Genomic DNA, 66,604 nt, shown 5'->3' with positions numbered 1-66,604 from the left:
GGAGCATATCAATCATCTGGAAGGTTGTAATAAAGGCTATAGATCTGATAAGAAACGGCTCGACATGGAGGATTCAATCTGGTTCCCTGGTGCACATAGGAGAAGATCCCTGGGCGGGTTGTGGCAACGCACATAGACTTCCAGTTGATTTGAGACTTCATTTAGCAGAACAAGATATTACTCATATATGTCATATTTCGGATAATGATCGATTCTCATTGACACAGCAGGATTGGAGATCTAGAGCAGCACTAAACATTCCCCCACCCTGGCAACAAGAATGGAGACACTACATTTTTGCGTTAACAAAGGCCCATATCAGGATATTGGAAGGATATGATGAGCTCGTCCGGGCTTTTGCAAAACATGGTTATTACGCCCCTAAGACTGGATGTTTAGTTCTTTTGGATCCCCTTAAGCCGGCTGCCCTTGACCCGTGGTGGAACCTTTTATTGAAATTAAAAGTAGCTCCAAGATCGAAGTTGCTTATGTGGTCTATACTAAACAATAAAGTCCCGGCAGGTGCAATCCTTATGAAAATATCTTTATTAGGGCCATTCTGGTGCCACCTCTACAAAAACAATAAAGAAGATACTGAACACCTCTTTCAGTATTGTCCTGTTACATAAGGGCTATGGAATGGCTTCCTTGCGTCGCTCCCCATATCTAGCAGATGGCACGACAACAAATTAAAGGAAGCTTGAGAAAACTGGTGGAATGAATCCAAGGGAAAGGAAAGGAACATACCGCTGGACATAAGCTGGGCGCTATGGATATCCAGGAATCAAATCATCTTCTAACAAGAAACCCCCCACTAGCCTTCCATTCTGAATAGAGTATCCATGGAGTACCACATGATATCCGAAGAGGCCACTCAAATCCAGCACGGGAGAATCGAGGCAGAAGTCATCAATCACTCCCTTCCATGGGCCTACTTTGATGGCTCGGCTCAGGAATCGGGATGTGGAGGAGGAGATGTACTACATTTATTGGATACCCACTCTTTTAAAATAAAAATGGGGTTGGGTAGGGGAGCAAACAATTATGTCGAGCTTCTAACCACCAAATACCTTATACAATATGCATTACATAAACATTGCACGAATCTGCAACTTTTTGGTTATTCAAAACTGGTTGTTAACTGGATCAACAAAAAACACATCTGCAATGCATATATATTAAAGCATCTTCTGGATGAGATTCATAGACTTATCATTTCTTTTTACTCTTTTACTTGTCATCATTTTTACAGGGAGCGGAACATCATTGCTGACCACTTATCCAAAGTAGCAGCGATCAGGGATGATGACACTTGGATGATTTGCGAGGAAAAGGATGGTGTTGTTTATCAGCACTATCGTAGACCTTTTATCCCCTCCCCTCCTGTTATAGACAATTTTGTGCCTTACAGCAACAAGCATGAATTGTCAATAATCCAAGGGATCCAAAGTTCCCTAAACATGATGTTCCTACCCCTAGAGGAACAAGGTCAGCAAACCAACAGCTCTCAGATCAGTTCTCCACCTAAAAACACTCAAAAACAAGCAATCCTGAAATCAAAGCAGGTGCTCCACTAGGTTTCTGCGCTGAAACTCACTTGCTCCATGGTGTACCTACGTTGCAAAGCAAGTGGGACAAAAGCCACCTGCGCTGAGCGGGATGGGACAAGTGGCACAATGAGTCATTGCTTTGGAATCTTCCAAAAATGACACTTGGATCAGGGATTTCGCCTTGTGATGAGTCAGAGGCTCTGTTTCTCCAAGTGGAAGCAAAGTTCTCCAAGTGGACTCAAGAACTGAAGATCAACTAATGATTAACTGAAGAGAGAGAGGACACAAGGCAGCTACACATCAGTTGCAAGCTGACTCATCCTTTCTCAATTCATCTATATATTGAGCTCTCTCCTATGAGCTCAGGAGGCTGGAATTTTGTGCAAAGTAATGATATGCTGTTGGTTTCACTATTGAGCTATTGGGTGATTGTTTGAGAGAGGTGAAGAGGAGCAATTCTTTCTGCTGGGAGGTGTTGCTGGGTTGGAGCCTTCAATGGTTGTAATACTCTCAGAACCTTTTCTTCTTCATTAATAAAAGCTATTGAGGTTCTTCTATGTGCTCTTGTTTCAATAATATATTGTGATGATTGCATGTTTGGTTTACACTAATCCATGAACCAGTTATGATTGCATGCCTCTTGTAGTTTCCTTCTTTGTTATTTTGCAGGATCTCATTGTAGCTGGGCAAACAAAAGAACAAGGAGATAGGAGCAAGCGGCCAAAGAGAAGAGTTTGGATTCGACATTAAGCACAAGGCAACGGTTAGTGCATTTCTCCATTCTCTTTTGCTTTCATAAAGAAGTAAACTTTAAGTAGTTTGTTTTACAGTTGTTGCTAAGGTACTATCACCCTTAGAGTGGGATAGGGTCATCCGAGTCGGATACTTTTCCCTACAACAAACTGGCGACTCCGCTGGGGATCGTATCCGTTTGATTGTGTTTGTAGTATTTTGCTATTCATTTCCTGAACAAAAGAGTACCAAATCGAAAAGCTTTTGACTATATCAAAAGCGAAGTAGAGGGCAGCTACTCTATCATTTCTGAGCAAGTTCATGATTTGAAGAGCTGATCTACAATGATCCTTGTAAGCTCTTAGTGATAGCTTTGCACCTTCCTAATCATCCCTTTGAGTGTGCTTGACTGATTGTTTCTGATTTGAGCAAAAACCGTGCATTTTTGAGAAAATTATGACCCAGAAACTGTGAAAACGCAATTCTCGTTTTCCAAAGCAGGTAGTACACAGGCTACCTGCTTTGCAACGCAGGTCCCGAAGGGGCTACCTGCGCTGAGAGCCAGATTGGCTGTGCAGCACCTGCGTTGGCCCAAATTTGCCTAGTGCATTTGGGGTTTCCTCCTTTTCTCTTGCCTGTTTTCAACATTGATTTGGCTGCCAGTTACCAGTCTTGCACCTGTTCTGAAACCAATATTACTTGCCATCATTCTGCCTCTGTTATATAACGAAATTGTACTTGTTCTTTGTATTTCTTACTCATTTACAATTTCCCATAACGAAGAGTAAACTAGTCTTGCTTTTGGCCTCTTAGATCTGAACCTGTGTTAGGCATTTTGCTGGTCTAAAGAGTTAGCTTGTTTGCTGTCCATAGCTGATTAGTCATTTTACTTTCGTCAGTATGGTTTGATTTCATGTATTTCCAGTGATTAAGCAAGTAAATCTTAAGGTGTCTTTTGATTTTGGACAAGCTTGTTTGTTTTCACTTTAAATCGAAATCAAAGTTATATAACAACTTTCTTTTTGTAACCCATCCACATTAAGAAAGGGAAAAGAAAATACATGCATTGTGCATTTTGCATTTGACTGTTTGCTTGACGATTTAGGAAAAATTTGCATTTAGTGTGTGCTCTATGATCTGTGTGAAAAGATTTGCCTTTCTTTTCCCTCAGTAGTTAAGGTTTTCAAAGTTGAAAGATTGAAAAGTTTGCTTCTCATCTTAGACTGCATTCAGGAATTTGTTATATACATCTCGTGGTGATCCTTAAAGGCAAACTGCTAAGCAAGATCAACATTAAAATAAATCCAATTTACATAACAACGCTTTGTAACATAACGCAAACACATAGAGGTCTAGGTAGAGACGTGTTCCGGCGTCGTTAAACATAGTGACTGTCGATCTCTACGAAGGTGGGTGATTCCTCCTGAGAGTCGGTGGCACTAATACGGACTTGTGCTCCCACGTACCGTCGCGTATATATTGGGAGACCCCTATAGGCAATTATCCTTTATCCATAGGAAGCCGTGTCGGCCGCCCTACTGATCGCGATGCAGTGAACACAGCATTCACGAAGATCGACCACCCGTACCGTAAAACGTATTCTGTGGTTTCGCGAAAAGTTTGGCACACCCTCTGCCTAGAACTCCAGAGAAGTTTCTTTTGGCCTTTTTCAAACTCTATAACTGAAAAAGTCCATCCGAGCATTTGTCACTTCGGGCTCGTTAAAACATCGAAGGCGACTAGAGTCATCTTTAGCTTTTTCTCGACTCTTAAAACATGAAAAAGCAAGTTTGTGTCTAAAAGCGTCGTTAATAAAATTTATTTAAGCGGAACATAATCACCTGTTATTCCCACGTTGATCTTTCAGTTGAAAAGTATGGAGCCCACCAACCAAGGAAATAACCTTGGAGGAAGTCCAAATCCCTTCTCCTCTTGGGGAGATGTTGGTGCGCCTCATATGGCAACATTGTCACTTCCAGGATTGACAATTGGCCTACCTGTATGGCTCTTTTCAACTAATGTAGTCCAGATCGCCACTAATCCTGAGCAGTCGAATCAACAGTCAGAACAGTCTAGAGCTACCCACCAGCCTTCCACTTCTTACAATTCTTCCTCTGATCCTTCATCTTCACAAGGTAGAGCCGGCAAAAGTCAGCCTCCCATGGAGAAGAAGGAAAAGAAGAAAAGAGAAAAGAAGCAGAAGGGGCCTATGGCGAAGGCGACTGGGGGCAAGCAAAAGACAGCTGACAAAAACCCACACACTGCACCGACCGGGCCTAAATCGCCATGTGTCATTTGCAAAGGGACCCACTTCCATCGTGATTGTCCTTGTATTCCCGGATACTAAGGGACTGGTCCCCAAGGTTGCACAATCCGGTAGCATCAACCTCTGGTAGTCATGTTGATTGCAGTCCGTCAACTAGCGAGAGTGAAGGACGAAGAGGGAGACCAAGATCACCCTGTATATTGTGTGAAGGCGATCACGCCATCCACCGATGTCCATTCTTAGATGAGGCAAAGAGAGTTTTGGAAGATCGTCCGGTTTCACCGTTACGACTTCCTCCTGGATACCAAAAACTCGCGCCTAATCCCTCGATAGTTGAAAATCCAGCTGACCCGCTCAAGTGGTCGGCTGAAGTGTCGGTCATTGAGAATGAACCTACTGAATCCAGACCAGACGAAAGTCTAAAGGTCGAAACGGCAGTTGACCGGTTCTTCCTTCAGAGGTTTCATCCTCCAATGACTCCGTCATTGAAGACCCATCTTCAAATGACACCCTCACTGAAGAGGATAAGGATGACACCGTCCATATTCTTTTCATCAACACAGACTCTGATGAGCATCAGGGCAATGCGCCCATTCCTTTATCGCAGGAAGGAACATCGTCAGAGTCGTATCCGGCCGTATATTCGGTCCCACCACCAAGCAACCTAGTTGTATCCTTTGATTGGAATCAACTAGGCAGACCCCGGTTACCAGCCAGTATCCCATTCAGAATCATAGTCCAAATCTACAGAATGGTGATGGCTGGAACTATCATTGATGAAGGGGCATCTGTGAGTATCCTTTCCTCTGTTGCTTGGAAAGCACTGGGTTGCCCGGTGCTTTTACCTGAGATGAGAAATCTATCAGGTTTTGATAAAGGAACCAGTCACCCGTTAGGGATTCTCCCCAATGTTCCAGTTACATTGAAAGGGAAGACAGTTCATATGAACATCATGGTCGTCCAGGGACCCTTGGTTTATAACTTACTCCTTGGACGAGACTATATATATTGCATGGAGGCAATAGTGTCCTCGCTCTTTAGAGTCATGTGTTTTCCGCACGAAGGAAGAATGGTCAAGCTCGTAGACCAACTTTCATTTCCAGGATCACGCATCGCAAATAGTCAAATACCATCCCTTAACGGTTTATTCACTCAAGGAATGCCACCGCCCCCGGTTCTACTTCCCGATGAATGCGAGTAATTCGAGAAGAAAAGAACTGGGACCCAGGGGGCATGCACCCTGGCCTGCCTTGGGCAGAGAAAACCTTGGGCATAAAGTTAATTTCCGCAGAAGAATGGACTAGTCCGTACCCCGTCCGAAAAAGGAAGAGAGGGTTGTTCTAGGATAAAATTCTTTTGTCAAAGTTATGTGAAGCGGAAGAATCGCTCCCTTTGTCTAAAGAAGTGGGCTCTCCTAAGGAGGGGATCTATTTGTGGCAGCAAGAAGGCACCATCTTTGAATGTCAAGCCTCACCCATTAAAACAATATGTTTTGAAAGAGAGTAGGGGCAGTCTTCAAAGAAAGAGAGGAAATTGCTGCAACAAGTAGTCACCATCCTTAGCAACCTAATGATAGACATCGCCGAAAAGAGAGTTTAGTTTGCGGCAGCAAACAAAACCATTTTTCGGATAATAAGTAAGAGGACAGAATCTCGAAATTATACTTTATACCTGGGGGCATGCAAACCTTTTGGAGTGCAAGCACGGGACGACTATTTATTTTTTAAATTTTTAGGTCCTCCCTTTAAACCCGTAGGTCTAACCCGTTAAACTCGTAGGATTAGCCGTTTCCAGCTTGCATAAAGAAAGGATGAAAGGCAAAAGTTAAAACCTGCCAAATTGGAGTAATTAGTGAGGTATCGCTCCTTAAATAAGATTACCTCACCTAAAGCATTCCTTGTATTAAGACTGGTATAAATTGAGCAGTTTTAGCAATGTTCATGCTCGTTAAAAAATAAACGCAAAGATCGAGCAGTTTTATATAGAGTTCATGCTCGTTAAAAAATAAACATAAATTGTGAGCAATCTTTCCCTACAGTTCAAGCTCATCCAGAAAAAATGAACCGGTAAATAACCTGGAGAAATGTAACCTTTGAAAGCCGTTTTAAAAACCTTTGGTCGTGTTCTTGCAGTCTCACCTCCATCCGTTCATTTGGCCAATCGTTCACCTCCATGTGTTTGTTTACCCATTTTGAGGAACAACTGCGAAGAGTGATTTCACTTAGCCATCCTTGTGACACTGCCGTGATTGGAAAATTCCAACCTGTACCTGGAATCTGCTGCTATCCCTGTTCATCACTCGTTCCTCAAAAGACGAGTCTTCTTTGAGCTCTTTTCACTGACTCGTAAAATATGAAAAGTTTGCCGAGTTTTGGCCTTCCAGCTCGTTAAAAGGATCGAAAGAGCTATCCCTCCTCTAGATTTTAATCTTTTTGGACCTGAGGGATTATTACACAAAAAGATCGAGCGCTTGTTTTGTTCGGCTCGTTAAAGAAATCGAAAATTCATCCCTTCTGTATTGTTTTATACTTTTTCGGACTTAAGGGATTGGAAGACGAAAAAGGAATTTTGGAGTTGAATTTCCGTACCTTTTCAGACTCTCTAAAAATGAAAAGGACCGAGTTTTCCTTGTCGTTAGACTCGTTAAAATGATTAAATAGCGACAAACTTGTCTTTAGACGAGAACGAGTTTCCCTATCGCTAGGCTCGTTAAAACATAGCGATGGGCTTGCCCGAAGGGCAGGTTATAGAACAAGCATATGTTATCCTCCTCAAGCTTGACAAAAATAAAGAGGTACTGGTCAGCAATGACTGGGGAAAAATTGGGAGAACCTCACAGCATTAATGGTAGCAAGTCGCTCTTGAACATGACACTTTGTCCTCCGTATCACATCGGGTTGGGTTGTTTCATTCACCGGTCTCATAACCATGGTCCTCGCCACACCATCCACAATTGGGGTAATGCTACCAATCCATCACATCAGTGTCGTTATATGTTCAAGAGATGTGGTTCTGTAAAGAGTCAACCGTGTTCCACCCACTGCCATACATTATCCTTCATCCACTTCATGACCGCCACCCTGAATCATACATCACAGTTTGTTTTTCACCTCATCACAATCACTAGCTCCGTTCCGTGTCACTGATGTGGGATTCATTAAGGCCCTCCTTTGACGGATCGCTCCTTGTCGACATCAGCTCATTATCCAAGGAGTTGATCTAGGAACACCCCCCTCAGTACTTTGATGCTTGCATGCCTCAATGGCAAGTTTCTCACTTCCGGCGACAGGTATACATCAATGACCTTCGACCAGAAGATTTTGCATGGTGGTCGACGCCAAGTCCTTTATTCCCACCATGTGGATTGTACTGCCGTACCTTGAGGGTCATCATCCTTATCGGTGATTCCTCTCGCGCTTGTTAACGGTTTACATCATTGACCGGTAATCAAGCGATGTCTTTCCATGTTCGACTTCAAGAAATTCTCACATGGATCGACTTGTACATCGAGTGAAGATCGGAAGAGATTGAAGACCCCGGATCTAGTTTCATCCATACGGGCTGCGATATATATTCAGGACATAAAGACATTTGATATGTACATCATTACAGTAGATGATCATCCTTCTCAAAGGATGATAATTTCAGCAGAGAATTATTAGTCTACAATCAGACGATCGTCTGTTCTATGTACCGAAATGTATTTATAAAGCTGAGCATGGGAATGCCCGCCTCAGCTAGATCATGAAAATGTATGAAAAAATAATGTATTGTATTGTATCTTATTACAGGACACTTCTCAGCAGATTGAATGAACTTCGGATCCTCTCAATAAAGCATTTCACCCGATAAACGACCTCATACTTTAGGGGGCATCTGTTATAGACAATTTTGTGCCTTACAGCAACAAGCATGAATTGTCAATAATCCAAGGGATCCAAAGTTCCCTAAACATGATGTTCCTACCCCTAGAGGAACAAGGTCAGCAAACCAACAGCTCTCAGATCAGTTCTCCACCTAAAAACACTCAAAAACAAGCAATCCTGAAATCAAAGCAGGTGCTCCACTAGGTTTCTGCGTTGAAACTCACTTGCTCCATGGTGTACCTGCGTTGCAAAGCAAGTGGGACAAAAGCCACCTGCGCTGAGCGGGATGGGACAAGTGGCACAATGAGTCATTGCTTTGGAATCTTCCAAAAATGACACTTGGATCAGGGATTTCGCCTTGTGATGAGTCAGAGGCTCTGTTTCTCCAAGTGGAAGCAAAGTTCTCCAAGTGGACTCAAGAACTGAAGATCAACTAAAGATTAACTGAAGAGAGAGAGGACACAAGGCAGCTACACATCAGTTGCAAGCTGACTCATCCTTTCTCAATTCATCTATATATTGAGCTCTCTCCTATGAGCTCAGGAGGCTGGAATTTTGTGCAAAGTAATGATATGCTGTTGGTTTCACTATTGAGCTATTGGGTGATTGTTTGAGAGAGGTGAAGAGGAGCAATTCTTTCTGCTGGGAGGTGTTGCTGGGTTGGAGCCTTCAATGGTTGTAATACTCTCAGAACCTTTTCTTCTTCATTAATAAAAGCTATTAAGGTTCTTCTATGTGCTCTTGTTTCAATAATATATTGTGATGATTGCATGTTTGGTTTACACTAATCCATGAACCAGTTATGATTGCATGCCTCTTGTAGTTTCCTTCTTTGTTATTTTGCAGGATCTCATTGTAGCTGGGCAAGCAAAAGAAAAAGGAGCTAGGAGCAAGCAGCCAAAGAGAAGAGTTTGGATTCGACATTAAGCGCAAGGCAACGGTTAGTGCATTTCTCCATTCTCTTTTGCTTTCATAAAGAAGTAAACTTTAAGTAGCTTGTTTTACAGTTGTTGCTAAGGTACTATCACCCTTAGAGTGGGATAGGGTCATCCGAGTCGGATACTTTTCCCTACAACACCTCCCAGAACCCCATTACCCCCTTTGCTCCCTATTGCGTTCTCAGGGCCTCGACATCATAGGTTTTGAGGCGGTATCCCCTCCCCCCCCCCCCCCCAAAAAAAAAAAAAAAGCTTGAGGGCATCCCTCTCATTTTTCCAAAGCCAAGCATCAGGCCATGGAGGAGATTGCATCTGGCAAACAGAAAACCATTAATTGGGCCCTTAGAGCAAAGCAAGCCTCTCTCCCCCCCCTCCATGAAGTTGCTGTCCTTTAACTGTCGTGGGATGGCTAGCTCGGATAAAAAACTAGCCCTTAAGTGCCTATTTTCCACAGAACTGGTAGACATCATTTTTCTACAATAAACCCTTGGTCCTACTTGCACTATTACTCACTTACTTGAATCCTATCTATCTGGCTGGTCGTTCCATTCCCTTGATGCCTCTGGCAAATCTGGGGGTTTATCCTTGGGCATATGTAATCGTACCATCAAGACTTTCAGGGTTTGGGGAGGTCGTGGATACTTGACAATGGATACCTACTCCCCCACCCCAGAATTAGAATTCAGGATCTATAATGTATATGGCCCTTGTCAAAACGAAGTCGCTTATTGTAGATCCTTGATTAATTCTGCCCTCTTGCAATAAGATAATATCATTTATAGAGTTCAGGCTTCTGTGATCCATATCAAGATTGTGAAAGATTTTTTAGCGAAAATCACATGGAGTATCATTTGTCGACGCGTTTCGAACCAACAAGTGTGGTTCATCGTCAAGACAAGTTGAAGAAACAGATCCAGATTAGCATGATAAATAGCCTGAGCAGAGTCTCCAATGGCTAGATTGATTAACGGCTAATTTTGACCTTAGAAGCCAGGTCAAATTATAATTTATTAATTTAATATTATTTCCATAGAAAAATAATAATAAAAATAATAATAATATTAAATTAATAAATTATAATTTGACCTGGCTTCTAAGGTCAAAATTAGCCATTAATCAATCTAGCCGTTGGAGACTCTGCTCAGGCTATTTATCATGCTAATCTGGATCTGTTTCTTCAACTTGTCCTGACGATGAACCACACTAGTTGGTTCGAAACGCGTCGACAAATGATACTCCATGTGATTTTCGCTGAAAAATCTTTCACAATCAAGATAATATCATCTTAGGGGGAGACCTCAATTTCTCCTTGGGATATGTAGAATCTTGGGGCAATCAATCTTAGGTGGATACATTATCTGTCTTCTTTGAAAATCTCCTAGAGTCCCATAGCTTTATTGACATCCCGTCAGCCAAAGTGCAACCCACCTAAAGGAACAATAGAACTGGGGAAGCAAGCCTGGCCAGATGACTCGACAGATTCTTGACTAAGGAAGACCTGGTCAATAGGGGAGCCCGTATTAGACAATGGGTGAGTTCAGGTGGTCTATCGGATCATCGACCCATCTATCTTGAGCTGCAGGATGTAATAGACAAACCCAAGGACCCATTCAAATTTAACTCCACTTCGCTATGGGATATGGAATATATCAAATTGGTGACTGATTTTTGGAAGGCAAACCCCCCAGGCTCATCTGGGAACCTCAGCCAGGACTTTGCACATAACATGAAGGAGCTGAAAGGCCTATCCAAGGCATGGGCAATGAAGAAGAAGGAAGCGGACGATCTGATTCTCAGATCATTAGAGGAAGAAATCTTATCTTTTGAGGAGGATACAGGAGGCATTGTGATAACCCAGGAGCAAAGGGATAAGCACTCCACAGCTCTACTGAAGAGAACACATATCTTAAGAGACAGAGAAGAGAGCTGGCGACTCCGAAGTTGGGCCATCTTGTTGAAGGAAGGGGCCGACAATACAAAATTCTACGTAAACTTGCCAATGGGAGAAAGGCCATTAATACCATATGGGAGCTCCAAGACTCTCAGGGACAAACCGCTCAATCCTTTAGAGAACTGGCTACATTGGCATGCGCTCACTTTCATAATATATATAAGGCTCCACCCAATGCTACCCTTGCGGAAGTAATGCATATTTTGCACCTCTTCCCAGGCTTCGTAGATCAAGATATGGAATAGGAACTCCTGCGAGAGGTTTCACTAGAAGAGCTCGAAGCCACAATGAAGTGGCTAAAAAATGATAGGAGTCCGGGGCCAGAAAACTGGATAGTGGAATTTTATATAGCTTTCTTTGGGGTTTTAGGAATGGACCTCCTATGGCTAATAGAGGAAACTAGAAGAAGTGGAAGGATCCCGGGAGGCCACAAGACTACCTTTATAGCCCTCATCCCCAAAGTTGACAAGCCCACCTCTTTTGATGATTTCAAACCAATCTCCTTATGCAATTGTATATACAAGATCATAAGCAAGATTATCACCAATCACATTAAGCCTATTCTATCCCTCCATATATCCCATGAACAATTTGCCTTTCTGCACAACAGGCAGATACATGAGGCGATATGCACTGCACAAGAACTCCTTCACTTTGTATAGCCCAGGAAGTTGAAAGGAATGATAATGAAGATAGACCTATCTAAAGCTTTTGACAGGGTCAACTAGCTATACGTCCGTATCCTTTTAACCCACCTGGGATTTCCTTTCTCCTTCATCAAGTGGATCATGAGTTGTATAACCGATGTACCTTACAGTGTTCTCATAAATGGATCAACCTCCCCCTTTTCATGCCAAGAGGGGACTTAGGAAGGGTTGCCCCCTATCCCCACTATTGTTCCTTCTTATCATGGAGGGCCTCTGCCAAATATAAGAGAAGAACACAGATAGGGGAGAATCATGGGCATCAAAACATCTGATTTAGCTACATTGACTCATCTGCTCTTCGTGGATGATGTTCTCATTTTTCTCAATGGTGGCCTTGGCAATCTCACCGCCCTCCACCTTGTTATGGGTACATTTCAAAAGGCCACGGGGATGGTGTTGAACGAATCCAAATCCACCATAACAACACCAGGTTGCTCCCAGAATGAATTACTTTTTTCCTTAAGGAGATTCCCCTTTACGACTCACCCTATAGAGGAAGGTTTAAGATATTTGGGTTACCGACTGAAGCCATTTGGCTATAAAATTGTAGATTGGATCTGGCTCATTTCTAAAGTAGAAAAGTGTTTAAACATCTGGTACCATAAGTATCTATCCAAAGCTGGCAGGCTGGTACTGATCAAAGCTATTCTAGAAGCAACACATGTTTACTAGATGACCTTGGCCTGGATCCCTAGGGGAATTCTGAATAGGTTACAAAATATATGCTGCTACTTTCTTTGGAAGGGGAAACAGACAGGAAGAATATTTTCTTGGACTAAATGGGAATCTCTGGCAATGCCTAAGCGATGGGGTGGTTGGGGAATCAAGAGACTAGATACATTTTCCAAAGCACTTGCAGCAAAGTTGGGATGGCAGCTACTCAATAATTGTAGCCTTTGGACGAAGGTTGTCACTTCGAAATATATCATCCCCTCCAACCCACTTGATTGGATCAGGCAAGGTCACTGATCTAATGGGAGCATATCAATCATCTGGAAGGCTGTAATAAAGGCTATAGATCTGATAAGAAACGGCTCGGCATGGAGGATTCAATCTAGTTCCCTGGTGCACATAGGAGAAGATCCCTGGGTGGGTTGTGGCAACACACATAGACTTCCAGTTGATTTGAGACTTCATTTAGCAGAACAAGATATTACTCATATATGTCATATTTCGGATAACGACCGATTCTCATTGACACAGCAGGCTTTGAGATCTAGAGCAGCACTAAACATTCCCCCACCCTGGCAACAAGAATGGAGAAACTACATTTTTGCGTTAACAAAGTCCCATATCAGGATATTGGAAGGATATGATGAGCTCGTCTGGGATTTTGCAAAACATGGTTATTACGCCCCTAAGACTGGATATTTAGTTCTTTTGGATCCCCTTAAGCCGGCTGCCCTTGACCCGTGGTGGAACCTTTTATTGAAATTAAAAGTAGCTCCAAGATCGAAGTTGCTTATGTGGTCTATACTAAACAACAAAGTCCCGACAGGTGCAATCCTTATGAAAAGATCTTTATTAGGGCCATTCTGGTGCCACCTCTACAAAAACAATAAAGAAGATACTGAACACCTCTTTCTGTACTGTCCTGTTACATAAGGGCTATGGAATGGCTTCCTTGCGTCGCTCCCCATATCTAGCAGATGGCACGACAACAAATTAAAGGAAGCTTGAGAAAACTGGTGGAATGAATCCAAGGGAAAGGAAAGGAACATACTGCTCGACATAAGCTGGGTGCTATGGATATCCAGGAATCAAATCATCTTCCAGCAAGAAACCCCCCACTAGCCTTCCATTCTGAATAGAGTATCCATGGAGTACCACATGATATCTGAAGAGGCCACTCAAATCAAGCATGGGAGAATCGAGGCAGAAGTCATCAATCACTCCCTTCCATGGGCCTACTTTGATGGCTCAGCTCAGGAATCGGGATGTGGAGGAGGAGATGTACTACATTTATTGGATACCCACTCTTTTAAAATAAAAATGGGGTTGGGTAGGGGAGCAAACAATTATGTCGAGCTTCTAACCACCAAATACCTTATACAATATGCATTACATAAACATTGCACGAATCTGCAACTTTTTGGTTATTCAAAACTGGTTGTTAACTGGATCAACAAAAAACACATCTGCAATGCATATATATTAAAGCATCTTCTGGATGAGATTCATAGACTTATCATTTCTTTTTACTCTTTTACTTGTCATCATATTTACAGGGAGCGGAACACCATTGCTGACCACTTATCCAAAGAAGCAGCGATCAGGGATGATGACACTTGGATGATTTGCGAGGAAAAGGATGGTGTTGTTTATCAGCACTATCACAGACCTTTTATAGATCCTGAATCTATCTGAGCAGCACTGATAGAACATAATTTCATTTTTGATGCTTTTCTTTTTGTTTATCTGTAAATAATTATTAGAACTTATCACTCCCTCTCTGCGAAGAGGTCAAATAGTTTATTTATTTTTTGTTTTATCTCCATGTATTCCCTGTGTGGAGGAATGCTCAAAGTTTCTTCCATTTTTGAACAGGCAAAGCCATACTTAAGTAATGCTTATGCATATGCAAAATGTAATTTTCTCCTATAATGAAAATTACGACTTTTTCCACGTGAAAAAAACTTCTATGGATATTTGGGTTTTACCATTTAAATTATTTGTTTGCTTCCTCTCTTTATGTTTATTAAAAAAATAAAATTTATTTAATATTTTTCTTAGGAGTTTAAATATGATAAATTTATTGTTATATATTTATGCATATGCTCATGTATGCATATTCTTATGGTCTTTCATGGTATCAACACCTCTTTTCTAGATCTAAGATTATTATGTAGATTTAATTCCCTGGATAAAATTCGTTGTATTTACTTTTTTAACATTAAGTATATTTACGGTATTCTTTAGATATAGTATTTTAGCACCTTAGATTAATTTTGAAGCCTTGCTTTTTACACATATTTAAATTGTTTTTCGATTACATGCTTTATTTCTTCATTTTCTAAGTATTATTTTCATCAAATATGCCATTGTGATTGTATCTAGAGCATACAAATTAGTTAGGATTAACTAGTTGTCAAAATTGGTTTTCATTTGCTCTAGGTCTAATTAAAAGCCAATCAAAGATTAAGATAACTTCTCTACAAATATATAACCTAACGTTTTTGGGCACAATTTTATTTTTTTGGTGAGCTTAATGGTTGAGAAAATGTATCTTCTCCTAAAAGTTCATAGGTACAAACCTAGAGGAGGATTGGGTATGTACACCTTTCTAGAATTAACAGTTAAATTATTGCATGGTGGAAGGGACCTTGTCCCACAAATAAGGATGTCTCGTACACCAATTTGGTGTCTTACTTGGTTGTGACCTTCAAATTAGATTATTTTTATTATTATAAAAAATATGAAAATCAAGATTTCAAACAAAAGAGAAAATAAACATTGCATATAATTTTTTTTGCCTCCCTGCCCCTCCCATCTTAGTAGGAAGTTGTACATCGTAAGAATCCATATGAAACTAGATGGATTGTCCTTCCTCAATTAGCATGATATAACCTTTCCTTCATAAATAAATTGTATGATACACCATTCTAGAGTCATCGTGAACACCCTTCTTCTCACAATCGTAAGGCGCAGAAATTGGTTGTAAAAATTTATGTTTCTAATTTTCCCTCCTCTATAAGTGTTATGCATGGATCTTTTGCACAACAACCTGTTGATAGGTGGAAAAATTCCTCCTACAACAAGGGATCATCACCCAATCAAGACCCTGATTAGGCCTATACTTGTTTGGTGTACTGATGTCCACTTGTATGTGGACCCAATTGCCACCTAAAGAGATTACTCCTAAAAGGAGATTTTCGTTTAATCTTTCATAAATCTTAGCTGCAATTTTATTGAACATAAATAAAACTAGCTAGTATCCAGAAATATTTACTTGTGATTTGAAGTTGATTGTTTTGAAAGTCATGTCATGAATAACTTTTAAAAGAAATAAAATAGTTCCTTGCTTGATGTTTCTATGTCGCCGAGGGGCCAGAGTAAGGGGTGGGGAGAGGTGGCGTTTAATGCTAAAGTCATGGGTTAAGAATCGTTTTTGAAAAAAGAAAACACAAAACGAAATGTTGGGTGGCATGTCTGAATCAATGTCAAGTGATATTCAATGAAATCAAATCAAAGAAAAAGGTAAGTATTTTCAAGTAAAATCGAAAGAAAAGGATTTTTTTCAAAGTGAATGGACGCATGAAACACACGAAACACGTGATGTGGGGTCGTGTCGTTGGCTAAACCAACTACCATGTAGTGAAGGTATCAACGATGAAAATGTCACACACTTCAACTTTGTTACCCACTAAAATAATGGAATTTAATTAAAATTTTGTTCATGCTCTTCTTATTTATGTAAAGGATTGACAACCACATGAATTCTAATACTATTGGGTAGAGAAGTAACATAACAGTACCAGTGTCAGAGCATGCTGAAAATATGCGAAGGACCTTGTTCTTACATGTATATTCTATCCTCGACACAGTAAAAGATCCACACAAGGAAACATAACATTGCTAGCATTAGAGCACCCCTGCAATATGTAAATGACCCTCTTTTCCCACACATACTCTTCCGCATAGTAAAAACTATGCACAAGGAAACATAATAATATTAATTGGAAATTTGTTCAGGCCCTGTTCTCCCCTTCCCCTCCCCTCCTTTGCCTATGCAAAGGACCTGCAACCACGAAACATAATAATATTAATTGGAGATTTATTCAACCCCTCTTCCTCCCTGCGGCCTATGCACAGGACGTGCAACTGCATCAATTCTAACATCATTGCGCAAAACACTAACATCATAGTGTTAGTATTAGAGCACTCACCAACGAAATGACCACTCACAAAATCAGTGTTATTTTTATTTTAAAATGAATTATCAAGTACAAACAAATACCGAAAATAAAATACCCTCTGACAAGAAATTATGTCCTATTAAAACTCTCTATGCTCATTGAAAATTAAAAATAATATTGATTAAAATTAAAACAAATATTTTTAAATTAAAAAAAAAAAAAAAAAAACATTTTTAAAAAACTTTCATTAAAATTAAAATTAAAAAAACGAAGTCAATCCTCTTGGACATCAAAACAAATGCTATAGTATTAACAAAAGTAAAATAGTTCATTGCCCCATGTTTCTATGTTTGGTGTTGGCGGAGTTTTTAGCGCTTAAGTAAAAATCGTTTTTGAGAAAAAAAACACAAAAAGAAACTAAGTTGTAACTCGGAAGTTGGGTGGCATGTAACAATCGGTGGCAAAACAGTGTTCAATGAAATCAAATCAAACCAAAAGAAAAAGATAGGTCCTTTCCAGCAAAAGAAAAAGAAAGTTGAGTGGCAGGTGACAATCGGTGGCAAAGCCGTATTCAATGAAATCAAATCAAAAGAAAAAAGTAAGTCTTTTCGAGCAAAGCCGAAAGAAAAGGAATCAATTTTTTTTTTTAAAGCGAATGATGTCGGGCCGTCTCATTGGCTAAACCAACTTCCAAGCAAAGCCGAAAGAAAAGGAATCAATTTTTTTTAAAGCGAATGATGTGGGGCCGTCTCATTGGCTAAACCAACTTCCAAACAAAGCCTAAAGAAAAGGAATCATATTTTTTTTAAAGCGAAATGGACGCATTAAAAAGACAAACACGTGATGTGGGGCCGCGTTGTTGGCTAAACCAGCTAGCGAACGCTGGTACCGACGACGAAAATGCCACACGCTTTGGGCTCCATTACCCACTAAAACTATGGACTGTTTTTAATTAAATTTTATCTAATAATTAAATAAACAATAATAGACAAATGGTTAGATGTTTTGGTCATTAGATAAGTAATTGTGTCCATGAATTTGATAGTGCAAGTATTGAGAGATATTGCATTGCAGTTTTGTTTACTGGTTTGGCAAGTATTGAGAGATATAGATAGAGCCACAGAGTGCCAACGGCCTCAAAAGCAACTGGTGTATTGACGTGATTGAGTGAGCATTCGCCCAGCTTTAGCAATAACTTTTTTCTGTTCTGCATCCCATGGCATCTTCCTCCAAATCAGCATCCGCATCCGCCTCCGCCTCCGCCTCCGCCTCCGCCTCCACTTCCACAGCGGATGGCAACACCTACTACGAGTTCGATGTGTTCCTCAATCACAGAGGCTCTGATGGTAAAACGTTTGCCAGCCATCTTTACGATCGCCTCACGGATCATGGATTGCGAGTCTTCCTGGACAGGGAAGAAATGGAGACGGGAGAAGAATTAACACCTCAGATAGAGGGTGCTATTAGAGCTTCCTCGGTTAATATAGCTATTTTTTCCCCCCAATATTGCGAATCAAGCCGGTGCCTGAACGAGCTGCTGCTCATGCTGGAGTGCAAGCGGACGAAGGGTTCAACTATTCTTCCCATATTCTTCCATGTCCAGCCTTCAGTACTTAGATGGACAACCCTGAGGTCGCTCCAAAATAATAAAAATTCCGATCCGGAAATCATTCGAAAATGGAAGGATGCTCTCCATCATGTTGCAGAAATTAGCGGTTTCGAGTTGGAATGGGAGTGGTCGTATAAGGGGTCAGGACTCATCTCTCCCTCTTCCTTTGTCATCGTTTTTTCCATTAGTCTCATTCATATAGGTATGTCATACTTTATCTACATTTCTTACTAGTAAGTTTATCTTTGATATTATTCAGTGATGAGAGTAAGCTGCTGAAAGATGTCGTCGAAAAAGTGTTGAGATTAGTTCGAAAACTACTGAAAGTCTCCATATATCCGACTGGATTGGAAGAGAAAGTTAAAGATCTGGAAGAAAGAGTGTTATTACATCAGCATGAAAGTGCAAAGGCTAAGGTTGTAGGAATTGTCGGACTTGGGGGGGTTGGTAAAACGACCCTCGCAAAAGAGTTCTATAACCGCAAGAATAAAGAGTACCGCCGTTCCAGCTTTTTATTTCATGTCAGAGAAAACGACTCTAAAGGGGAACTAAAGAAATTGCAGAGAGGACTTATTAAGGAGTTGAGTGGGAAGGGTGAGGAAATATACAGCACTGACGAAGGTATCCCTCTTCTTCAAAAACATCTCCCACGTTGGCACGCTCTTATCATTTTAGATGATGTGGATGATATAGAGCAGCTGCGCGCATTGCTTCCCGTTTTACCAGCGAAGGATAGCTTAATTCTAGTAACATCCCGTGATAAAAGCGTACTTCAAAATTGGGAATTAATTGAAGATCCATTTATTTACACTCTCGAAGGCCTCAGTCCTCAACACTCCGTAGAGCTCTTCTGCTGGCACGCCTTCCATCGACCTGGTCCTCCTGATGCAGCATTTGAGGAACTGGTTAATAAGTTTGTGGATGCCTGCGGTAAATTGCCATTGTCTCTTACTGTCATCGGGGCGCTTCTTCATGGCGAAAAGAATCCTGAGAACTGGGAAGAGCATTTGTGTAAAATCCGCAATCCTCTTCACGAGGATATCCAAAAGATACTGGAAATTAGCTACGAGAGTCTGGATGATGAGGAAAAGAAGATATTCTTAGACGTTGCCTGTTTCTTCGTAGGAGAAGAGAAGGATACAGCCATGATGATATGGGAGGACTCGGGGTGGGCAGCATCGCTGGGTCTGGAGACTCTACGGAACAAGCACCTCGTGGAGGTGGAGGTGGAGGCGGTTTGGAAGGATGGAGTAGAGTATTTTGCAGGAGGATGGCTCCAAAAGTATTCTACAGAATGTATGGTGGAATGCATAAGAATGCATGACCAGCTCAGAGACATGGGCAGATATCTGGCGGACAAAGAACCTTCGCTTCGTCGTATTTGGAGCGTAACTGAAAACCTTTCGGACCTGTCGCCTGTACGTATTGAAGTTTTAGACCGACTTTCAAAATAGTGTTGTGATCTGTCAAATTTTGAATTCCTAAACTTTGCAAAATGTCAATATTATTTCTAACAGTTTCCCGATAACAATTTAGGTGGAAGGAATAAGAGATTCCGCCGAACGCGATCGTCGAGTCGCGGAGCTGAGGTGGAGGGCGCTTAACGGTCCGGATTTGCCTTGCTCTCCGGGTTCTTGTGTGGAAGGCGTATTCAACGTTGAACAGCCACCGCAACTCATATTGCTCCGGTGCTATAACTGTCCGGACTCCTCCCTTGCTCCAAATATTTCAACAAAGAATTTAAGAGTTTTACATATAGAGGGAAGCAATCTGGAAACACTGTGGCATCTTGAATCTCAGGTAGGTAGTCATGTAATTGATTGGCGAAAGGTTGTTTTTATTTTCCTTTATTATTAAAATTGCTTTGCTGTTTTAACATACCACGATGCACGAAGTTGAAATAGAGGGAGCATTGCAGGCACCTCGGGAGCTGAGGGAGTTGTACATCGCTGGTTCTAGGCTACCAAAGATTCCACAGTCCATAGGGCAGCTGCGGCGCCTCGAGAAGGTTGTCCTCCGGAGTGAGAAGGATATAGTGTCGTTCGAGACTTTGCCCGATGAATTCTGTCAGCTGCAGTCTTTGAAACACTTGGAATTACACGAGAAAGGTTTGAAGTCATTGCCAGAGTCTTTTGGGGACTTGAGCAGCCTCCAACATCTTAATTTAGCCGGGTGCACATGTTTGGAAGAGCTCCCAGATTCCTGTGGGAATCTAACCAAGCTCCAGCATATTGACTTGTCTTCCTGCATGAAATTGCGGCTGCTCCCAGATTCCTTTGGGAATCTAACCAATCTCCAGCATATTAACTTGTCTTACTGCCAGGAATTGTGGCTGCTCCCAGATTCCTTTGGGAATCTAACCAATCTCCAGCATATTGACTTGTCTTTCTGCCACCAATTGGAGACCCTCCCAAATACTTTCGGAAATTTAATACGACTTAAATTTCTGAGTGTGCAGGCGTGTCCATGGATCACACTAAGCGAAGCCCTGGGGAACATCACCACACTTGAACACTTAAATCTTGCAGAGTGCTTTGCAGAATTGCCTCCCCAACTTACATCTCAACAGTTCTTGCAAGAATTGTATTTGTCATCTTCAGAATTGCCAGAAGCTATCGGAAACCTAAGTAATTTGAAAATTCTGTTCGTAGAAAGCTTTGACTTGGAAATGCTGCCATCTTCGTTCGGTGCTCTAAGGAGCTTGGAGGAGTTGGAGTTCGAGGGGTGCCCCTTCAAATGTTTCCCTGAACCTATTAGAATGCTGACTCAGTTGAAAAAGTTAGCACTCAGATCTATGGATCTAAAGATAACAGAATGGCTCTCTGGATTGCCAACAACACTTGAAACATTAGAGATTTGGGGGTGCAAAGAAATGGAGGAGCTGTCAGGTCTGGAAAGATTGGAATCTTTGGAGGATTTGCAGATATCTTCATGTCGTGGGCTGAAGCGCATACACGGGTTGGCACAGCTGACAAAGCTTCAAACGCTGGACGTTCAAAGTAACGAAGATTTAGAAGAGCTGCCCGGCATTGAGGGTTCCCAGTCTTTGAAGAAGGTTAATGCCTTCATGTGTCCCAAACTGAAGCAAGAATATAAAACGTTCACAGAGAACTTGTAAATATTTTTCTAGTAACTTACATAAATATTGTAGACTTAAAATCCAATGTGTCAGGCTTATTTACAAAAGTTGTATTTGGTTCTTTCCCAGGTCATTCTGTGCACTAGATCAAGCAATCTGTTTGTCTATCACGTATGATGACGTTTTAATCAATCTGGGTGCTTTATCTCTCCCCGAATCCACACCTGTCCTCACAACAAACCTCTTATATCTATTTTCACTATAAGGAAAATTGTGAATTGTGATAGCATATCAGCTACCATCTATTTGGTTTGTGTCAAGTTTAGTTTCAACATAAAGGTAAATTTATAAGAAATTGAGAAAGGTTTTTTTTTTTTAAATCACAGAGTAGAATTTGTCCTAATATTTTTCGAACCAATTAATATTATTCATCATAAATTCATAGTGATAATTGATAATTGATGGTTAGATAATCTTTTTTAATAAAAGAAAACTCAACCCTGCAATTCTAAATCAAAAATTTAAATTTAAATTTAAATATAATTATTTAAATTTATTTGTTATATAAATCATTTTGATATTAATTTTATAAATTATTGTTATTATTTATAGTTTATAATATATTTTTATTTTCAGAATGTTTGTTTAGCAGTTATATTTAATTATAAGACGTTTTATATTTAGAATGAGGTATCATTAGAATATTATAGATATTATTTTTCATTAGTTTTTATGAACGTTTGGTTTTATCATTTTAAATTATTTGCTTTTTTTTATGTTTATTAAAAGTATTATATATATTTTTTATGTGATCCATAATAATTATAACAACATATTTCCATAAAAATCACATAATAGATATTCTTTTCGCATGGTTCATCTTCAAGACTAGATGAGGAACCAAATCCAGACGTTATATTTATTTAATATTTTTTAGAGTTCAAATATGATAAATCTATTGTTATATATTTATGCATATGCTTATTTATGCATATGTTTATGGTCTTTCATGGTATGACACCTCTTTCTAAATCTAAGCTTGTTATTTAGGCTTTATTCTTTGGATAAAATTCATTGTATTTACTTTTTTAGCATTAAGTATATTTATTGTATTCTTTAGCTTTATAACTCTAGCACCTTAGATTTAATTTTGACGCCTTGTTTTTTACACACATGCAAATTGGTTTTGGATTACATGTTTTATTTCTTCATTTTCTAAGCATTATTTTCATCAAATAGTATCTAGAGCATACAAATTAGCTATGATTGATTACTTGTCAAAATTGGTCTTCATTTGCTCAAGGTTTGATTAAAAGTCAATCAAAGATCAAGATAACTTCTTTACAAATATATAACCTAAATTTTTTTGGCATAATTTTATTTTTTTGGTGGGCCTAATGGTTGATAAAAGGTGTCTTCTCCTAAGAGTTCATAGGTTCAAACCTAGAGGAGGATTGGGTATGTACACCTTTCTAGAATTAACATTTAAATTATTGCAAGCTGGGGGGCCTTGTCCCACAAACACCTTTCTAGAATTAACATTTAAATTATTGCAAGCTAGGGGACCTTGTCCCACAAACAAGGGTGCCTCGTATATCAATTTGGTGTCTCACTTGGTTGTGACCTTAAAATTAGATTATTATTATTATTATAAAAAATGTGAAAATCAACATTTCAAACAAAAGAGAAAGCAAATGGTGCATATAGTTTTTTTTACCTGCCCAACCCTCCCATCTTAGTAGGTAGTTGTACATATCTTAAGAATCCATATGAAAGTATACATATTCTCCTTCCTCAATTAGCATGATCTAACCTTTCCTTCATAAAATGATTTTATTATACACCATTATAGAGTCACCGTGAACACCCTTCTTCTCCCAATTGTAAGGTGCAAAAATTGGTTGTACAAAATTATCTATGTAGTTTTCCCTTCTCTATAATTTTTATGCATGACTCTTTTGTGGAGCAACTTGTTGACAGGTGGAAAAATTTCTCCTACAACAAGGGATCATTACCCAATCAAGACCTTGCTTAGGCCTATACTTACATGTGGACCCGATTGCCACCTAAACAGATTGCTCCTAAAAGGAGACCTTTGTTTAAGCTTTCCTAAATCTTAACTGCATTTTTTATTAAGCATAGACAAAACTATATAGTATCCTATCTCAGTTGAAAGAGATGACTTTAAATGTTAAAACTAAAGATGAATAGTGAATTATTAGGCGAAGAAGAAATTCATTCACTAAATAATTATTAAAGCATATGTATGTTGCAACTTATAAAATATTGTTTCATACACTTAGAATCTATGTGTAATCAAATGAAAGGAGACATGAAAAAGAAATTTAAGTAACGAAAGAGATTTCATTATATATATATATAATATCATAAAATATTCTCAAATTATAAAAAGATAATACCTAATTACATATCTGAAAATGTCTTTTACTTATAATATAACTTAAACAAATAACATGTTGAATCAAATAATAATTATAAGGAAAAGAAATACTTCATTTTATTAATAATTATATAGTACATATGAATGAAATAATCTATAAAGGATTATATCAAGCACTTCAATATTTAATCTCTAATATTATGTTATACTCAAATGCATTAAGGAAAGTAATTTCACATCAAACTGAATAAAAGACTTAATTTACATTGTAGTTATGTAATCATTCACACATTCAAATAAGAGTTATTTTAAAAGATTTCAATCTTCCGTTTTCTATTTAAAAAATGTTGAAAATGATCATATTAAACACTTCAACATCTAATTTTTAAATCTCATGTGAAGCTCAAATACATTAAAGAAACTAATTTCACACAAAACTAAATAACAAAAATAATATCTTAACTCACCACAATTCAGTAATATAATCATTCACACATTTGAATAAGAGTTACCTTGAGATATTTTGATCTCCCAATTTTTATTTCAAAATTGATAAATAAAAAGAAGTTTTAGACTTCCAAATTTTCCAATCTTTGTGTCTTAATGGTGCATTTCTCATTGACAAAAATGCTTAGGTCTCAATTATTGAAATTCCAACTCCTCACCATTCTTCAAAATTATATTCAAACTAATAGAAATATCAAGTCCCCATTACAAGATTTGCAACCCCCTTTATAACATTAATAATTGATTTCTAGAAAAAAAAAAAATCCCTATTTTTCTTCAAAAAAACTCTCTAAATGGATATTTAGTTGCTTATTTTGTTGCATGAGAAGAAAGATTATTTTTCTTGTGAAGAGGGATTTCTCATTATCCCAAACGTTAAAATAATTAATCTTTTTTTGTGTCGTCCTCCCTTTTCTTCTTCAAATCCATAATACATTTCTCACATTAATTTCTTAGACCTTGTGACATTTAGATATTTGTAGTCCACTCTATGTTTTTCTTCATTAATTGTCCCTTGGGAGGCCTTAAGAAACATTTTCGTTTTGTAAAGATAAACCATAGTGAAAATGAAACTAGTGAAAACACATGAAATTAAGTTTCATTGATAGAGAATTTTTTGTTAAATGTATAACAATCTAGAGGGTCACCAATTTATTACAATACCAAGATATCAGTGTATCAACCATCAAGATATCAAATATTGAGAATATCAAATTGGCTTTCATACTCAATCATCGCCTTTAATTTAGATTAAAAAAAACTCATCCACACAGTTTTATTGGATTAGAAAGAAATTTGTTTTCATTCTTAATCATCTTCTTTATTTTTAAATGAAAATACATCTACACAACATCTGTTAGTTCCCTATACTACTAGTGTAACCCCTTATTATTATTAGTGCAACCCCCTTGTTATATTAGTGTGCCCATGTAGTACCCATATTATTATTATTTTGCCCCATAGAAGCCCACTATTGTTATTTTTGTGCGCTTACATTATTATTGTTATGTCGGCTCTGTTTATATTATGACCCCTTAGACTCCTATATATAGAAAGGAGGTTTTGTCATTTGTATCATCAAAGAATTATTCATTTGTGTAACGTAAAGGAGGTTTCCCCCTCGAAGAGGCTTATTTCTAAGGCATTGATCTATCTTTTCTATCTTTTTGTGATCTGGTTTCATAACATTTGGTATCAGAGTTTTGGATTCTAGGGTTTCGCTGCTCCAAATAGGTCAATGTGGAATTTTCGCTATAACTGTTTTTCTGCGACGTTTTAGAAGCTAAACACAAAACCCATTTGAGACGAAATCTCGCTGAATCTCGGGTCTGAATTTCAAATCTTGTCTCAGTATATGTTAGGAGATATGATTTGAGGAAGTTAGGGTTTTGGCAAGCTCCAGAATTTCATCTAAAACAGGTCATCGTGGAATTTTCGCTATAACTTTTTCATTACGAAGTTTCAAAAGATAAAAAAAAAAAACCCATTTAAGAAGAAATTGGTCTGAACCTTAGGTCTGAATTTCAGATCTTGCCTCACTATATTTTCGGATATATGATTTGAGAAAGTTAGGGTTTTTGCAGACTCCCGAATTACATGCTAAACATGTGACCTTGGGAAAATTGTCATAACTTTATCTCTGAGCATCAAATTGAAATTTCGTAAAAAGTTACAAAAAGAGGACAAACTGTATTTTGTTTAGGTATAGTCTTCAAAACCTAAGGTTGAAACAGTGACATGTGGCACATTGTACAAGTTCACTCTACTGAACTAGTCTATAATTAGGTCATTACATGAGATTGGGAATAAATCTTTCTTTGGGAATCCAATTGAAATTAGACTTGCGGAGGTAGAAAGAGGACTCAGGGGGATATTACATGCTAAAATTTTAGAACTTAAAGATCCAAAATTATAGAGTTACAGTCGTTTCAAGATCGAGCTCCTAAAATCAAGAAAAAGTGAGATGAGGAAGTTTGATGGCAAGGATCCGGTAAATTGGATACTACATATGGAGAAATATTTTGATCTCCATGGTGTACCACTATTACAAAAGGTACGTATTGCATCTAATTATTTAGAACCGAATCAATTTTTATGGTATAAACAGCTTTGTTCTCGTAAACCACTTGTCACGTGGCCAATTTTCATGGAGGAAATGATAGCACATTATGAGGATACAAAGTGTAACACCTTCTTTAACCAATTGATAAACCTCAAACAAAAGGGTTCAATGGCAGAGCACATTGAGGACTTTCAAAAATTGAATATAAGGGTAAATGATATTCTAGAGAAGCAAAAGATAAATAGTTTTATCTATGCCATGGAAGCTGATATCGATGATATGAAATCATATTGGAAGAAAGGCATGGAAGATTTGAAGAAAGACATGGAAGGCTTGAAGGAAGGTGGGACAAAGATGCTACAAGAAAGGCCTCCTAATGATGAAAATTATCAAGAAAAGTCAAAAGAAGATGATATACACCGAGAACCAACCCTAGAGAAAGAACAAATGAATCCGAACATATCTTGTATTGCAATGGCAGGAATTACCACTCCTCAAACTCTCAAGATAGAAGGACATATCAAGAAGAAGAAGGTTGAAGAATTGAAATATTAGGAGGAAAAGTATCAAGAAACATCAAAAGAAAATGATACTCACTAGGAACCAACCCCAAAGAAAGAAGAAATGAATCCGACCATATCTTGTAATGCATTGGTCGGAATTACCACTCCTCAAACTATAAAGATAGAAGGACATATCAAGAAGAAAAAGGTAATAGTGTTGATTGATTCGGGTAGTATCCATAATTTTATTCATTGTAAGATAGCCAAGGAATTGAATTGCTTCCTATATCCAGCACCAGAGTGTCAAGTGACGGTTGTAAGTGGAGGAACCATAAATTGCTCTGGAAAGTGCCATAATATCAAGCTATCCATGGGAGAATATGTATTGAATAGCCCAATGCTTTCCATTCCAATGGGAAGTGCTGATGTTATACTAGGAGTCCAATGACTACAATCCTTGGGTACAATAGCTTTTAATTTTCAAGAACTTTTCATGAAATTTTCTTCAGAAGGAAAGGAAGTTGAATTAAGGGGTATCAGAGGGAAACCAGGAAATATAATTAGCTCTAAAGGAATGAAAAAGCTTCTAAAGAAAGGACAACGAGGCGTAATTGCACAATTATGTTCACTGATGGTTCCCACATCGAAATCATTTATTTCTCCAGACCTCCAAAAAGTCTTGGACAATCATTCCAAGGTATTTGAGACTCCCAAAGGTCTCCCACATATTCGCGATCATGATCATGCTATTCAGTTGATTCCAGGAAGTGTTCCTCCAAACATCAGGCCTTACAGATATCCATATGCCCAAAGGAGTGAAATTGAATAGATGGTTGCAGAAATGGTAGAGGTTGGTATAATTATCCAACCAGATTTGATAAACAAAGCAAGGGATGAATGGAAGAATGGCAAAGCAGGGTGGGAACTCATTCAAAAGTTGTCAAAGATCCTAGTTCCAACAATATTGCCAGAACTTGACAAGGAAGGAAAAATCATATTGAAACTTGAAGCGTTCACGGAACTGAGAAGTCGACAACTACGAAATCGATCAATTTTAGAGTATCTCATCAAGTGGAAGAACTTACCCACGGAAGATTCCACATGGAAGGATGATAATTTTATACAGAAGCATCCAGAACTACTCAAGTGTTGATGAAAACACTTTTTGAAGGAGAGGGGCATGTTAGTTCCATATACTACTAGTGTAACCCCTTATTATTATTAGTGCAACCCCCTTATTATATTATTGTGTCCATGTAGTACCCATATTATTATTATTGTGCCCCATAGAAGCCCACTATTGTTATAGTTGTGCGCTTACATTATTATTGTTATGTCGACTCTGATTATATTATGACCCGTTAGACTCCTATATATATAAAGGAGGTATTGTCATTTGTATCATCAAAAAATTGTTCATTTGTGTAATGCAAAGGAGGTTGCCCCCTCGAAGAGGCTTATTTCTAAGGCGTTGATCTATCTTTACTATGTTTTTGTGAGCTGGTTTCATAACATCTTTAAATTTTTGTTAAATATTAATAAACTTAAAAAAAAATAACTTTAATAATCAATCACATTTTTTACTTTTAATAAATTTAAAATATGACTAGATTAAAAAATTTAACTTTTATACTCAATCATCTTCTTTAACTCATCCACATAATAGTTTTTTTGGTAAACTATATAAAAATATTTATATACCTTTAATGAATTTAAAATATAATTAAATTAAAAAAATAAAAATAAATAAATAAATAACTTCGCATATTCAATCATCCCTTTAACTCATATGCATGATAATTTTTTAATAAATATATAAAAATATTTATATTACTAAAGATAATTTTACATTAATATAATTTGTTTCCAATAAAAAATGTGAAATCCCATAGACAAATGAACCAAACATGACTTGTTTCCATAATCTACAATAATTAAAAATATGGCCAGACTTGACTATAGCTTTATTCTTTCCATTAAAAACATGTGTTTTTTTCTCATTAAAAAGGGTTAAAAATCTCACTAGAATCGAAAGGAAATCTATAAAATAATATATAAGTCTGTCCTAGCAAGAATGTCCTATCAATATGAAGACTATGAAATATCACAAAAGTCGGTCACAAGAATGTCCATATCAATATGAAACGTTTTGTGTTTTGAATTGCTTTATCTTTTTAACAAATATGTTAATGCGTAAGTTTAATAGCAGGGTTCATAACACTTTCAATATTTAAATTAGATATTTTTAAATGTTTATTATTTTTTAATATATAAAAGCTATAAGTGGTTAGATGGATTATCAAATATTTATTGACTTTATATATAATATAGAGTAGGGTTAAATTTATTAAATTTAGAGATATAAATGTGATGCAATAATTATATTTTTGAAATAAAATTATATATTTATATATATATATAAACTGAAAATAGTTTGGTTTCTAGGTTCAATCTCATTAAATTAGCTTATTATTTAAAATATTATAATTTTGTTTATTAATTTTTATATTAAATTTAATTTGAAAATAAAAAATATTATTTGCTATATAAAATTAATTTTTTATTTTTTAATTTTCATGGTTTAAAATCATAGTTAAAGGTAAGTAATACTCTCGAAATAGTATTACTTAATCATATTCTTTATTTTTAATTGAAAACTTATCTACACAATATGTTTAAACTCTCGGGACTTAAAGTAATTGGCTTAATCATCTTAATCATGCTTAATCATCTTCTTTATCTTCAATTGAAATCTCATGATACAATAAGTTTAAAGTCTTGTTAAACTTGGAATGAATTTGCTTTCATGCTCAATCGTCTCCTTTGTCTTTGATTGAAACCTCATAACACAATAGGTTTAAAGTCTCATTAGACTTAGAAGGAATTGACTTTCACGCTCAATTATCTCCTTTATCTTTAAGTGAAACCTTAGTCACATAATAGGTTTAAAGTCTAATTGAACGTAGAAGGAATTGGGTTTCATACTTAATCATCTCCTTTAACTTGGATAGAAAACTCATGTTTAAATTTTTCTTAAACTTCAAAGAAATTAACTTTTATACTCAAACATCTTCTTTATCTTTAATTGAAAGGCTATCTATACAATATTTTACAAATTTTAACAAATTTCATCCAATTTTAAAATAAAAACTTTCATAATTAATCACCTTCTTTACCTCTAATAAAACCACATCACATAATAAATTTAAAATTTAACTAAATTATCTTTCATACTAACTTATTCCATTTTATCTTTAATAAAAATCTCACCCGCACAATAGTTTAAAATCTCCAGGCTTGACAAAAATGGAATCATAACAATAAATTAAAAATCTCACTAGAATTAGAAAGAAAATCCATGAAATAGTACAAGGGAAATCCATAAAATAATACAAAAGTTTGTGACTAGTGTTTAAGAACACCCATATCAATATGAAAAGGTAACAATAAGCACGTGAGTGCATGACGCGATGGCGGGGGTGGTAGGCTTTCGCACCCCCCAGCCAGGATCGATTCCTGCTGGTGCCGCGCGCTGCTGTTGCAGCATTTGAGTCAATGATGATGTATGTGTTCCGATGTTGATGTATTCTGCACGTATTCTGCTCGCTTCGGCGATATTGTATGATGAAATCTGCTTGCTTCAACGATATATGATGTATTGTGATTGTTCAGCGGGGATTCGCTCCCCACTGAAGAAAAATAAATAAAAGGTAACAATAAATTAAAATCACTAGACTTGAAAGGAAATCCATAAAATATTACAAAAGTTTGTTACGAGTGTTTAAGAACAACCATTTCAATATGAAGAGTTTTGCATATTTTGAATTGTTATATTCAAGGTTTCATAACACTTTAAATATTTAAATTATCTAAGTAGATGTTTATTATGTTTTTAAAATTAATTACTATATAAAAGTTTCAAGTATTTAGATAGATGGTTAACTATTTATTAATTTTATATATAATTTGAAGTATTATTAAATTTAAAGATTTAAATATATAAATATATATAGAGTAGTTTTTGTATAAAATAATTATTGTTATTATTTTAAAATTAAAATTAAAAGAAAATATTTTTTCTACTATTTAAGATATAAAAACTTCTCAATGAAAATTAGAAGTACGAATGGGTAAGGTGTTGGGACAAGCTTGCCACCCCACCATCTCAAGCAACATTCATGCACATGCATGCGAATGAATTTAACGTAGTTGAAGGTAGTGGTTTCTATATCTCGTCTAGCTTTTGCTACCAATTAGCTAAGGTAGAGGGTTAGTAGTGATGAGTTATTACTCTCTCCAACGTAGGAAGGTATATGACCATAGATTTCTAGATTTCTGTTGAGAATCCATTATCCCACAGTTCCAGTGCTTTTTCTCACCTCAACCCTAGTTTTGGATCAATCTGAAGACATTTGTGGAGCTTTGGTAGCAGTGTTTATCTCTCTGAGAATTCGTATACTTGTCCTTCTTGAGGCAGAGTCTTCTCAGAGTGGGTAGAACTAATGCTTCATGAGCATGGTCAATCATCTCCTTGTTGGTGGGTTGGCTGGGACTTTTCTTTTTTATTCGATTGTTGTTTTGGAGTATGCAGAGGTTCCCTTCAGTCTGATCCTTGGGCCAAGGCAAGCGACTTTACTGGTGGTACTTTTTGTGTTCTCTATCTCAATCCCCCTTACTTTTGGAAGCTCAATTATGGGTTTTTTCATGGTTATATGTTTTATTGTTGTTACATTATGTGGCCAAGAAGGGTAGCATGAATTTTATTTCTTGAATCATTGTTTGGTAATATTTCTCCTTCCCACTAGCTCCATTCGTTGCTCATTCTTTATCTGCAGACATGCTCTCAATTTTCGACCTTTAGTTTATTGCTCTTTCTATTCATGCCCTATTATTTCTCTTATAGTCGTATCACTCCCCTAGTGTCTATATAATATGAGTACCCAACCTCGACAGTGCATGTGCAACTACAGAGGTGGGCGAGGTGGACATAGAGGTGAAGGTGGTCACAGGGTTTGGGAAATTTTCAACCTTTTCTGCACTTTGAGAAATCCAAGAAAACTAATTTTAATTGAAAAACATGAACCAATAGTTTGGGACTATTGTATCAACTGAAACCTTCCTTGACTATTGTATCAAATCATGCTAACACCAACACAAAGGAAGCTTACAAGGCTCTACTCTCTCTCATCCCAACCTGTTACTCTCATATGTAGCCAATCTACTCATTATAGAATACTCCAGTCTCTCATTTATCCTTCAAACAACCATAACATTCTCTTACACTTCCCTACAAAACACAAGGACAAAGAATACTTGGCCTTAAAATTGTCAATGAGAAACAATAATAGGAATACAACTTTGAAGGTGTTTTCTTAAGTTATATTGGATATTTCAACTATAGTTTATCTCTCAAACAATCCCATTTTCTCTCGGGTGAATTTTCAATAGCAAGTTTCACTAATAATACATATGCACTTATTAGCCATGATACACAAGAATCTCTTGCCATTTGTAGTCATAAAAACCATATCATCCAAGGGAAACATCCAGATCATATGAGAGATGAAACTAATTGTGATGTGTGCCTCCTCCACATGCCCATAAAAGGTTGAATGATAGATCAATGAAAAAAAACAATGAGAGGTCTTTTCTCGCATGAAATCTACTATTTTCTCAAGGACATGACACTTGTACTTGGTACATGCACATAAGTAAAAGTTTGATAGGACAATATTGGAAGGAAATATGGACAAAAAAGGGTAGTACTTACAAAGGACAATGGCAAGGAAAATAACCAATAACCCCCTTTCTTCTTCCCCTCTTATGGTATAGTAATCTCCTTGTTGCTTCCTTGAGTAACATTTTTGGTTGATATTATATTATTATGTATTTTACTTTTTATAAATTCTTTTACATATACATAATCATATCATCGAAAATATAACAACCACGCCATAACCCTAACCCACCATTGGTACTTATGCACATTCACCAGCCAAGCCTTGGCCCTGAGCTCCTCACAAGTAATATTTGCATTGTAACACAAGATCATTACAAGTCAATCCATCTAGCTTGACTCGTAGCACATAAAATATATCATATAATCAATACATGATTCATTACATTATAATTTAGGGTTAAGACTAGGGTATTACACTCTACATGTTCTAGGCGGGCTTTAGTTGACTTTACCGTAGTGGTAATGCTTCATATTCCCATGTTATTTTTATGTATATATTTAAAAAGTTGGGTGCATAAAATAAATGGCACTGGAATTGCTTTCAAAATTATAAAAAACATTTTAAGAGGTAAAAACAACCCATTTCATTAACTTTTCTTTGCAGAATGATTGCATTTATCTCATCATACCTCTCTTGGGCTCTTACCAACCTCTCATTATCTACCTTGAACTCCTAACCTCAACCCTTAGGCTTCTAAGGGTATCCGTCCAATCTAGAGAGTGACTCCCTCCCCCTTGGTCAACTAATCTTTCCTCTTCATTGACCCTGAATTCTTCACTTTCATGCTGTGATTGATTTGAATTGTACTACACCTTTCCAATCCTCATTTTTTCTTTGGCTCTATCTTATGTTGCTTGTAATGTGTTTTTAATCACACACACTATTAGATAACACAAATAGATGAATAAATAGACATAATTATGGCCATGAATTTCATGCCCATGGAGTTTCTATGGTGATCCCTGTTGTGTTAAGACAACCACACTAACATACTCATAATGTTTAGTATCTCATACACATTGATTACAATTCAAGTAATCTAAGTTGTTAGTGCATAATCATTAAAATAAACAACCAACTAGTCATGAGGTTCTACCCTTGTAGAGATGCCATAACAATCTCCCTGCAACAAAATAACCATACTAGCATATAACTTTAGCAATTTACCATATGAGGTTTGTAGGCCTACCCAAATTCATAATTCATTACAGTTGGAAATTTGTTTAGTCAAGTTGACTGTTGAACTTCTTGTTGTTCCAACAGGTCACAAAGTCAATCAATATCTAGTTGGAGCTGTTATTAATTTATTTAGACCGACTTTTAATAACTAAACATTTTACTTAGGAATTTTCTAAAAATCATCAATTGTCCATGATAAATCCCATCCAGTTTGAGTGTTGAACCTAGATGTTGATCTAATACCACCTGTAGCGACCCCCATCCCACCACTTCCCAGTGGGATAGGTTGTCACTGAGGATCCAACTCCTTTGGTACTGTTAGAAGAATGGGATACTAAATAATACACACACACACACACATATTGATGTATCCATTATTGGTGTTACGGTATTTATTTTCCCTCGTGTAAGTGACAGTTATAACATTTTGTTTTACATTTGCTTATACTTGATTATGCTTAATGAGCTTTATTATTATTTATGTTTGTATACTTAATTCATAATAACTTAATTGTTAATATTAATTAGATTAACCTGCCACCTAAACCTAGCGATGCTTACATCCATGTCACCGCTTGTGGTTAGTTACACATTCGTCGATCTGATAACTCTCCTCTCTTGGCACCTCGATCTATGGTTTGCACTTGTGAATTGCGCGTATGATAACCTAGGTTGGGACCGACACAGTCAGGGTTACGACTCATGGTTTCGACCCCACATCGAGAGGTCCACATCTCCTCTACTAGATCTGACAGTTTAGGAGAACTTCACCACCCCACCACCTTTTCAAATGACATCATGGGGAATGGGCATCACAACGTAATTCTGGTGGGCCTTCCTCTACCCTCTCCACCTCTGATTGGTCCATGAGGGATAGTTCGAGATACTAACCCGGTAAAGTCGCCCTACCCATGCCCAATCACGATAAGGTTGGATATGAGCGAGCCAATCAGGGCATGCCACGTCTAGGTCTTCCTTCCATCCAATAGTATTGATGTATCTTATTGGTTATAAGTTAAGTCTTCATGCAACTCCATTGCATCGCCATCGAGCATGGGCTCCTTCCAGGTTTGGTTGCAGAGCTTCTACAATCAACTTGATTTAGTCCAACGTCCCTACGTGGCCTTTATGAGCAACTAGCCCTTATGGGTGCCACCCTCTTGAGCTTATGCTTGAGCAAATCCTCTTGGGTCCACAAGAGTTGTCAAATACAAAAAGAATCTTGAGGATATCAATGTCCCTCGTTGATCTGCAAGCTAAAGTGCCCCCTTAGTCCTATAATCCCATAGCCAACAACACTATGAATCTTGTCGAAGACTTGCAGGAATGCTAAAAATGCAAGGCTGACTGAGCCTCCACTGCAAGATCATGAGTTATAATAGTCACAAGAGGAAGTTATCCTCAACATCAACACAAGCCTCATAAAATTCCTTATAGGTTTGTGGCTAATATAAATGTACATTCAATGATATATGTATGCACAGGCCCTGTCAACATGTTTCCTTCGTTGTAACCATTCTTCTATAATAAAAGAATCCTTATGCCAATGATTGTAATGATTAAATTTGGTTCTTGGAACCATTTCTGATGCTCTACCACTATATATTGTTATTTAACATGCATGCTAATAGCATAGTCAAATATTTCATAACAACCATTCCATGCCAAGGATGTATTACACCTTTGTTGCTCACATTTATAAACATTATTTCAGTCCAGTATTTGCAACACATTCACATTACAATTATCAATACCATTACAATCTAGAAATGTAGACACATATTCATTAACACAAAAAATACATGAAACACTTATCTTGGAATATCCTGGGCAACTGAGTCTGGGACAAGGAATCTCCACCCAACCTTAGATAGTGGCAGCCAAGCTCACTCGCAACTGTCACCCCTGAGCCAGATTCCAAAGAATAAGTGGCTTGCTTCAAGGATAAAGCATCGTCTGCTGGCTTAAATAAGGACTTCATAGGACCTCCCTCCCCCACCCACCAGCCACTCAACAGTTAAATAAAGCACAGGGAATACAAAGGTCAACTGCCTCCACCCAAAGATATCAAGGGAATCTAGAGAGTAACCTCTCCACCCTTTACCAACACACAATGGTTCCACCCACATAGGGGAATCCAGAACCCACCGTAAATCAACAATAATAAGGTTTCAAAGGCTATCCCTCCAAGATTCTAAGGACATAATCCTCCACCCACACCACTAAGGGGATCCAGAGAAAACCATCTCCACCCTCTGGCTTTACAAGGACTCGAAAGGCATTGTTCCTCACCAAGGAGAACCCACCTGTCTACCAATCTTGCCAACTGAAACGGTTCACCATCCTTCTTCTTTCTTCTTGTTGAATGCTTAATCCACTCTGGTTGAGTGAGTGTTTTTTCTCTCCTCTCTGAATGATAGTGAGCATGTCTCTCCATGAGATCAAAACCCCTCTCTTTTCTTTGTTGTTTCTCTTCTACATTGGGATCGATTTATGTCCTTTTCTACCAGCACAATCAACTTCATTAATTTAGTTCTCCTTGCCTTATAAGTGTTTCTCAAGGCAACATGGCATGTGTACTTCCTTGCAACCCAAATTAATTTCCTAACCAGTCCATTAAGGTTCACCAACCATCCCTTTAATGGTTGTCCCCAAAATAGTTTAGCTTTCTGCATAAGAAACTCATTGACATCCCAAGAAATCAACCTCCTCTCAACTCTAGAATTTGTGTCCCTTGACTGAGTCCCCCTTTAAATATTATTTATGTAAAAATGTTTACAATCCATTTACAAGAGGCCCATGGTTGGGGTTGTCATAGTCCTAGCATAACAAGACACCAAATTGAGGTATGTGCCCCCCTTGTTGTGGAACAAAAGACCTCATATCTATAGTGATTTGACAAATTGATTGACATAGATCTACATACTATATGCCCCATCAAATTTGAACCTCTCCTTTCCTTAAAAATATCTTGTATACAATTATTTCATTTACATTATTGATACAACCTAGACTTTATCAATCATAAAGTGTTCTCAATTATTCTCATAAAGTCAACCTAGTAAACCTAGGTAAACTTGGTAAACCTAGTAAACTTAGGTAGCCTAGTAAACCTAGTTGACCATTGTTGACCATGGTTGAGTATGGTTGACCTAGTAAATCTAGTAAACATAGATCAACCTAGTAAACCTAATTGTTAAAGGATGGTTTCAAACAATTTATAATTTTAACTATGATAGAAAAAATAATGTCACTAATAACACTACTTTTAATTCAACGGTTGAATTTAAGATTTCAGTGATAATGATATCAGTTGTAAATGGAAACATTTCAAACAAGTTGTAATTTTAAGCTCGAATAAAAAAAGAAAAAAGAGTCTTTGCAATAACACCAATTTTTATTCAAGTTGATTTTAAAGTTTTTGTTAACATCATTATGGATTGTAAAAAACATTGTTGTAAAATGCTCTCACATTTTAACCCTAAAAAATGGATGATATTGAGAAGACCATTTTTTGAAATGGAAGTAAAAACCACTAAATACAACCTTTAAAAAAGAACTATGAAGGATTTTGATCAAGTTGATAACCATGCTTAAACTAGCCATGGATTTTTTTAATTATATACATATTGTTTTGCATTATGACTAACATAATGGTTGATTGTTTGTAATGTGAATATCCTTGTTGCTTAATTTTCTAGTGCATTTCGACGCCAAAAACAAAATCATTGGAAGTACAAGTACCTCATAGTGACTTTTTCACATCCCATCAAAAAAAAATCCATTATTATGTTAGATACACTTATAATCTATGCCTTTTGTAATTTTTTTTAAGACATAAACACTTTTTATACTAAAAATTAATTATGCATTAGTTGAAGGATTTAACCACAACAAGATACAACTCTAATATATGATGATCCTTCTTCATGTGGTACAAGAAAATGGTACCTCTTTCAACATAGTATTTAATTGGTTATAATGTGTCCCAAAAAAATTTAAATAATTAAAATATATCACTTACAATAATATATATATTCTATTATATTATACTTTTTATTAACCTAATAAATAATTAATTTTAATATAAACGATTTTATAATTTTAAATAAAATATAAATATCAATCTTTTATTGTTGTTTATATATATTTTTAATTAAATATAAAACATATTAAACTCATAGACATCAATGAAATGTATTTTGTAGTGGTATTACATATATTTTGGCGAACACACACCCACTTTTTTTTAGAAGTTTAGGATAACGTTTACTTCAAATATTTACTTGTTATTTGAAGTTGATCATTTTGAAAGTCATGAACAACTTTTAAAACAAATAAAATAGTTCTTTGCTCGATGTTTCTATGTCCCCAAGGGGGTTTTTAAAGCTAAAGTCACGGGTTAAGAATCATTTTTGAAAAAGAAAACACAAAATGAAATCAAATCGAAGAAAAATGTAAGTCTTTTCAAGTAAAATCGAAAGAAAAGGAATCCTTGTTTTCGAAGTGAACGAATTCTTGAAACACATGAAACACATGATGTGGGTCCGTGTTGTTGGCTAAACCAACTACCAAGTAGTGAAGGTACCGATGATGAAAATGCCACACACTTCGGGCTTCGTTACCCACTAAAATAATGAAATAAAATTAAAATTTTGTTGAGGTCCCTCTCATTTATGTAAAGAACTAGAAACCACATCAATTCTAATATTATTGGGTAGAGCAGTAACATAACAATACCAGTGTCAGAGCACCCCCACAATATGCAAAGGACCTCCTTCTCCCGCACATACTCCATCTTCGGCACAGTAAAAGATCCACACAAGGAAACATAACAATGCTAGCGTTAGATCACCCCCACAATATGCAAAGGACCCTTATTTTCCCGCACATACTCTTCTGCATAGTAAAAACTCTGCACAAGGAAACATAATAATATTAATTGGAAATTTGTTCAGGCCCCGTTCCCCTCCCCTCCTTTGCCTATGCAAAGGACCTGCAACCACGAAACATAATAATATTAATTAGATATTTTTTCAACCCCCTTCTTCTCCACGAGCTATGCAAAGGAAGTGCAACTGCATCATATCTAACATCATTGGGCAGAGCACTAAGATCATAGTGTTAGTATTAGAACACTCACCAACGGAATGACCACTCAGAAAATCAGTTTTATTTTTATTTTAAAATGAATTGTCAGGTACGGACAAATACAGAAAATAAAACACCCTCCACTAAGGAATTATGTCCCGTTATAGCTTTCTCTGCCAATTGAAAATTTGAAATAAAGTTGGTTGAAAATTAGAAAACTATTTTTGAATTTATGAAAAAATAAAAAATATTAAACATTTTTCATAAACTTTCATTAAAATTGCAAAAACACAGTGAAATAAAGAAAAGTCAATGCACTTGGACATCAAAACAAATGCTATAGTCCTAACAAAAATAGAGAATAATAAAATAGTTCATTGCCCGATGCTTCGATGTTTGGTGTTGGGGGAGTTTTTAACGCTATATTCACACGAAAAAAATCGTTTTTGAAAAAGAAAACACAAAACGAAACTAAATTGTAACTCGGAAGTTGGGTGGCATGTAAGAATCGGTGGCAAAGCCATATTCAATGAAATCAAATCAAAAGAAAAAGGTAAGTCTTTTCAAGTAAAGCCGAAAGAAAAGGGATGATATTTTTTTTAAAGAAAAATGGACGCATGAAATAGAAAAACACGTGATGTGGGGCCGTGTCATTGGCTAAAACAACTATTGAATGTGGGTACCAATGACGAAAATACCATACATTTTGGGCTTCATTACCCACTAAAACTATGGACTGTCTTTAATTAAATTTTATCTAATAATTAAATAAACAATAATAGACAAATGGGTAGATGTTTTGGTCATTAAATAAGTAATAGTGCCGACGAATTTGATAATGCATTGCGCTTTGTTTACTTGTTTGGCAAGTGTGGAGGGATATTGCATTGCAGTTTTGTTTATGGGTTTGGCAAGTATTGAGATATAGAGACAGAGCAATAGAGTTCCAATTGCCTCATAAGCAACTGGTGTATTGACGTGATTGAGTGTACATTCTCTATCTTTTATGTTCTACATCCCATGGCATCTTCTTCTAAATTGACATCCATCTCCACTTCACGGGGCTCTCTGGGAAAGCAATACCATACCACGTAGGTTCATATTGGGGGATATATATTGAGGAAAAAATGACACAATATATTGAGCATATAATATGGGTTAAAGGGTTTTAATATTGACAAGTATAAATAATGAAGCTCAAAGTTAATGGAAAACTATAAAGGGGTATAAAAGATGCTAATGAAAAGATGTAAACCTACAATATCTAGTGAAAGTAGGGGGCTTTTAAATTGGGAAGGTGTATTGGATTTGTATTGGTAGGGGTTTAAATAATGCGATTTTTAGAGATATTTTCCAATATGTAGTCATATTAAGGGTATTGTTTAGTATGTCACAAACACATGTACTATGTTATAGGTTCATTGAGTGAGTCCCATGTGCTCTGCCTTCACCTCTATAGCAGATGGGAAAAACTTCCACCAGTATAATGTCTTCCTCAATTATAGAGGCTCTAAGGCTAAAACGTTTTCGAACCATCTTTACGATCTCCTCACGGGTCATCGATTGTGAGTCTTCCTGGACAGGGAAGAAATGAAGAAGGGAGAAGAATTAATTGGTCAGATAAATGATGATATTGGGGTTGCTTCTATTAATATAGCTATTTTTTCTCCCAATTATTGCCAATCACACCGGTGTCTGGACGAGCTGCGGCTCATGCTGGAGTGCAAGTTGAAGAAGGTTTCAACTATTCTTCCCATATTCTTCCATGTCAAGCCTCCAGTAGTTCGATGGATAGAGGGAGAAAAGGGAGTATATGATTAAGCCCTAAGCTCACTAAAAAATAAGAGAACATTCAATTCTCAACCACAATATGATCCGGAAATCATTCGAAAATGGAAGGATTCTCTCCATCATGTTGCATAAATTAGCGTTTCGAGTTGGATGAAAAAGTTGGACGGATTCCATTAGGATGTTGACTCAGTTGAAAATTTTAGCACTCAGATATATGGACCTTAAACAGTTAAAGATAAGAGAATGACTCTCTGGATTGCCAACAACACTTGAAACACTAGATATTAGGTGGTGTAGAGAAATGGAGGTGCTTTCAGGTATCGAAAGATTGAAATCATTGGAGGATTTGTAGATCTCTTCATGTCGTGGGCTGAAGTGCATACATGGGTTGGCACAACTGACAAAGCTTCAAAAAATGGACGTTTCCATGTGCTTCGAGTTAGTAGAGTTGCCCGACATTGAGGGTTCCCAGTATTTGAAGGAGGTTAATGCCCTTGATTGTCCCAAACTGAAGCAGGAATATAAGAGTTAACATAGAAATTGTAAATATTAGGTTCACATAGAAATAAAATCCAATGTGTTAGGGTTATTTACAAAAGTTGTATTAGGTTCTTTCCCATGTCATTCTTTGCACTAGAAAAATCAATTTGTTTGTCTATCACTTATGATGATGTTTTAATCAATTTAATGTTTTGAGCATATATTTTTCCTCATTATTTCCAATGGAATCATATCTGGGTTCTTTATCTCTCCCTGAATCCATACATATCCTCCTAACAAACCTCTTATATCTATTTTCACTATAAGAAAAATTGAATGAAACTTTCAGTCCTTAGGTGAGGAGCCCCTAAAGCTACCACAACACTGCTTTCATTGAATAAAAAATCAAATAATACATGTCTTATACAAATGCATTTAGTTAGGGAGATGAAACAACCTCCTAAGAAATAGGATCTAATTCCTAATTACAACCAAAATCCAAACAAACTAAATATTCATTTCTCCATTATTTTCAATTCTCCCCTTAATGGAGAAAGGATTGATTTCAACACCTAACATATCCCTAAACAATTCAAATTTTATCTTCCCAAGGAGCTTTGTGAAAATATCAACAACATTTTCACAAGTATTACAATATTCAAGAAAAAATTCCTTAGACTGTATCTTCTCTCTAATAAAATGAAACTAAGTATCAACATGCTTTGTTCTTCCATGATACATAGGATTATTTGCCAGCTTGATTGAGCTCTGGTTGTCACATTTGATCACTATGGCCTTCTTTTGTTCTTCTCCAACATCTTGAAGAACTCTCCTAAACCAAACCTCTTCACAGGTTGTTGCACAAAAAGATTTATACTCTGCCTTAGTGGATGACAAAGATACAATAGGTTGCTTCATATTGTTCCATGAAATAATTTTGGATCCAATGCTAAAAGCATAAACTGTACTAGATTTTCTATCATCCGTATTACCAACCCAATCTGAATATGAGTAAACTGTCATCTCAACATCAAATGAATCAATATACTTAAGACCAAAATCAATTGTTCCTTTAAGATACATGAGTACCTCTTTCACTGCTCTCAAATGAATTTCTAGAGGTCTAGCCAAAAGCTAATTGAACACACCAACAAAGTATGCTATGTTAAGTTTGGTTGTGATAAGATAGTTCAAGCTTCCAACCAGTTGTCTATACAATGTACCATCAACCTCCTTTGATCCATCATCAAAATGAAGTTTCACATTCTATTGCATTGGAACAAAAGTTGCTCTACACTGATCCATCTTAAAAAATTTGAGAAATTCTTAGACATACTTACCTTGTGTAACAAAATTTTGATCAACATATCTCCAAAATTCAAGACCTAGACAATAATGTAACTCAACAAGATCTTTCATCTCAAATACTTTTGACATATGCTCCTTAATTCCATCAATTAGTTTGACTGAATTTCATGTAATAATTAGGTCATTAACATACAAAGAAATCAATACTAGTATACATATTCATATCACTTTGACTTCCCATAAAACCTTTTTGAAGAAAGAAGGAATTTGTCTTCTCATACCATGACCTAGGTGCCTGCTTCAACCCATACAAAACTTTCTTTAATCTGCAAACTAAATGTTACTACCGCTTTTTCACAAACCCTTCAAGTTGTGTCAAACACACCTTCTCTTTTAAATCACCATTCTAAAAAACATATGTTACATATAACTGGTGCAGATTCCAAGGGTACTTTGTAGCTAATGTAATTAACAATCTAATTGTATTTAATTTAGCCATAGGTGCAAATGTTTCAGCATAACCAACACCTGCTTTTTGTGAGTACCCTTTTGCTAGCAATATAGCTTTATATTTATCTATACTCCCATATGCTTTAAACTTGGTTTGTATAACCATTTGCATCCTATGGGCTCTTTTCCTTTAGGAAATTTAGTCAATTCCCAGGTTTTGTTTTTAATTATAGATTCATATTCTTCCTCCATTGCTTTTCTCCACTCTTCATGTTCATTGGCTTCATCAAAAATCATGGGTTCTATGACATTCAAAACACTACTCATCAGGGCATAGTCCTTATATCTTTCAGGTAGGAGAATCTATTGAGTACATCTCCTTCATACTTCATTGTCTTCACCCCTATTCTATAAAGGTACTTCTCCACCTTTGGGTGGGCTCTGACTACTAGTGGTGTGCATATCATTAGATTCTTCCACAAGATTTTGCTACTCATTGTCTTCTTCTTTTTCTTTTTCTTTATTATCTTCATCTTTAGGAAGTATGTTCCATCTTTCATCACTGTTATCCTTGTTTCCTTCATTTTTTTGTTCATGGAAAATTTCATCTCTAGTCACAAATACTATGTAAGTAGATGGATCAAACATTTGATATGGTTTAAATTCTAAACAATATCCTACAAAAATTCATTTGATACATTTAGCATCAAGTTTCTTTATGTTCTCCTCCAGAATATGTGTAAAGGTCTTGCACCCAAATATCCTCAAATGATGAATTGTTGGTTTAAAACCATACAAGGCTTTGAATGGGGTCTTGAGATCAAGATACCTTGTTGGAATTATGTTCTTTAAATAAACGACAATACTAATGAATTATGCCCAAAAATCATTTGAGAGGTTCTTACCTTTGATCATATTCCCTACACACTCCACCAATGTTCTGTTTTTCCTTTCTGCAACATCGTTTTGTTGTGGAGTGTAGGGTACTATAAATTTCTGCACTATTCCATGATCCTTGCAGTACTTGACGAAGTTCCCCAATTTGTATTCTCCCCCTTGATATCAATGGAGAATCTTTATGAACTTCCATGTTTTCTTCTCTGCCATGTTTTTGAATTCTTTGAAATACTCAAAGACATCACTCTTTTTCCTAAGGAAGTACACCCAAGTGTACCTTGTGCAATCATAAAAAAAAACATAAAATAATAAGCACCTCCTAAGGATCTAATCTGCATTGGTCCACAAACATTATAATGCACAAGTTCTAATACATCTCTTCTTCTCATATCAAAATTAGAGGGGAATTCATATCTGTAAATTTTTACAAATGCACAACCTTCACAAGTAGCATACACATTCTTTAACATAGGGAGTCCTTCAACCATTATTTGTTTCTACAATAACAATAAATCATGATAATTGATATGACCATACTTATGGTGCCAAAGGCTTTTTGTTGAAAAAACTATAGAAGTCAGTGCTTGATGACTCTTGTTGGTGACATCAAGTTTGTACAGTCCTCCAACTCTTACTCCTAAAGCAACAAGTTTGCAGTGATCCAACAAATCTTTCACTATGCAATGTGTTTTGAAGAATTCAACCTTCAAATTCTGATCTATAATTTTGGACACATAAATTAGATTCTTCTTGATCCTGGGCACATACATAACATCATGAATGTGCTTGACACTTCAATTTGGTAAAGTCACTAGAATATCACCATATCCCTTGATTTGATGCGCACGATCATCACCAAGATATATGTTTATGTTGAAAATAGCAACAAGAAATGCTAAAAATAGAAATCCTATAATTAGCATTGCTATAGATAGCATTTTAGGATATATTCCAATTTTAATTTGACCTTGAATTAAAATTCGAATTTAGTCTCAGCAGCTGTTTGAAAAATAATTAATTAATTCATCTTGAGTTAATTAGTTGGAGAAATTCAAACATCAAGTCTTTGTGAAGTCATGCAGCAGTTATCCATTTGATTGAGGAAGTTATCCCTTAATTAAGGAGATAAGGATGAGTTGTATCTGAGTTGTAATTAGTTAGCACAGTTAACTAAGTTAAGTCCAGCTAGATTAGTTCCAAACAGTTTGTGGAACTAATTGTGAGTTCAGTTAGTTAATGCATGCATGCATGAAACTAGTGTACTTCAGATAACCGAATATTCTCTCATAAATAACTCATGCATGCCAGTTTAGACAAAGAGCCAGTTGAGATTAAAGGCAGGGACAGTGTACTATCAGTTGCAAGAATATTCCCATGAGGAAATCTCTTGCATGCAGAAGGAATTCATTCCTTGAGGATTGCGTAGTTTCTACAGAGGTTAGTGCAGTGCGTCAGGTGAGAATCACACAGGTTACAACGGGAGGACCCAGGGAAAATTGTGCAAGGAAATAGGAGGCTTGGAGGACAGAGGAGAAGGCATATGTGTTGTCTATTCTGTTTATGAGCAGTAGTGAGGGATTGTACTGAGAGCTGGATAACTATGAGAGCTAAAGCTTTGTGTAATCCTAAGATATTTCCACTTGTATGATAATACATATTGCGGAGTTTTCAGCTGAGCCTTTCCTCGGAGTATTATTCTATGTTTCATGTGTGATTGTTTCTTCTTCTCTGTTATATTTGTTCTATTTGATCTTGCTCAAAATGGATTAAGCTTCCGCAATTTTGATTGTAGAAGTAGATTAAGTATTTTGCTTTAGTATATTGCATAATCAGTTTAATCTACAGTGAAAATTTCTACATGGTATCAGAGCAAAGGTGATTAAAGAAGAGAACATTATATTGTGAAGGGAAAAGTTCAAAGTTTGAATTTCTCGATTGCAGGTACAAAATCGATTTCTTATCACATCTCAAAGTTCACCAATGGCGTTCAATGGCTTGAGACTCGAGTATGCCCTAGATGGCAGCTTGAATTACATAGCGTGGAAGGATCTCATGGAAGCGGTATTAGAAGACAATGCTTTGAAGGACTTAATTGATCAAGAAGTCCCCAAGCCAGCAGCAGCTAATGCCCAAGAATTGGCGGAATGGAAGAAATGTGTGGCAAGAGCGAAGAGGATTCTTCCGGAGGGAGTTCGAAACTATATTGTCTCGAGTCTCCATGGGAAGGAGACTCCATTTTCAATGTGGAAGACATTGAAGGACCTATATCAGAACAACAATGACCAGAGGAAGCTGGCGCTCAAGGACAAGCTTCGGAAAATCAAGTGTGAAATGGGCGACACAATTTCTACATATCTAAACAAGCTCACCACCTACAAAGATGAGCTTTGAAGTGTAGGAATCACGACAGCCGATGATGATATGGTGAGTCTTACTCTCCTCGGTCTTCCTAAGAGCTGGCATAGCTACCACGACTCAATGAATGGAAGAGAGAAACTACCAGATTGGGAACGACTATTGTCAGATCTGATGCAGGAGGAGATTAGGAGGAGCACCAAAGATGGTTCTTCATCTAAGCATGATGATGAAGAAAATATAGCCTTAGCCAGTAAAGAAAGGAATGGGAAGGAGAAGGATTCTCATTCCAAATTGAATTCTTCTCATGGAGGGAAGAAGCTTGACAAATCTAAAGTGAGATGCTTTAATTGTCTTGAGATGCGTCATTGTGCAACTAATTGCCCATTGAAGAAGTTCAAGAAGGGATCCTTGGAAGGATATTAAGGTGAGGCATTGGCCTCTCAGTTTGAATTGGATTTTACCCTCATCGCATGCATGGTTTCATCGATGATGGGTTGTGGTTGGTTTCTTGATAGTGGAGCCTCATTGGACATGACTGATGATAAGATTTTGTTCAGTACCTTGGAGGGGAAAAACCTCTTGATGCACATAGAGATGGGTAATGATGAAAGGTATAGTGTTTCAGGTGAAGGCACAGTTTCTTTCTAGAGGGAGCATGGAGCTCTCATCACCTTGATAGATGTGAAGTATGTTCCTAGACTGAAGAAGAACTTGGTATCGATCGCGATGTTGGAGGACAAAGGCTACGATGTTGTCTTCGGTAAGGGAAAGGTTTTCCTTAGACACATCACCACGAGACAGGTGAAGCAGATCAATTCACAAGTCAAGAACCTGTATGCTCTTGAGGTTCAAGATGCATGCAAAGCCTTGAGGAGCAAGGGAAATGTTGGAGACTTGGTGGTTGAGAGGGAGAGTAAATTACCTCTCAATATGCAGCCCCAGAAGAATTCTCATACAATTGTGGAGGAGACACAATTGGAGATGCTGAGAGGAGACTGAGTGGAGGCATCCACTCATGCAGAGACCTCTAGTAGGGGAAATTTTGAGCCAAGTGGGCAGAAGGATCGCATGCAGCCATACCTCCAGGTGTGAGGTGGGGAAATGTGAAGTGATAGTCTCAAGAAGGCTAAAATAGGGGCATGATACTTGAGGTACCCAACCTCTTTGATTAGACCTTGCTACGAGAGCCCCGATGAGGAGTAGTAGGATTGGCTGAGTGGGTAGAGATAGATGCGGATAGATCGGCAGAGGGAGCTTCAACATCAGAGGGTGTTTCTATCTCAACAAGGAGGTCAGTTGGGAGATTAGTTACTTACTTCTTAGTAACCGAGTTGCAATGCAGCATTGGGTAGCACGATGCAACATGATGAGAGGAGGTGCAGTGCGGATGCAGTGCTGGGAGATAGAACTAGCAACAACGCGGATGCAGTAGGAGGAATCAATGTGATTGATGCAGTCAGAGATCAAAGTGATAGAGGCTAGAGCAGTCAGATACTGAAGAGCATAGAGAAGGACTGACAACAGTGCAGAAAGGCAGAGTCAGCAGAAGTGTAGAGTTTTTCAGTCGACAGAGGCAATATCAGTCAGAGAGTTTCATGACAGAGGCATCATTCTGATTCAGGTGAGATATTTTTTTTGTTTTGTTTCTGAAGTTGCTGGAGCAACAACACTTGAGAGAAGTGCTGCATGCAGAACATTCCAAAGGTTCAAGATCGGGTTCTAGTTGAATGCCTTTCTTGTTGAGAGGGAGTGTTGAAAATAGCAACAAGAAATGCTAAAAATAGAAATGCTATAAATAACATTGCTATAGATAACATTTCAGGATATATTCCAATTTTAATTTGTCATTGAATTAAAATTGAGAATTAAAATTCGAATTTAGTCTCAGCAGCTCTTTGAAAAATAATTAATTAATTCATCTTGAATTAATTAGTTGGAGAAATTCAAACATGAAGTCTTTGTGAAGTCATGCAACAATTATCCCTTTGATTGAGGAAGTTATCCCCCTTAATTAAGGAGATAAGGATGAGTTGTATTTGAGTTGTAATTAGTTAGCTCAGTTAATTGAGTTAAGTCTAGTTAGATTAGTTCCAAACAGTTTGTGGAACTAATTGTGAGTTCAGTTAGTTACTGCATGCATGCATGAAACTAGTGTACTTCAGATAACTGAATATTCTCTCATAAATAACTCATGCATGTCAGTTCAGACAAAGACCTAGTTGAGATTAAAGGTAGGGACAATGTACTATCAATTTCTAGAATATTCCCATGAGGAAATCTCTTGCATGCAGAAGGAATTCATTCCTTGAGGATTGTGCAGTTTCTACAAAGGTTAGTGCAGTGTGTGAGGTGAGAATCACACAGGTTACAGCTGGAGGAACCAGGGAAAACTGCGCAAGGAAATAGGAGGCTTGAAGGATAGAGGAGAAGGCATATGTGTTGTCTATTCTATCTCTGATCAGTAGTGAGGGATTGTATTGAGATTTGGATAGCTGTGAGAGCTAAAGCTTTGTGTAATCCTGAGATATTTCCACTTGTATGATAATACAGATAGCGGGGTTTTTAGCTGAGGCTTTCCCTAGAGTATTCTTCTATGTTTCATGTGTGGTTGTTTCTTCTTCTTTGTTATATGTGTTCTAGTTGATCTTGCTCAAAATTGATTAAGCTTCCGCAAGTTTACCTGTAGAAGTAGATTAAGTATTTTGCTTTAGTACATTGCATAATTAGTTTAATCTATAGTGAGAATTTCTACAGTTTCTGCCATTGATTATTTCCTTCAAGTTCTCATACCATTCCTTATTATGTGTCATATGAATATAAGCTCAAGAGTCCACAAACCAAGCATTAACGTCATTCGTTTCAGTAGACAACACAACATTAGACATAAATAACTTAATATTTTAAGATCAGAGTTCAGACCTTCTCTTGCTAAATATACTAAATGTATTTTGTGCTTATTATGTCTAGCTTCATCACTTTTCTTCTTATAATAGTCTCTAGAAATATGCCCACTTTTACCACAATAAAAACATTTCATTCTAGAGTTATTTTTGATAGATGACATACCTTGATTTGGTTTTAGAAATGGCCTTTTATGAGATGAACTTCCACCTTTACTTCCTCCTCCTTGTTTCCATTTGAATAACTTCTTCTTTTCCATAAGTGCCAAGTCTGGATTCTAAGGCTTCAAATTCTTGCGGCTCTCTTCTTCCTGCATCAGTATACTTGTCAATTCCTCAAAATTTGGTGCTTTCTTCCTTGTTACAAGGCCTGTAATAAACATCTGATAGTCCTCTAACATTCCATTTAATGTGATTTTCACAATATCTAGGTATTGATTCTCCTACGTCTCCCAACTTACCTTTCAAATCTTTAATTACAGAAATAAAGGCACTAATAGATTCATTCTCTTCCAATATAATATACAAGAGATTACTCTTCAAAAGAATGACTCAATTTGTATTTTTAGTTTCATATAGCTCCTTCATTGTATTCCAGGTTGCATTAGTGGCTTGACAATCACGAATATAAGGAATTATATTATCTTTTACAAACATTATTAATAATACCTTTTCTTTTTTCTCCTGCTTCTCCAAGTCTTGAATTGATGCAGTTGTCGAGCCCGCAACATGTTTTTCTTCTTTTCCCTTTGTGATGGTTCAAGCGCCATATTCTTCCAAAAATATTTGTAGCTTGAATTTCTAGTTAACGTAGTTGGTGCCATCTAATTTGTTAGCTTCATTTAAATAATTTTCAGCAAGAGGATTGGCCATCTTTAAAAGATAAAATTGCCTTTGTATTTAACACTCCAATTGGCCCCACAATCAACAAACTCCCCTTCTTTTGTCTTTTACTAGCACAATTAAAAAAGGAATCTTTTTTTTTTTCACATAAGGTGGCACCGTTCTTTCAAAATGGTCATCCTTATCCCAATTATCCCCTGATACCAATTTTGTAAATTCAAGTCATATAAAGCTAACAACAAAGTTACTTCAATGATTGACTTTGTTGGTCGCCCAAATCTCTAGTGTCAGACTTGACCCTATGTAGCTTTCGTTTTATGAATATATACAATCCTCTTTTCCCAAACGACCATGGATCCGACAATCAAACCTTCCTTCCAAGAGTGATCTTGTGACTCTTGTGATCAAACCGAAGGTAGTTAATCTTCCTTATCTTGCAGCTCCTGCTAGTTTTGTTGAGGTATGCACATAAATTTTAGGTTTCTCACAACGATATTATAAAAAAAAATATCTTTCTTAGTCAATGCCTCTCCCGATTCTCTTATGGAGCGTTGCAAAGCAAGGAATTTCAAAAACACAAGTTTTCCCTCTATCAATGCATTTCACGGTTTCCTAGAGGGGGCGCTATAATGCAATGCAAGGAAATTCATCTCTGAATCACTCAAACTCATAGATCATCCACCCAAGACACTGATTCACACTCATAATGAGATTGTTCGACCTTCCACAGATCAGACAACGTGTATCGTCCTTCATCGACTCCTATTGTAATTTTTCCATACTCAGTCAGCACACAGTGTGTTGCAAATTGGGGTCTTGGTAGATCTTGGCATCTATCGTCTCTGTACCTAGGCACACAGATCATCTCTCTGCCACATAGTGACTCGCTTTGCACACAACCTCTATTCGACAACACAACGTTCACATAGCACGCCCATACAACAAATAACCATCCAGTTCTTAAATCTTTGTGTTCTGCTATGTGGCATCCAACTTGGCATTTTCACATCTCGACACGGCATGCAGATCAACTCTCCACCTTAATTCAACCTATTGCAACGACCTTTCTCCAAGGATGACAAGCCCCAATATATTACAACACCTCCCTTTGCCGGATTACTGGAGATCACAACCAATACACAATACAATCACCAATTGTAGAGACAGAGTCTTTCAATAGACCTCAACGCACACCAAATAATAGGTCGCAGGCTTAATTATTTCTTCCAACAGATCAAATTAGTGCAAATTGTCTTCTCACAACGACCAATCAAGGATTGCTCCACCCAAAACCAGATACACAATAGTGGACACAACTCTGGTCCACCTGAACCACTCAACGAGCTCTTATTCACCAGAAATCGATCAGATATCTCAGCCACAAAATCAACACAAACCTGACGCTCTGATACCAACTCAAATTAGGAAGACAATCAATTGAATGAAGCTTACAGTCCTCAAGTGAGGAGCCCCTGACGCTGCCACAACACTGATTTTCATTGAATAAAAATTCAAACAATACAAATGTGTTTATTTAGGGAGATGAAACAACCTCCTAAGAAATAAGATCTAATTCCTAATCATAACCAAAATCCAAACAATCTAACTATTTGTTTCTCCATTATTTTCAAGTCTCAACAATCTTTAAATGAAAACTTTATAAGGAGTTATTGACGAATACCACATATTAGTTACAAACCATTTGATTTGTATCAAATTTAGTCTCAACCATTTTTAAATGCAAAATTGATAAAGAGTGGTTCACGATAAAGAGTGGTTCACGATAGAAGTTAATTGTGAAATAATTATTTTAATAAAAAATTTAAATTCAAAATTTTATTAAAAATAAAAATTAATTATTAAAATAAAAATGTGAGAAAGAAAAACTCAACCCTATAATTCTAAATAAAAAATATAATTTTAAATATAATGCATCTAATTTACATTTGATTTTATGTAATTAAAAATAATTTATTATATAGATGAATTTAATATTAATTTATAAACTAACAAAATTAATTATTGTTATTATTATTGATATATATTATAATATGTTTTATCGTTAAAATGTGTTTAGTGTTTGTTTCTCGGTCCAATATAAGGTATTTTGTATTCATAATGAGGTATCATTAGAATATTACATATATTATTCTTCATTAGATTTTATGGATGTTTCTTCTTTTTCCATTTAAATTTCTTACAATTTTTTTTGTATGTTTATTAAAAGTATTATATTTATTTAATATTTTTCTTAGAAGTTTAGATATGATAAATTTATGGTTATATATTTATATATATGTTTATGGTCTTTCATGGTATCAACACTTCTTTTTTAGATTTAAGTTTGTTATTTAGATTTAATTTTTTTGGATAAGAATGATTTAATTTTTTTGGATAATTTTTTGTATTTATTTTTTGGTATTAAGTATATTTATTGTATTATTTAAATTTATTATTCTAACACCTTAGATTTAATTTTGAAGCTTCACTTTTTACACATATGCAAATTGGTTTTGGATTATCTGCTTTATTTCTTCATTTTTTAAGCATTATTTCACCAAATATGGCACCGTGATTGTACCTTGAGCATACAAATTAGTTGGGATTAGCTACTTGTCAAAATTGTTCTTCATTTTCTCTAGGTCTTAAAATCCAATCAAATATTAAGATAACTTGTCTACAAATATAACCTAATGTTTGTGGGCATAATTTTATTTTTCGGGTGGGCCTAATGGTTGAGAATATTTGTCTTCTCATAAGAGTTCATAGGTTCAAACCTAGAGGAGGATCGAGTATGTACACATTTGTAGACTTAACAGTTAAATTATTGCATGGTGGGGGGCCCCTTGTCCCACAAACAAGGGTGTCTCACTTGGTTGTGACCTTAAAATTAGATTATTATTATTATTATTATTATAAAAGAAATGTGAAAATCAAGATTTCAAATAAAGGAGAAAGCGAGTGGTGCATATAGTTTTTTTTACCTCCCCACCCCTCCCATCTAGGTAGTTGTACACCCTAGAAATCCATATGAAACTATATGGGTTCTCCTTCCTCAACTAGCATGATCTAACCTTTCCTTCATAAAATAATTGTATGATACACCTTTCTAGAGTCATTATGAGCACCCTTCTTCTCACAATCGTAGAGTGAAAAAATTGGTTGTACAAATTTATCTATTTAATTTTCCCTCCTCTATAAGTGTTAGGCATGTCTCTTTTATGTAGAAACCTATTGACATGTGGAAAAATTCCTCCTACAAAAATGGATCATCACTCAATAAAGCCCTTGATTAGGCCTATACTTGTTTGGTGTAGTGATGTCCACTCGTATGTAGACCCAATTGCCACCTAAAGAGATTGCTCCTAAAAGGAGACTTTCGTTTAAGCTTTCCTAAATCTTAACTGTCATTTTTATTGAATATATATAAAACTATCTGGTATCCTATCTTAGTTGAAAATGATGACTTTAAATGTTACTACTAATGATGATTAATGAATTATTAAGTGAAGAAGAAATTCATTCACTAAATAATTATTAAAGAAGATGTGTGTTCCCACTTGTAAAACATTCTTTCATACACTTAGCATCTATGTGTAATCAAATGAAATGATAGATGAAAAAAATCTAAGTAACAAAAGATATTTCAATTACAGAAAAAGGATTAAATCATAAAACATTCATAAATTATAAAAAGATAATATCTAATTACAAATATGAAAATGCCTTTTACTCATAATATAACTTAAACAAATAAAATATTGAATCAAATAATAAATTATAAGGAAAATAAATAGTTCATTTTCTCAATAATTATACAACACATATGGATTAAATAAGGGTGAATGCATGAAGATGGGTTACACTTTTGGGCCAAATGCGGTGATGAAATTTCAAAATTTTTCTCTTTTAATAGATTGAAGAACTCAAAATTCATATAAACGTTGTGAATTTTGATTTGGAGTAAAAAGATAATTTGTGGAGAATTATGTTGTTGTCCTAATGATATTTTTTACAAAATATTTTTGTGGCATATAATTTGTCAATTTTCCATTAAATGAAATGCTTGTCCTTGCAAATTTTCGCACATCTTAAGAGGCATGTGTGTTTGCATAGCATAACTTAGTCTAAAATGTATAATTTAATATGTGTGTGTGTGTGTGTGTGATCTACATGGAGATAAATAATTTTTTCATATTAAAAAAATATTTTTCTTGCAAAATTATATTTTTTTATTAATTTTCAAAGTTGTCAAAGTAATATTTCAATTTCATTTTGTAGATACATGTATTTGCATTAGATTTTTTTCAACTGTTTAAATAAATTGAAAAACGAAGAGTACACTTTTGAATAGGACTTGTAAACAAATATAGTGGTATTTTTTGAAATTTTTTCGTTGTGTATAATTTATGTTATTGATTTTTATACAACCTCTTTGAAGTTGTCCAAAACAATTCAAGCATTATGTTTCAAATAAATTAGATGAGAAATATCATATGAATTCGAAAGTGTCAAAATCATATGCCATTATATTCTTTCACGAATCCAACATGATCAACTTTGTCAATTAAGGACAAATTCTACCCTAAACCCGTTAGGGTACAAAATGGTGTTGTAGAGAAAATTGCAGAAAGAGTGCTAAAATGTGATATTTAAGACCTCAGCAGCTTGATTGAGTTCTTAAAACGCTCGATCAAGTGTTTGAGTTCTAAATTCAAATAGGTCAATCAAGGGTTAAATAAATCCTTGATCGATCCATGAATTTGGTTAACGAACGACTCGATCAAGCTATGTTTAAGCACTTAAGAAACTCAACCAAGAACTTAAAAATTGCTCGATCGAACGCTTAAAATGGCTCGGTAGAGCTTCCTTTTTTCACCAAAACGCACCCTCGATTTGCCAAAATGTGTAACCCAACTCTATGCATAGACCCATAACCTATAAAGGATTATATCAAACACTTCAACATTTAATTTTTAAATATTATGTTATACCCACATTCATTAAAGAAAACAATTTCACATGAAACTGAATAAATGACTTAATTCACACTAATGTAGTTGTCTAATCATTTAAACATTTAAATAAGAGTTAGTTCAAAATATTTCAATCTTCCAACTTTTATTTCAAAAATGTTAAAAATTATTATATTAAACACTTCAACATCTAATTTTTAAATCTTATGTCAAGCTCAAATACATTAAAGAAAGTAATTTCACACAAAATTGAATAAAAGAATAATGACTTAACTCACAGTAATGTAGTAATATAATCATTCACACATTCAAATAAGAGTTTCTCCAAAATATTTCGATCTCCCAACTTTTATTTCAAAACTGATAAATAATAACAAGTTTTAGAATTCCAAATTTTCCAATCCTCAGGTCTTAATGGTTCATTTGTCATTGAAAAAGATGCTTAGGTCTCAATTATGGAAATTCCAACCCCTCAAAGGTCTTCAAAATTATCTTCAAACTAATAGAAATATCAAGTCCTCATTACAAGATTTACAACCCCCTTGGTTCCTCTCAAGAGAATCCTTTTATAACATTCATAATTGATTTCTAGAAAAAAAAATTCCTTTTTTCTTCCACAAACTCTCTAAATGGATATTTAGTTGCTTATTTTGTTGCATGAGAAGAGAGAGTCTTTTTCTTGTGAAGAAGGATTTCTCATTATCCTAAACATTAAGATAATTAATCTTTTAAGTGTCATCCTCCCTTTTCTTATTCAAATCTACAATACATTTCTCACATTAATTTCTAAGACCTTGTGACATTTAAATATTTGTACAATCCACTCTATATTGTTCTTCATTAGTTGACCTTGGGAGACCTTAAGAAGCATTTGCATTTTGAAAATTTAAATCATTGTGAAAATGAAACTAATAAAAACACATGAAATCAATTATGAAATGTTCATTGATGGAGACATTTTTATTAAATGTATAACAGTCTACAAGGTCACCAATTTATTACAATTCCAAGATATTAATGTATCGACCACCGAGATATTGAATATTGGGAATATCAAATGGGCTTTCATACTCATCCATCTCCTTTAATTTAAATAAAAATCTCATCTACATAGTATATTTAAAATTATATTAAATTAAAAAATCGATTTTCATACTTAATCAACTTAAATTCCATCACACAATATTTTTAATTTTTTTTGTTAAATCTTACCAAACTTAAAAAAAAATTATAATCAATTACCTTTAATGAATTGTCATGACACAATAAATTAACAAAAAAAAAACAAAAATGAAAACAAAAACAAAACAAAAACAAAACAAACAAACAAACAAACATACTCAATCATCCCTTTATCTCATCCACACAATACTTAAAAATATGACCAGACTTGACTAGAAAAGAATACATAACAATAAGTTAAACATCTCACTGGAATCGAAAGGAAATCTATAAAATTATAGAAAAAATCTTTCACTAAGAAAAAAAAATATAAAAGATATTTCACTAGAATCGAAAAAAAATTATAAAATAATGTAAAAGTCTATCACTAGCCAAGAATATCAATAATGAAAAACACAATAAATATGGCTAGAATAAAAGAAAATCATACTCAATCATCCCCTTTATCCCATCCACACACCACTTAAAAATATGACCAGACTTGACTTGGAAAAATATACCTAACAATAAGTTAAAAATCTCACTAGAATCGAAATGAAATCTATAAAATTATAGAAAGTATTTTACTAGCAACTTCAAAACAAAAAACTTTCATAATCAATCGCCTCCTTTACCTTTAATAAAACCTCATTATAGGTTTTAACCATGTACAAAAATTACCTGCAAAAAATTCTTAAAACAAAGAAATATACAATGGTGAGAACATAACACAAATATACACATAGATTTTTCCCTAGATCCCAAAATCGGGAATACCATATTGATTTTTCATTATTTTCCTTTTAATGTTACAATATATATATATATATATATATATATATATATATATATATATATATATATATATATATATATATATATATATATATATATATATATATCTATATATATATATATATATATATATATATATATATATAGATATATATATATATATATATATATATATATATATATATATATATATATATATATATATATATATATATCTATATATATATATATAAATGTTGAAGCATTTATAAACCCCAATCCACTAACCCTGGATTAGAACATAACTGTAGTTCCCTTGACCGGATCTACAAATACCATGGCAAAAAACTATTGTGCCCAAAATTATAGGCCATTTTATCACATTTGGTCAATAGGCCTACAAACAAGATCATTCACATCCTTTGAACACTTTGTCATCCTTCCTACGCAAATCCCTAAGCATGACTCTTTCTAATCCCTAATTTTCTACTTGAAACTACTTGATTTATGTCATTTTAAGGACCAATGCACCCTAGCCCCTCATTGGACAATGTTGACTACTAGGTTGCCCTACTATGTACCTATGATGATCATCAGCAAGTTGCTCAGTGTGAGGGGTGTGCTAATTCTAGAAATTTGGGAAAACAAAAAAAAAATCGAAGCTTCCTCTTCAAGAAGCTTCCAGGATCTATTGTAACTATTTACCTCAGGCAAAAGTCTTGAATCCTATCCTTTCCTATCGTGGAGTTTTCATCCCTTATCCCTTACACTCATCCACCCATTAAGAGTGGATCTCAAGCCTATATTGGTAAATGGATAAGAATTTCTAAACTACCTCCCTTTCCTATATATTTACCTCATTCCACAAGCACCTGGTTGGTTGTTGTTGGATTTTGGAGAGTGATTCTACCCTTATGTTGTTGATGTGAGAGATATAATTCCATGCATTAGGGTGATTATAGGTGCACTTTGTGACAAGGAAAGGACAAGTCAACTTGGAGAATCTCTTCTACAAGATCAACACCTATTTTTGGTTGTAACTCACTCCATTTCTATTAATGCAAAGAGTTCTTTCTTTTTTAATATATGATTTTATGGTTTCATATATTTCAATACGATGTTGATCTATTGAATAAAGTGATTAGATGATGCTACATATATTCCGTAAATCGTTGGCTTGTGTTTTCTGACTGTGCAAGTTCTAATTATAGAGATCAAAACTAGAATTGGAGATTACAAGCCAAGGAAGGAGTGAAGCATATGACAGATTCTAGGTAGAATTCATCCCATTATCTATGTACTTTAAGGAAAACATTAGTCCCTTTGCCTTTATGTTTTTCTAGGTCAGTCAACCAGGTCTAGGGAAGATACTTTTGTCCATGGTCGTAGATTATGTATAAAAAATTGGCCACTATACTAGGGAAAGATGTATTCCCTTGGTGGTTTCTTTGTCCATTGTGCTTGTCTTACCTCTTCTTTAGATCTTCACTATCTTATGTAGTCAATAATAGACCAAGGAAGACCTTACATTAAGTCTTAATTACAATCCTTTTGTCAGAACTTTGTATCCCTAGACCAATGCACCCTATGGTCTTGTGATAGAGCATTGCACCCTAGCTGAGCCTTCTTTGTGCCTGCATTGCATAGCATTGGTGCCTCCCACTTGCATTGGCCCTTGTTCATGCAAAATTTTTCTTTTGTCTTGATTTTCTCTCTAATCAACCTTCTTCCAGCTGCTCTTCCTTGAGTGTTTGAGTGTCTTTTGGTCTCTCTGAAGCCTCCATTTGGTTTGTTTTCATTTTTTAGTTCCTTTGGTAAGGATTTGTTTAGATTTTCCTTTGTTCTTATCATTAGTTCATTAACAAACTGATTGTTTAGTCATTGAGTGCTTGAAAGAATTGGTGTTCCAGTCATCATTTTGAAAATTTTGCTTTTATCAGTGATTAAGTGAATATATTAGTTTTCATCTGAAAATTAAGTGAAATCGAAAAGAAAAATCTTATACATCATGCATTGCATATAGGGCTTTGATTTTGATTGGAAAAGCGAAGTTATAGAGATCGATTATTGCATTACTTGTTTGTTGCATTATTGATTGATTTCTTCTTTCCCTACTTAGTTATCCCTTTCATTGTTAAAATGAAAATGAAAAGAGTTATTTTTGTCATATTAGTTGCATCATAGGTGTGTTTATGTGACATCGATTGTTGAGCCTTGAAATTGAAATATAATTCAAGGTCAACTTTAAAATTCATCTCACTTAAACTAAGGAGAATTTTAAACTTAATGACACAATAGAGGTCTAGGATAGAGATGTGTTCTGACATCTTTAAACATAGGAGTTGTCGTTGTTTTCCAGTGTTGTATCCCAGGTGTGAAATCCTATGCCGTGTATGTGAGTGTATAAGATCATTCTCCATGTACCTTTGGCTATATTGGATGATGCTCCACACAAATAAATTATATGGGAACTCTCTCATTGAACGGTTACACACTAGACAACACTACTACAAATTGCACTTCCACATACCGTCGAGTATATTTTGGAAGTCCACCATAGTTTTCTATCCTTACCATAGGTAACCGAGTCAACCACCTTGTATACCATGATACACCAAACATAGCATTCAGGGATATTTCATGCATGTATGTTAAGTCCTTGGTTTGCGAAGGTGTATATTGTAGTTCATGGTTGCTTGGTTAACCCTTTTTCCTAGTTACCCCTCTTTGTTTTTGTTTGTGTCTTTACTTTCTAAAATCAATTAATTGACGTGGAAAAACATAATTCTATGGAAAAAATCCTTCGTAGGTCTTAGGTTTATACTAATGGCTACAGTTCCTAAGTTGAAGAGTCAAGGAAACCTTCCTGATGGGAATCTTGGTCCTTTTCCTCCTTTTGGAAATATTGATGCTCTTTATATGGAAATGTTGTCTCTTCCCAGATTTATGATTGGTTTGCCAGTTCGGTTGTCTTAAACCACTATGGTTTTGAATGTCCAAACTACTTCTCAACAAATTTCTCCTCCACCTGAACAATATCAACCTCAAGTTGATCCTAAAGTTGACCCTTTTCCTTCTTTGCATGTTGTTTCTTCATCTCTTTCTTCCTCCTCGCTTGGTGAAAGTATTGATTCTAGAAAAGAGGAAACTAAAAAGAAGAACAAAGGGAATAAGAAGAATAAGAAGAAAAAATAAGCAGGGGGAAACCAAGAAACCATTGCTATTGATGCAACTAGTATGGGAAAACCTTCTAATTAGCTTCGTGAAGTTAAATTCCCTTTCATGTTATGTAAGGGTGACCACCTTCTTAGAGATTGTCCTAGTGTTCCCAAGATATTAGAAGTGTGGTCCATAGGCTCACATCAACCTTTTCCACCAGCCTCTAGAGATCTTGCTGGTGACAAACCCCCAACTAGTGATATTAAGGTCCATGGGAAAAAGGGTGATCATGTGCTCAGAATTATGCTAAAAAATAAGTGTCAGAATCTTGTCAAACTCAGCTTCAAATTGAAGAGCTCGTCATTCTAAATCCAATGGTTTAAATGACACTCAAATCTGAGTTCGTATGCAGAAGTTAGAGCAAGTCAAATTTCTAGTTTGACTTGCCTACATGGCAGGATTGGGATGATGTGGCAAGTCTTTAGCAAATAACGAGGTGCCAAATGGCAACCCGCCATTGGCCCTTGCGAATCACATATCGCAAATCAAATATCACAGTGGTAAGTGTTTCGGTGTTACAAATCGGCCCCTGACAAGTTCAGGGTTGCGATACGATGCGATCGCATATCGCATTCACATTGGAAAAAAGAATCGGCCCCGATAGAGTGGAGTTCTGATAGTGATATACACTGGACACGATAATCTTATATTCCACAATTTAAATTCCCAGCAGGCCCTCAATTGCAGTGTTTTTGTGTAACAAAACCTTCGGGTGTTGAACTTGTTGATTGCGATAAGTGGGAGGTTATGGACGCAAGATATTATAAGTTCTAGTTCATTAACCTATCGGGTCCAAAACACCGCATATCGATGTTTCATTGTTAAGAGACCATAGCTTAGCCAATTTTGATTTGAGATACGTCTGACAGAATATGGCCAGCGGTTCGGAGAAATTGGTTCCCGGTTAGAGGATTGTGGGGTTAATTTATAGTTTTTTGTCGGTTTTGGAGCATTTTGAGGAACAAATAGTGGGAGAATTGGGAACAAAGAGTCAATTCTAGTAGTTTTGGTCATTCTGAACTCATTGAGATAGGTTTCAGAAGCACTTGAGCATTGAAAACATAGTTTTGATGTAATTTTCATAATAGAGAGACCTAAGCCATTGGAAGATGGACTAAGGAGACGTAACCCAAGAGGGGTGAACTCCTTTATCAAGTTCTTGTTGTGTGTTATATATTGATGTTCATTGTTGTTATGTTTCTATTGTTCAACATATGTTATTATGTTAAATTTTTTATAACATTTGCATAAGAAACTCTCACAGGAATCTATTAATTACAATTTTTTTTTTAATCTGTAAACACTTGAAAAGAAAACTATAAGCATCTTGGGTTTATTTTTGAATGGGGAATTAGCACATCATTACTACTTTGCTCTAATTCAGATCAATTTCGTATCAGAGCACTGGTTTTCTTACTTGATTTGCTTTGTGAAAGAAGAATTCAAATGTTTGCAAGTTTATGTCATGATCACAAGGTTAAAGCTCAAAAGAGGTGAAGGAAATCTAGTTGAAAGCCCTGAAATTGGGTCGAAGGGAAGAAGAGAAAGGTTGCCAAAGTCTTCTACACCAGTTCATCCTCAAGATGCAAAAGTTGCAGTTGAGATTCCAACACCAATATAGCCTCAAGTTGTAGTTGAGTCTTCAGATACTATGTCTCATGAAGGAAAACCTATCACGACAGAAGATGAGAAGACCTTCAAAAAGGATTTCTTTGATATGATAGAGGTGGTCAAGGTCCTCTATGAAGAGATAAAAATCAGACTACAAGGAGAAAGTTCCAAGCCTCCTAATGGAGAAGGCTCCTCAGGAGGAGGTAATGGATAATAAGATAAAGGAAAAGGAAATGATGGAAATGGAGACAAGCCTCCATCCTCTCCACCATCTTATTTATATTCTTCATCTTATTTTTCAAAAGCATCTTCACACTCTTCCACTAATACCACCATTACTCATACTCATTATTATTCTTCAAAAGGGGTTCGTAAATCACCTTTTCTGAAGCTTAATGTTAAATTCAAGTTGCTTATGTGTTGTGGGGAAAAATGCCTATGCAGGACGATCCTATCCACCTAAGGTGTGACAGCGCCTTAGCAACAAACAGATACAACTATTATGGTTTCTTCCTTTATGAAATGTGAAAGAGGGGAGATCGATAGACTTACCGTTGTCTTCCGTTTGTCCCTCGATCTAGATCCTCTTCTCTTTGGGTGTTCAGAGCTACTTGCCTCCTCGCTTGCTCAAGAGAACAGCTACTTGATTCCCACGAGATCACAAGAGAACAACTACCTGTGACAAGAGAACAACTACTTGCGACAAGAGAAGAACACAACACAAAGGCATATATTCATATTCATAAATGATTCAGGATTAGAAATAAATCAAATATACTAATGCAATCATACAAATACACCAGTATATAGGAGCAAACCAAGATAGCTTTATTGATTGATAACAAGGTTCAGGAAGAGATACAACCCATAGGGCTCCAATCCAGCATCTCCTTCCCAGCAGAATGGAATTCCTTCTTCAGCTCCCTTCAAAGCATTAAGCACCCAATGATCCAATCTCAAACCAACAACAATTCTTTGCAATAACAAAATTCCAGCCTCTAGATCTCATGGAGGAGAGATCTATATATAGTTATTTTGGAGAGAGGATGAGTCAGCTTGAGATCTGACTAGTGTCCTCTCCCTCTCTCAGTTCTTGAGTCCACTTGGAGGTTCTTGCTTCCACTTGGAGATTTGGAACCTCTTACTCATCACCAGTCGAATTCCCTGAGGCAAGTGTCATTTTGGAAGCTTCCTGAGCATTGAAACATTGAGGAATGAGCCTGCCACTTGTCCAAACTCGCTCAGCGCAGGTAGCCTTTGTTGGAGTTGACATTCAACGCAGGTAGACAGTGGAGCAGTTGACATTCAGCGTAGATGCTCAGTGGAGCAGTTGACATGATTCAGAATTGACTTGTTTTTGCATAGTTTCAGGTGGAGAGCTTCTGTGAATTGCTGTGGTTTGTTTACCTTGTTCCTCTAGGGGTAGGAACAACATGTTTAGGGACTTTGGATCCCTTAGATTATTGACATTTCATGCTCAGTGCTGCAAGGCACAAAAATGTCTATAACAGTTGCCCCCTAAAGTATGAGGCCGTTTATCGGGTGAAATGCTTTATCCAGGAGGGTCCAAAGTTCATCCATTTGCTGGGAGGAGGACTGTAATAAGATACAATACAATACATTATGATTCATACTGCTTTCATGATCTAGCTGAGGCGGGAATTCCCATGCTCAGCTTTATAAATTCATTTTTGTACATAGCACAGACAATCGTCTGATGGTAGACTGATAGTTTTTGGTGAAATCATCATCCTTTGAGTAGGATGATCATCTGCTGCAATGATGTACATGTCAAATGTCTTTATCTTTCCTGAATATATATCGCAGCCCGGATGGATGAAACTAGATCCGGGGTCTTCAAACTCGTTTGATCTTCACTCTAAGTACAAGTCGATCCATGTGAGAATTGTGCTGAAGTCGAACATGGAAAGACATCGCTTGATTACCGGTCAATGATGTAAACCGTTAACAAGCGCGAGAGGAATCACCGATAATAATGACCCTCAAGGTACTGCAGTACAATTCACGTGGTGTGAATAAAGGACTTGGCGTCAAAAACCACGCAAAATCTTCTGGTCGAAGGTCATTGATGTATACCTGTCATCGGAAGTGAGAAACTTGCCATTGAGGCATGCAAGCTTAAAAGTACTGAAGGGGTTTTTCCTAGATCAACTTCTTGGATAATGAGCTGATGTCGACAAGAAGCGATCCGTCAAAGGAGGGCTTTAATGAATCCCACATCAGTGACACGGAACGGAGCTAATGATTTTAATGGAGGTGAAAACAATCTGTGACATATGATTCAGGGTGGCGGTCATGAATGGATGAAGGATAATGTATGGCAGTGGATGGGACCCGGTTGACTTTTTCTGAACGACTTCTCTTGAACATATGGCGACACTGATGCGATGGATCGGTAGCATTACCCCAAATATGGATGGTATGGCGAGACCATGGTGATGTGACTGGTGAATGAAACAACCCAAACCGATTGTGGTACGGAGGAAAAGTGTCATGTTCAAGAGCGACCTGCTACCATCAAAGTTTTCTTGATTTTTTCCCAATTTTTCCCCAGTCATTGCTGACCAGTACCTCTTTATTTTTGTCAAGCTTGAGGAGGATAACATATGCTTGTTCTATAACCTGCCCTTCGGGCAAGCCCATCGCTATGTTTTAACGAGCCTAGCGATAGTGAAACTCGTTCTCGTCTAAAGACAAGTTTGTCGCTATTTAGTGATTTTAACAAGTCTAACAACAAGGATAACTCGGTCCTTTTCATTTTTAGAGAGTCTGTAAAGGTACATAAAGTTAACTCCAAAAGTCCTTTTTCGTCATCTAATCCCTTAAGTCCGAAAAAGTATAAAACAATACAGAAGGGATGAGTTTTTGATAGTTTTAACGAGCCAAAGAAACAAGCGCTCGATCTTTTTGTGCAATAATCCCTCAGGTCCAAAAGGATTAAAATCTAGAGGAGGGATAGCACTTCCGGTCGCTTTAACGAGCTGGAAGGCCAAAACTTGGCAATCTTTTCATATTTTACGAGTCAGTTGAAAAGAGCTTAAAGAAGACTCGTCTTCTGAGGAACGAGTGATGAACAAGGTTAGCAGCAGATTCCAGGTACAGGTTGGAATTTTCCAATCACGGCAGTGTCACAAGGATGGCTAGGTGAAATCACTCTTCGCAGCTGTTCCTCAGAATGGGTAAACAATCATATGGAGGTGAACGATCGGCCAAATGAAAAGTGGAGGTGACGGTGCAAACACGACCAAGGCTTTTATGGCAGATGAGGTTACATACACAATGGTTATTTACCGGAATAGGTTCATTTTCTAACGAGCTTGAATGCGCCAAAACACTGCTCGGACTTATGTTTATTTTTTAACGAGCATTAACTATGTGCTAAAATTGCTCGGATCTTGCGTTTATTTTTTAACGAGCATGAACTTTATGCTAAAACTACCCGTTTATACCAGTCATATGACAAGAGTGTCTCATTAGAGATCGCTATTTTTTATGGAGCTTCATCTCACTAAGCTTTGTTCTGCATTCTTTCTTTATGCAAGTTCGGAAACGACTAATCCTACGAGTTTAAAGGGTTATAGGTCCTAAAAATTTAAAAAATAAATAGCCGCCCCTTGCTTACACTCCAAAAGGTTTGCATGCCCCCAGGCATAAGACAGAATTTCAAGGTTACCTCTACTTCTATTCCGCCAAAACATTTGTTTTGACGATAGAGGCTTACCTCTTTCAGGTTACCCAAAGATTGTCTCGTTAATCTTTCAAACAAAACACTTCCTCGGCAGTGTCTACCGAAATAGACAAAGGTGAGCGATGGGTTCCGTCCTCTCACATAACTTTGACAAAAGAATCTTATTCTAGAACAACCCTCTTCCTAGACGGACGAGGTACGGACTAGTCATATTCTCCCGCGGAAACCTACCCTATACCCAAAGTTCTCTGCCGAAGCAGACCAGGACGCATGCCCCCTGGGTTCCAGTCATATCCTCCCGGATTACTCGCGCTCATTAGGAGGACGGACCATGGGTTGAGACACTTCTTGCGTGAACAGACCATTTAGGGATGGTATCTGACTACTTGCGATGTGTGATCTGGGGAATGAAAGTTGGTCCACGAGCTTGACCATTCTTCCTTCATGCGGAAAACACATTACTCTAAAGAGTGATGAGACGATGGCTCCCATGCAATATATATAGTCTCGTCCAAGGAGTAGGTTATAATCCAAGGGTCCTTGAGCGACTATCACGTTCATTTGAACGGTCTTCCCTTTCAATGTTATGGGCACATTGGGGAGGATCCCTAAAGGTCGACTGGTTCCCTTATCAAAGCCTGAAAGATTTCTCATTTTAGGCAAAAGCGCAGGCGAACCAAGCGCTTTCCAAGCAATAGAGGAAAGGATACTCACATATTCCCCTTCATCAATAACTGTACCAGCCATTACCATTCTGTATATTTGGACAATAATTTTGAATGGTATGATAGCTGGCAAGCGGGGTCTACCTAGTTGGTTCTAGTCAAAGGACACAACCAGGTTGCTTAGTGGTGGGACTGAGTACACGGCCGGATATCGCTCTGATGAACTTCCTTCCTGCGATAAAGGAATGGTGGCATTGCCCCCTTGATCATCAGAGTCAGTGCTGATGAAGAGAATTTGGACGATGTCGTCTTTATTCTCCTCTGTGATGGTGTCATTCGAAGATAGAGCCTTTGAAGGCAAAACGGGTCAACTGCCATTTCAACCTTTTGACTTTCGTCAGGTATGGATTCAGACGGTTCATCT

The 66,604-nt window shown here is 36.5% G+C and overlaps 1 protein-coding gene across 1 annotated transcript; it reads left to right on the top strand.

The window, feature by feature from the left end:
* The first annotated feature begins 18,210 nt into the window (after positions 1 to 18,210).
* LOC149210092 (disease resistance protein RPV1-like) lies at positions 18,211 to 21,675 on the top strand. Its single transcript, XM_089396613.1, has 4 exons — positions 18,211 to 18,615; positions 18,735 to 19,893; positions 20,012 to 20,275; positions 20,394 to 21,675. Exons 1-4 carry the CDS (start codon positions 18,287 to 18,289, stop codon positions 21,591 to 21,593), a joined length of 2,952 nt encoding a protein of 983 aa, XP_089252739.1. The 5' UTR covers positions 18,211 to 18,286; the 3' UTR covers positions 21,594 to 21,675.
* Positions 21,676 to 66,604: the final 44,929 nt, after the last annotated feature.

This window comes from Pinus tabuliformis, chromosome 1_2 (assembly GCF_031772625.1).
Source record: "Pinus tabuliformis cultivar Carrire ecotype Pingquan chromosome 1_2, CPIR1, whole genome shotgun sequence".
NCBI classification, from domain to species: domain Eukaryota; kingdom Viridiplantae; phylum Streptophyta; class Pinopsida; order Pinales; family Pinaceae; genus Pinus; species Pinus tabuliformis.
The sequence above is the reverse complement of the archived record's forward strand: the minus strand, read 5'-3'. Positions and strand labels throughout refer to the sequence as shown.

Excerpts from the sequence above, each read along its gene's own strand:
- LOC149210092 (XM_089396613.1), top strand. The coding sequence starts at position 18,287 with ATGGAGACGGGAGAAGAATTAACACCTCAGATAGAGGGTGCTATTAGA. Across the intron at positions 18,616-18,734 it reads TGGGAGTGGTCGTATAAGGG|TGATGAGAGTAAGCTGCTGA; the intron begins GTCAGGACTCAT and ends GATATTATTCAG. Across the intron at positions 20,276-20,393 it reads TGTGGCATCTTGAATCTCAG|GCACCTCGGGAGCTGAGGGA; the intron begins GTAGGTAGTCAT and ends GGAGCATTGCAG.